At 32.9% G+C, this 72,089-nt stretch overlaps 1 protein-coding gene and 1 pseudogene across 2 annotated transcripts; both read left to right on the plus strand.

Annotated features, from left to right (window-relative positions):
* Positions 1 to 4,614: 4,614 nt before the first annotated feature.
* Positions 4,615 to 34,941, plus strand: LOC145249018 (protein phosphatase 1K, mitochondrial-like). 2 transcript variants are annotated; one of them, XM_080110877.1, is made up of 4 exons: positions 4,615 to 5,287; positions 26,828 to 27,399; positions 30,504 to 30,817; positions 34,419 to 34,941. In XM_080110877.1, exons 2-4 carry the CDS (start codon positions 26,871 to 26,873, stop codon positions 34,686 to 34,688), a joined length of 1,113 nt encoding a protein of 370 aa, XP_079967003.1. In that variant the 5' UTR covers positions 4,615 to 5,287; positions 26,828 to 26,870; the 3' UTR covers positions 34,689 to 34,941. The 2 variants fall into 2 exon arrangements, with proteins under 2 accessions (XP_079967003.1, XP_079967004.1); XM_080110878.1 differs by lacking the exon at positions 4,615 to 5,287 and adding an exon at positions 7,347 to 8,661.
* A 7,724-nt stretch (positions 34,942 to 42,665) lies between these two features.
* LOC145249166 (U2 spliceosomal RNA) lies at positions 42,666 to 42,829 on the plus strand (annotated as a pseudogene).
* Positions 42,830 to 72,089: the final 29,260 nt, after the last annotated feature.

The following is a 72,089-nucleotide window of genomic DNA, read 5'->3' on the forward strand; positions in this document are numbered from 1 at the left end:
GTTTCAATATTTTATTAGGGGTTTTGTGTACGCACGCATATATCCTTCCTAAATCTTACTCTAGGATGCTGGCTTTTTAGAGCCCACCTTCTGACACCTGTGTCACATCAACCTGTCGAAGGGGACGGAGATCTTGCCACTTTATAGTTTGTATGAAAAAAAAAAAAATTAATTTTGTGAAAACATATGAAATTATTTGCATGAGAGAGTTAGTAACTACGATGAATATCTTAGCTAAAAGAAATATTTAATATTTTGTTTTAGCTAAAAGATTTTATTTTTAATTTATTAAAAAACAATAAAAAATAGATAAATAAAAATAAAATAATAGTAAAATCTCTTAGCTAAAAGAAATATTTAATATTTTGTTTTAGCTAAAAGATTTTATTTTTAATTTATTAAAAAACAATAAAAAATAGATAAATAAAAATAAAATAATAGTAAAATTTCTTAGATAAAAGAAATATTTAATATTTTGTTTTAGCTAAGAGATATTATTTTTAATTTATTAAAAAACAAAAAAAATAGATAAATAAAAATAAAATAATAGTAAAATTTCTTAGCTAAAAGAAATATTTAATATTTTGTTTTAGCTAAAAGATTTTATTTTTAATTTATTAAAAAACAAAAAAAAATAGATAAATAAAAATAAAATAATAGTAAAATCTCTTAGCTAAAAGAAATATTTAATATTTTGTTTTAGCTAAAAGAATTTATTTTTAATTTATTAAAAAACAAAAAAAAAAAATAGATAAATAAAAATAAAATAATAGTAAAATCTCTTAGCTAAAAGAAATATTTAATATTTTGTTTTAGCTAAGAGATATTATTTTTAATTTATTAAAAAACAAAAAAAAAATAGATAAATAATAATAAAATAATAGTAAAATCTCTTAGCTAAAAGAAATATTTAATATTTTGTTTTAGCTAAAAGATTTTATTTTTAATTTATTAAAAAACAATGAAAAATAGATAAATAAAAATAAAATAAAAGTAAAATCTCTTAGCTAAAAGAAATCTTTAATATTTTGTTTTAGCTAAGAGATATTATTTTTAATTTATTAACAAAGTAAATAAAAATAAGATAAGAATAAATCTCTTAGCTAAAAAAAAAAAAAAAAATGTAATAAATTCTATGGTTGGCAAGACAAAGGGTAATTTCTTTACATTTTTACAATGCATACCCAATTGAAAAATATCATTTAGATTTATGCGAAATTCGAATTCCGGTATTGACATCGTACAAACTATTGCCTTAGTAGGTTGTACTCTGTCTATTCTCCTTTTTGCCAACCAATCAAGTGCCTTTATTTCTGTAGAAGCAGACAAACTTATAAAATACCATAACATAATTGTATTCAAATTATTTAGATTATTTGTACTGATATTATTTTTTAGATTATATGGACAGCTATTTTAATCTAGTTTGTTTAAGACTAACATAATACTAATTTTGGTAACATTTACTTGTAAGTCGTCACAATATTAATACTAATACTACTACTAATAGCATACCACTATTGCTACTACTATTACTGCTCTAAAAAAAAACTAGAGTTACCTCCCTTTTCGTCTTCTCATTTCCTTTCCTTACACTTTAAATAAGGCTCTTCTCATTGGCCAAAGGTGCCGCTCATCGATCAATCACGGCAACCTATTTATTAAGCGGGACTAGAGATTCCCTTTAAATTCTCTCTTTCGTTCGAACCTCTGTGGAGGAAATACTTATTATTTCATCTCTCTTCTTTCCGAACTTGAATGGGGCCGTCAAACTGAAGACGTTAAAATAAGAACTTTTTGGACTTCTTGAAAAGCCGCAAACGCAATTGTTTTGCAACCTGCTTATTTTATATTTGTATTTATTTGAAGTTAAATACACTTTTATTGTTCTCCGACTTGTATACTCGTGTTTCTTTTTCGTCTGAGTCCTAAGTGTCTGGTCGCGACACAACATTACTATTAATAATAATACTAATAATAATAACAACAACTCCTCACGAGACCTGTCGAAATTCCACAGCGGCATCTTTCATACGTAAAAAATAAATAAAAATAAGAATAAAATCTCTTAGCTAAAAATAAATATAATATTTTTTTATGCTATGCTAACATTTTTTCCTACCATTGTTCCTTAAATGGAACATAATTTTTTAAGTAGTGTAGAATCCATAATTTTTTTTTTTTACAAGGGAATCACCATTTATCAAGGCCCAGATGCCACTCGAGGATATGGGTTAAAGAGTATACAGTGGTGAAAAGGACAGTATAGTAATCGTTAGAAGTGTAAATTTGGTAAATTTGATTACTTAAGGGGAGCGGCTCATCAAGAACTTGTTTACATTGGACCTGAAGACAACCTTATTGTAGTCAGATGGAAAGCAGGTAAATGGAAGAGAGTTCCACAGGCGTGCACTTCTAAGAAAGAAGCTTTGTTCATGGAATCTACGTTTAGGTTTAGGCACAAATAAAGAGTGGGAGAAATTATTGATAGTGTTTTCAACCGCGAGTATTTCTTGTAAATGTTTGGCGAGGTGGGGGGCATAGATTGGAGCTCAGACGAGCACTTGCGATGAAAACAGAGACAGGCTCGCAACATCTCTTCTGTGAGAAAGAGGTTGCAGGGAAGAGAAAAGGGCATTCCAAATTCGATTTTGATAACATATTTGCACTAAACTGACTTAATATTTTTTTTCTCCAGAATGCATGTATATTACTTTCACATGAATTACAAAAATTATTTCTGTAATCTCCAAGCTATAATAACAATGCTGCTAGGCTTTCTGTGGACGTTTAGTGTAAATGGAGACCCTGCAATATTATTGAAGCCCTTTTGTTAAAACAGTAAAACTATTTATCTAAGTAATCTGGTTAATGTAGTGTCAGAATATATTTGGTTATTACGGTTTATTTCCAAAATATAAGTCTGTGACATATTTCCATTTCATGGACACCCGGCACGAACAAAAACCTCATGAAATCATTATACCATCTTTAGACAGAACAGATACTACCCTTGGATCGTAGCCAGAAGACCAAGGAAGTATGTTTCAGTTTTACCTGCGGCCCAAAAACGACATCATTTCTTATTATTGTAATTTATTTTTTTACATTGCGTTATTGGTGATCAGGAGATCCTATTTATTAAAAACAAGGATAGAATAAGATAACATACAACGAACATTAAATTATTGTATCTTTATACTAATTTAATTTTCATAGTATGTTAGCATCTTTTCTCCTCCTTTTTAATAAATAAGATCTCCCGATCGAATAATTCATAATCCGGAACCATGATACACGTACGCTAAAGTTACTATGGTATTAATATATAGATAACTAGCAGGCCGCCTGGCGTTGCCTGGTCGTAAAATACGCATAAATATTATATTTTAATTAATATAAAAACTGAGAGATATGCATGTGAGTATTATGTTTTTTTTTCGAAACAGTTCACTTTTTGTAAGTAAAAAAAAGAAAAAATGCCCAAGTTCAAATCGAAACCACAACCTAAAAAGACTGAGCCAAGTGCGATAACCATTAGACCAGCGTGACACGATCTTTAAAAAGTGTTTTCAAAACTACTTATTCTTAACATAAGTAATCTGTAATGTGAACTATTCACGCATGCGCATTCGTGAAACAGCAAACAGACAAAAATCTGATATGTCCCACCTACCAATTTTTCAATTTTGACCGCTTCGCTTAGCCGCCCTTTTTTTCTGATGAAAACCGATTAAAATTTTTTCCACATGTCTGATTATCCTATATACCAAATTTCAAGTCTTTATATAAGAAATTTTGGGAGTATATAGGTTGAGAAGTATCCTCACTTTTATAGATATATAGATATGATGATAATAACAATAATCGGTTTTATGTCCATGCTGACATGTCTTGGACAGCTTGGAGGGAGGGGGGGAGAGAGAGAGAGAGAGAGAGAGAGAGAGAGAGAGAGATTGATTTGCCATGCGGTTTAACCATTTTATCAATTTCATGTGGTTAGTTCGCCTGAGAGCTGGTCTCTGATTGGGCAAGCCAGAAAAGAAGTTGACGGTTACAACCAATCCGCAATGATCTTATAAAGCAAAGATATTCAAATTTTCAAACCGCGAGTATATACGATGCTCCCACTTCTACAATATATAAAACAAACTTGTTTATTTCTTATAGAAATGCATATTTTAAAAGTTATACAATTTAAATTTGTTTTTGTAAAAATTAAATTTTATAAGGACATTCATGTCCCCCCCCCCCGATTTAATTTGGGGTTACTAGTAGTTACCGTTACTACTGCTCAATTGGCAAAAATCAGAGTGTAGTATCTGTTCTTCAGATGCGGCACTTCCATTTCTCGTTCTCTTTCAGTGGAGGAGAAATCCTTCACGACTGAGACAATTTTTATTTTTGTACCTTTTCTCCACGTTAAAAAAACGACCCTGGTGTCTAACTCTGTCCCGTGGGAAGGCATTGTAAATAGGTACTACTGCTCAATTATCAATACCAATTATCGCTTACCAAGGATTTGAAAACAAAGACTTATACTAAGATCAAACACAATTTTTGTAGAATAACATTGTAAAAATACAATGGTTGTAGTAAATTAAAAAAATTTTTTTTTTTTTGCTAGAATATTCTCTGGTCAGTATTAACGCTAGATATCCATAAACAGTAAGATGATGTCTTATTTTTAGAAATTAAAACATAAGATAAACGTGATAACATGGCAACAGTATATGTAATTCTCGTTACTTTCCCGGACAACGTCAAAAGGTGCAAGTTCATATAAAACGCGCTCTTAACAGCGGAGGTCTGCTAACCCAACGTTGGGAATAGTAGGTTATCTCCCCTTAATCTTTGGGAGGTGTGACCAATCAGAAAACGTATTTTCGACCTTCGCCTGCCAGTAAGCCCCGCCCCTAGAAATGCTTGTTAAACCACATAACGTCATCTGGAGTTCTACTCGTTTCTTTTTCTCTCCCCCAAAAATGTATAAATGACAAACGGAGCAAAGTAACCTTTTATTTTACCTTGAGGCACCAACTGGCAAACGACACTTGTTTCGCACGATTTTTTTTTTTTAAATAATAATAAAAAAAATCTTATTAAAGATTCGAAAACAAATCTAAAAAAAAAAAAAAAAAAAGAAAGAACGTGTATATATATCTATATATAAAATCAAGGTCAATTTTAAAAGGTTGCTTATTTTTTCATTCAAAACAAACTCATTCTTTCTTTCGCTCCAACTTTGGCAACTTAACGTCTCCTCGGCTTTTAATTTCACCGCCAGGTAAGAAAACAACAAAAAAAAATCCAATTCTTTTGTTTCTTTTGTAGTATAGTGGCGCCGCGTTCGTGAAATACGTTTTCTTTTTTTTTTTTTTTTTGTTTAATGCTTATAATTTGAAGACGTGAAAAACAGATTACAATATTCGTCTTCGTTTATGCATTTTTTTTTTCTTAATTCTAGCCAGAAAGTGATTGTTCGTATTAATTTGCCTCCCACGAGGGCAAAGTTAGACAAAAAGGTCTGTTTTTAATGTGGGGGAAAATTCACCACCCCCTCAAAATGGGGACACTTTATAATCGAAGCAAAAATAAAAATTGCTTTTAATTTAGCAGAATTTTTGGTACCTCTGTAGAGAAGTTACCGTGCTGAAATGACTTATTTAGAAAGCCCTTCTTCACATAGGAAGGGGGGTACTAGTGCAGAGAGTGATCCGCGCTATTTTAACGCTATAATTGAAAAGTTATAAAAGATTAAAATTTTTCTTTTTATAATCTGAAACTTAACTCGATGACATTAACAGGAAAAAAGTAAATTGTGGAATTTAGAAGGGGAGGGGGGGCAGTCTCTATAACGTCCAGTACCGTGTTTAATTTTTTTAAAGATATGATTTTCAAGGTAAATTTTTTTTTTTTTACGATATCTTATTCGTCGAATATTCGAAAACAGATTAGTTACCCGCTACCGGCGCTACCCATGTTAAGAATGGCTTTCGGTAGTAATGCAAATGCACTTATTGATCAGTGTTGAAATGTTATTTAGAAAGCCATTCTTAACCTGGGGAGGGTGTTTTGTACCTACTTTAACTTTACAATTTAATAAAAACATCTTGAAATTTAAATACTATGAAAAAAATATATATACTGAGTGCCCCACAGTGCCCCACCATTTTGCAATTTTCCAATACATCGGTAAACACTTGAGCTGAATAAACATGTTTCATTAAATAAAAACACTAAAAAAAAATCCAGTTAGGTAGAAAATTAACTTATCTTGCCTTTGACAACATTTATTTTTTATATATTTGTGTTTTTGACAACTTTTTCGAATCTGTGTACAGTCTGTACACAGATTCGAAAAATCGCTTTTTTAGAAATTTACCTGTAAAGTCCGAAGTTTAAAACCTTATTTTATAAGAACACATTGTTTTTTTTTTGTCTTTTTTTTTTTTTTTAATGAAACCTTGGTCCTTGCTCCTTTTAATTGAAAAAATAATTAGGGCTTGAATTACATTTTTCGAGGAGTTATAAGCTTGAAAAGACAGGGGGTCGAATAATTCACGCATCTCATTTTGAAATGTCTATTAAAAAGTAAATAATTAATTTATCTTGAATAGTTTTATATATCACAAATTGAAGAGAAAAGGTCAATAAATAATATATTCAAATTTAAAACAAAAAGAAAATCGCTTTTTTAGAAATTTACCTGTAAAGTCCGAAGTTTAAAACCTTTTTTTAAAAAAAAAAACACTTTTTTTTTTTTTTTTTTTTTTTTTTTTTTATAATAAAACCTTGGTCCTTGCTCCTTTAATTGAAAAAAAAAAAATTAGGGCTTGAATTACATTTTTCGAGGAGTTATAAGCTTGGAAAGATGGGGTGGAATTATTCACTATTTTCACGAAATTTCTGACACTGCTAGTACAGTACAGAGTACCCTGAATTCGTTGCCATGGGTCGCCACCAGTGGAACTCTATTACCAAACGGTCATATAAATTCAAGTTGAATTCAGCCTGTCTTAATCCAATATAAATAATTGCAAGCGGATCTGGACGAGAATCCCCCCCTCCCCACCTAAGAGCGGCTTTCAGAATGAACTCCCCATGCTAAGAACGGCTTTTTTCAATGGATTGATTGGACCCTAATATATAGGGAGGTAATTCTCGTTTAGGTCCACCTTTCTTTTAAATGACGACTCTTAAAGGTTTTCGACTATGCTGAATACGAAAATCGTATTGAAATTTTTCAGAAATAAGTAGTTATCGAGATATAAAAAGTTGTATTATGCATTGTATTTGGCGGCTATCTTTGTTACGCGCGTGCGCGCCATAAACAAATCTACGTGCGTAACAAAGATGGCCGCCAAAGAATACAATGCATAATACAACTTTTTATATCTCGATAACTAATTATTTCTGCAAAATTTCAATGTGATTTCTGTATTCAGCATAGCCGTAAACCATGGCCTTCGTTATCTTGTCTTTTAAGACTGTCTTGCGTACGACTATAAAAGTCGTCATTTAAAAGAATTGTGGACCTAATCTAAAAAAATATCCGATTTAATGAACAAGATACCGTCAAAGTTGAATTCACCTTTCATATCCTATTTAAAAATGGCACCGCCTTTTAACTGCAGAAGTATCTTAATTTTCATTTTAAAATTATGTATTTTTACGACCCAACCATCCAATGTTAAGAACGGCTTCCGGGATACTCCCAACCTTCCATGTTAAGAACGGCTTTCGAGATTGGGGGGGGAGGTTATTCCGAAAGCCGTTCTTAACATGGAGAGGTGGGGGTGTTTATAATACACAGGGGCACGTCGTAAAAATTTACCGAAAATTATTCCGGCAAATTTTACCTTGAAAATGATTTTGTGACTTTATGACCGTTTGATGCCGGATTGACCATCTATTGATGGCGGTCCACGACCACGAATTTGGAATAGGGTCATGTGAGCAAAAAACAAACAAAAACTTCAATATCGCTATAAAATCTTAATTTTACTATACCAATGACAGTGTGGGGGCAGAAAATACTGAAATGTAATAAAAGCTCATTCCTTGATTCACCGATGGAAGAAAACAAACTTTGCGGAAAATTCCTACGACTCATCGTGTTTGTAATTGGATAACATCGTCTTATCACACGACGCATTTTTCCTTTTCTATTCATAATTCGGTTGTAATTAATACGTTAGTTTATGTTAAGATTCGTTTGTCATTGAACTTTGGCTTGAAGTGATATTGACAGAACGAATATTTTTAAGCATACTTTATATAGCCACCACCTCGTCATAGAAAAAAATCGGTAAATTTTTACGACGTGCCTCCTCAGCGTATTATAAGTACCCCAATCTCCCCATGTTAAGAATGGCTTTCCGAATAAACACCCTCAACCTCGAAAGCCATTCTTAACATGGAGATTGGGGCGTTTATTGCGAAAGCCGTTATTAATATGGGGTGGTTGGGGGGTGTTTATACTACGCTGGAGTGGAACAGTGGAACACTGGAGCAATAAAAAAAAAAGAAAAAAAAATACCAAAAAGACTTTAAAGTGGGAATTGATCTGTCTACATCCTACAAATACATCTTGCGTGTGTTCATCTTCCGTAACATGAAATCAACCAATTCTGGGCTACATAGCGTGAAACAGAACGAGTAAGCATTTTTGGGACATTTTCAAAATTGCCGGCATAGAATTTCTAACGTAAAAAAACAAAAAAAAACAAAAAAAAAACAGCAAAAGTACTTATCGTGCTGAAATAATAACGTTATTGGTACTTGTGTATTTTTGGTACAGCACTGGCGCACTGGAATAACGTTATTTCGAAAGCCATTCTTAACATGTAGAAGAAACGGTGTTTTGTGACTATTGTGCTTCCACTTAACAATTTAATCAGAAAGATCGTGAAACTTGAATTTCACCTGGAAAAAAACGTTTAAAAATAGCGTGGTACCAAAAATACATAAGCACCAGCACCACTTTATTTAAAAAGCCATTCTTAACATGGGGAGGTGAAAGGTGTTTTATAACTTCTCTACTTTCACCTAACAATTAACTAAAATATCGTAAAACTGGAATTTAACTTGACCCCCCCCCCCTAAAAACAACAACAAGTAATTGGTTTTGTTTAGGATTTTGATGAGGATTAAATTTGGATATATTGAAGTTTTTAGTTTTAAGATAATTATGCAGAATACAGACCTTACTGAAATAATGTTTAGAAATCTCTTCTTAACATGGGGAGGGGGGCTTATTAAATTCTGTATTTTCACCTAACAATTTAATAAGATATCGTAAAAATTGCATTTGACTTAAAAATGCGGCGAAATGGAAGATTGGGTGACCGGAAATACGACGGAACCGGTGTCGTGTGAAAACATGGTGTACGAAACCGAACTTCCGGTTTTGTTGTACAACAAATTGGCATGAAAGAAAATAACCTTTTTGTACACAATTTTAGGTAAAACTTGCGGAGAACGCTGTTTTACGGTTGTTATAATAATGGAACGGAAATTGAAATCAAAATCTAAAGCAGAGCGTTCTCCACAAGTTTTATACCCAATTTTATTTTTGCAGATGTGTATTTTAAGTTTGCACACCCAAAAAAGGGAAACATGACTTGAGCAAAAAAAAAAAAAACCCAAAACGTAAACAATGTGTAATGAATCGAAGTAAATTCTTGTAATGAATTTAAAAAATTATTAAAAAAAAAAAAACTTGAAGTATTTATCAAAATATTTATTTCACAATTATATAAATAAGTAAATTTGTAAACACTTTTTAAATCCGTTTTCTAAACTAAGGAGCCGTAACCATTATTAAATACTGTTATAAGAATTATTAAAATTGTTCTGTGGCATAATGAGTGATTGCAGGTTGCTTCGTTTCGGTTAACATAATCGGTTTTCTTTTTACATAATACCCTACTCCAGGTTTCAATAAAACGCAGTTTTGTGAAACAAAAACATAATGTCAGCTACGGCACGGCTTTCAAACGTTTTATTTTTTTTTCGCCAGAATTCATAGTTTGCTACTAGTGCAGTTTAGTTTCACATGCACGAGCAAGTCTTCATTTTAGCGTTCCAACCACGTAACGTAAGTTAATAAACACCGCTCTTCTCCCCATGTTAAGAATGGCTTTCTCAATTGGCTTGTGAATGTTAGTGCCTAGGTTTTAAATTATCTTTATAAAAGTTGATACAGCAGAATAAGCGACCGCGACTCTGTCCGCGGCGCGGCACAGCAATCAGCATTCAGTGGCAGATATTTTATTTTTCTAAGAAAAAAACAAAACAAAAAAAAAAAACTGAATATTTCATAAATTATGTTCACTAAAAACAAATTCGAAACCATAACATTTTATATACAAAAGAATCAAACACTGATATTTTTTTTTATCTGACACTGCTGCTGCCGACTTCAAGTCGCCTGTTTTTCTCCACCCCTCCCGCGACAATATAATAATTTTTACGCACATTTTTCATCGTATTCTGGTTTAAGTCGACGACCTCATTTGTCATTGTTTATGGCGAAATTCATTCACGTTTAAATTGACGTTTATTGCAAAAAGAAAAAAAAAATCCATGCTAAAAGGGTTCGTTTTTATTTTTCGAACCATTTGTCGATTATTTTTATAAAAGAATAAAGTTGCTAAACAAGTCGTGTATAAACTTTCTACATCTAAAATTTAGGTTCAATTGAATTATTACATCAGCCACCAGAAAATTTTGTTTACTGTAATTTGACTAAAATGTTTCAAGAGCAGCTTATTTATTAAAGCTGTAAAGTTCGAGATAATCGATGGAATTTTCTGGAAAATTCAAATCATTTTACGGGTTTTGGCTGAAAATATTTACGCTTTTTATTTAAAATTTTGGTGCTAGTGCACTTACTGATCCGCGCTAAAGTTTTTTTTTTTATTCAATTGTTAGGTTGAAGTACAGGAATAGGTACAAAATACCCTCCCCTCCCCATGTTAAGAATGGCTTTTTAAATGTTATTTCAGCACGGATCAACTGCACTAGTACCAAAACTTTTTGTTTTAAGTTGAACGTAAGCCTAAATTCGTTAAAAATACAAAATTAAACTCACAAATTGACCGGTTGTTTCGGAAATGAAATATTTTTGAAATTGTTAAATCACTACAAAAAACGGCGCACCGCCGGAGCTGACCGCCCGTCCGCCCGGTACGACACGAGTGCCCACTCCCTCACTTTTTTTTTTTTTTTTTTTTTTTTCGACAATTATAGCTGAAAAAATTTTGAAAAAAAAAAAGGTAAAACTATACAAACACCGTGACAGCGAATTAACCCTAACCCCTAACCCTAAACCCTAACCCTAACCCTAAACCCTAACCCTAACCCTAACCCTAACCCTAACGCTGTCACGGTGTTTGTATAATAATACCAAAAAAAAAGGTACTTCTACAGTTTCTCGCCGAAAATGGAAATTTATGAAATAATAAAAAAAAAAATAAATAAATTAATTAATTAAACTAGATATTAATTACTTCCGGAAAGAATTATATAAAGTGAAAGAAAACGTATATCCGTAATTGTTTAATTGGAAAAGTTTCGATTGAGTTTATTACTGACACAAATTCGAAAGAGTTGTCAACAAAAAATAAATATATAACAAACGTTATCAAAGTTACTTTTCTACCTAACTGGATAATTTTCTAGTGTTATTTAACATAACATGTTTATTCAGTTCGAAAAACGGTGTAAAGTGTAGTATCTGTTCTTCAGATGCTGCACTTCAATTTCCTGTTCTGTCAGTGGAGGAGAAATCCTTCACGACTGAGACAATTTTTATTTTTGTTCCTTTTCTCCACGTTAAAAAACGACCCTGGTGTCTAACTCTGTCCCGTGGGGAGGCATTGTAAATAGGAAGTGTTTACCGATTGGAAAGTTAAAATAATTAAAAAAAAAGAAAAAAAAAAAAAAAGACAAAATCCTGCTTCCTGCTACGCTCAATATGTTACCGTGACATAGGCTGACACATATTCGGTGGTGTTTTAACTCCTTTTCCCAAACTTATCGCGTTAAAGAGTCGGGCGTCATTTTTAATTTTCCAATATATCGGTAACACTGAATGTTTTTCGAGCTAAATAAACATGTTACATAAAATAAAAACACTAGAAAATTATCCAGTTAGGTAGAAAAGTAAATTATAACTTTGATAAGTTGTTATATATATATATATATATATATATATATATATATATATATATATATATATATATATATATATATATATATATATATATGTGTGTGTGTGTGTGTAGTGTTATAATAGAATAATTCCAGGAGGAAATCCGGGTATGAGAGCTCAATGTGGTAAACAGAGCAATAACATAAAAATATAACACGGAAATTACATAATTGTTGATGCAATAATTTATTTCAACCTTTGGTATTTTCAAGCATCTAAACTAGACAATTACAGTTTTAGATGCTTGAAAATACCATAAGGTTGAAATAAATTATTGCATCGACAATTATGTAATTTCCGTGTTATATATATATATATATATATATATATTTACAATTTTTTTTTTAACTTTTCGAATCTGTAATACAAACCCAAACAATTTTGTAATTTTTTTATTTCCTACTTCGGTCATAGTTTAAAATACTGATTTCTCCCTCTGATTTTAACGGCAGGTGACCGAAAAAATGGCGTCTTCATTTTCGCCGATAAATTATAGAAGTACCAAAAAATTAAATGACTTTTAAAAAGGGGATTCACTAGTAGTGTCAGAAAATCGCCATTTAAAAATGTGATAAAAACTTGAATAATTAGACCTGCTATCTTTCGAAGCTTATAACTACTTGAAAAATGTAATTCAAACCCTAATTTCTTTTTCAATAAAAGGAGCAAAGACCAAGTTTTAAAATAACAGGTTTAATAGCGAAATATGCAATATTTGTTTTTAAATCCGTTTTCTTTAAAAAAAGATTTCCAGAAAATCAACAAATTTTAACTTAGAATATAATATATTCCAAAAATCACTTGCCTATAAAAAATACTAATCAATGGGTACTTCCATTCTTCACTAAGAATTTATCCATATTTATATTTTATATTTCACTAGTGGGGGGTACCCGGTGTGCCCAGGTGTTTGGAGGTGCGTGTGGTGTTGGGTAAATCGAAACTGCGGGGAGGGGGGGGGTTAAAATAAAAAGTTTTGGTAAGGTAAGTATGAGGATCGAACCTGAAGTCTTGAGGCAAAGTTGGAAATTAAAGTGAAAAAAAGAAATGTGCGACGTTAACCACTGGGCCACTGCGACATACAACGGAAACATGTTTAAATTTATTTAGCTATTAAAAACAGAATTGACATGTGGCCACAATAAAATTTAACTCTGCTGCTTCTATATAGAAGTCGTGCAGTTGACTTTTGCTGCGAGGCAGCATTTGGGTTTGTTTACCCAATTCTCCAAGATGTTGGAGGGGGAAACCAGCTCCCCATTGTCCAGATTGAATAGCAATTGTCTGATATAAGGAGTTTGGCCTCACATTGGTCAAAGCTGATTGCTTCTGGACGTTTCCTGGTGCGATTGCCGGGAACCTTCCCTTAGCTTTGAATTAGTTTCGCTTTCTATACGAAAAAGCTGAACGAACACAAGACGGGCTGAAATAGCAATAATTTTGTAAAAATCGACATGAATAAATCTAGAGGCAACCTGCGTTCCCAAATCCTAGATATTATCTAGGGGCTATATAAACAGTTCTAAGCAATAGTATCCCCCCCCCCGGGAGCGTCGGCAAAAAAAGCCTTTGTGAGACATGTACGAAATGGTCACACACATTTTGCCTTTTATATATAGACTTTTTTATATATAGATGTCCTTTTTAAATAAAATACTTCAAGCAAGGATTAAAAAAATACTGCAGCATCAGATGTTTCACAACTGTAATAAAAGGAGACAAATGTCTCCTTTTATTACAGTTGAGAACTTCGGTGGCCTTAAGCGCTAGAATTAATTTCCCTTTCTATTGCTGGCTGTAAACAAAAGTTAGTAAATATGGGCCACCGTAACTTGGAAAATGATTACATTTCACTTATCAGTTTTTACCGTTAAAAAAATTCCACTCGATCGATTTTTCTTTTTTTTTTTTTCTTTCTTCTCTTAAAGAAATACATGAGTTTTTGATTTAATATATTTCATTTCTTTATGGAGTGTTTTTTTATCTAAAAAAAAAAAAAAAAAAAAAAAAAAAAATTGCATGAAGCAGAAAAAAATTGTTGGTGTTCAATCTTTTCAGGACAAAATTTAAAAAATGTGAGATTTCACTTAAAAAAAAAAAAAAAGTTTTAAACTGTTGACTTTACAGGTAAATTTGCACCAGTGCTATTCTATTTTGTTTTGTTTTGAATTAGATTTTATTTATTGATCTTTTATCTTTAATTTGTGATAGATAAATCTGAGGTGAGAAAATTTTCATTTTAATAGATTTCAAAATAGGAGGGGGGGGGGGTAAATAAATAAAAAAAAAACGTTTGTCTAGAATATTCGATTTATTGGAAAGAGCATAAAATTTCACATTAAACCTGCAAATATTGTAAAAATTGAATCAATAGAAAATTTTTAAATAGAAAAAAAATTTAACTCTTAAAATTCAGTTCATTTTATTACGTAAAAAATGGCTGCATGAGCGCGCGCAGGAACTTTGTAAACACTAATTTTTTATTTAAAAAAAAAAAAAAAAAATTTCTATTTTTCAAAACTAATAGTTTATTTTGGAAGTATATTCCATAAAGAAATTAAACAAACCACTTTAAAAAGAGAAATTACGATCGATTGAGATTGTCGGACTGACTTCCTCATCTTGGTTGTTATTGTCACAACGTTTCGGCCGTTTTGCCCTCCGGCCTTCGTCAGGTGTTTTGTATCGAACTGGGGAACTGTTTGTTAGGAGTCTCGAACCCAACCCTTTATTATTATTATTACGGGGGTACCATGTTCGGACTCCAGCTAGGCTTTGGGACATAGTTGCTGATTCTCTGTTTTGAATGTTACTTTTTTCACTGCCTTCGTTCAGGATTGAACTCAGCACCTTTGGGTAACTGTAAACTTTGATACAACGTCTAGAACCACTCAGCCATATGTCACTAGGACAATTCTTAGTTGGTTTTTGTTAATGTTAAACCTATGTTGTTATTCAAGGTTTTCTCTCTCTATCAGAGGTGTCCAAATTGCATTCGGCTCTATGCTTGGTTTGCTCAGTAGGTTGTTATGTCCGAGCATGTGAGCTGTTTAAGTTTTCTCACTTTCCAGTGGGTCTCTGTTATTATTTTTACTTCATCCCATCCCGGACATAACAACCTACTTTGAATTTGGTAGTCTGTGAAGGTCAACTCGGTAAACTTTGACTTCTTGCCAGCCAAATTTTCGCCCCAAAACTGATTAAAAAGCTTGCATGTCTGAATACCTTTTATGTAAAATTTCAAGTGTTTAGACCCAAAATTGGCTTAATAGTTTGGTAGAGACTGCAAAGGTAAAATCTTCTGAACTTTGACTCATTGGAAGCCAAATTTTCAGCAAAAAACTATTAAAAAGCTTGCCCTATGTCTGAATACACTTTATGTAAGATTTCAAATGTTTAGACCAAAAATTGGCTAAGTATTTTGGTAGAGACTGCAGAGGTCAAATTTTTAAAACTTTGACCCCAATTATGACCTTAATATTTATTATTTGGGCTCAAATCAAATTATAAAGTTAGATCCATGTCCAAGTAACCTATATCTAAAATTTCAAGTGCTTAGACCCAAAATTGGCGGAGGAGTTTGGTAGAATTCTCAAAGGTTAAATCGTTGAACTTTGACCCACTTAACAGCCAAATTTCTGGCCGAAAACTGATTAAAGATTTTTCCAAATCTGAATACCCCTTATGTCAAATCTCGAGTCTGTAGACAGAAAGTTATTTGGTAGGGAAGTGTACACATTTTATCTTTTATAGATTGGCACTTTTGTTTACAAAGCCATTCAGCGGTAGTGATGTCAATTTTTAGGTACGATGACAAAACTTTATATGTATTTTTTTTTTTTTTTTTTTTTAATGCATAAAGTATAAAAATAGAAGTTTTATTTGAACAATCTTTAAACTTTTATAACAAAATCATAACCTTTTATAATGTTTATGAACTATTTTTTAACAAGATTTTTTTAAGATAATTTTTTTCATATATATTATACTAACATGGGTACCTGGCGTTGCCTGGGTGTGGAGAGGTGGTATAAGGCTATTGAGTCCCCCTCCCACCCCAGCCCTAAAAAAACTAAAATAAGTGCCCGTGCAAGCGCAAAAAAAAAGAATTAACTGCAGTAGCCAGGCTTGAACCTGTAACGTGAAAAACAGCTAATAGGCTAGCTGTCTCGGCCACCGCGACGTATGACATCATTGGCCTTCAAAATAACCTTTCATAAATGTGTAACACCACGTGTGCCTCCCTCGTCAGATCGCCGACTCCCAACGTCGTGTACCGTGGATTTTTCGTTCATGGCCGGATCGTCATTTTCTCGCTGGCGACATGCGTGGTTTCACAAAGTACAAATATGAACAAAGGAAAAACACAAACGCTAATGTTCACATATAAATTGACTGTTGGAATTGCGTGTGTGTATCTTCTCCCCGTTCTATTGAGCTTACATTCGTCTATCTCTGTTTCACAGTCAACTCTATAACTGTTCAACTGTAGTCGTTATCAACTCCCATCTGTTGTCTGCCGCATCTAGATCTCAACAGCCTGTCTCCTCTGTCTTGGTCTCTCGGGTCGCCCACCCCACCCTGGCTACCGGAAGCTGCCCTTCCCTGTTTTATCAGTAGGTTTCTATTATTGTTTGCTATTTTCTATCTATTGTTGATTATAGGATATTTCCGATTTCTTTGTTTATTCTAAGCTATTTCCTCTTCCTTTGTCTATTCCCCCCTCTCAGCACTTAGTGGCTCAAATCCACCCCAGGGCCACTTTATAGTATCACAAATGTACGTTGAAATTGGTAGGTGTGTGACTTGCAAAAGTCGACGTTAAAAAACAGCCCAGTTGATCAGCACAGAATTAATCTTTTTGGCCAATTTTTATATATTTGTCATCCAGGAGATTGATCTTTCTAACGATACCAATTTTGTCACTGTCCGTGTGTCAAGCTTTTGTCAAACATACACACACAAACATTTTCCTTTTTATATAATAAATTATCATGGGTAGCCAGTGTTGCCTGAGTGAAGAGGTGGTATACTAAAGCTATTGAGCCACCAACCCCCAGAAAAAAAAATCAAAACAACTTTTGTTTCAATCAAAATAGCAAGTACCCGTGTGAGTACAAAAAAAAAAAAAAGTCGCAGTAGCCAGGTTTGAACTCGTAATGCAAAAGAGGAAAAAGATGTGAAAAAAGAAAACATGTTAGCAGTCTCGGCCACAGCGACTTATGACGTTACGGGCAAAATGACGTCTTTAAAACGTACGTTGAGATTGCTAGGCATCTGACTCCTCCTTGCAAAAAGAACGGCCCAGTTGACCAGCACAGAATTAATATTTTTGGCAAATTTTTATATATTTGTCATCTGAGAGATCGATCTTTCTAACAATACCAAACTTGTCATTGTGTGTAGAAAGTTTTTGGCAGACACACATACTAACACACATTTTGCCTTTATATAATAGACTAGCGGTGGTACCCGGCATTGCCTGGATGTTTAGAGGTGTATGAGTGTGGTTTTTTTTTGGGGGGGGGGAGGGGGTTGAAACAAAAGAATAAGCAAAGTAATAACCATGTTTAGATATTATATAAAAAAAACAATGTTGAAACTTTTTAAAAAAATCGGAAAAACAAACGTGATGCAAACGAACGATGTTAAAATTTCTTAAAATCGGAAAAACAAAACGAACATGATGCAAAACAATGTTAAAACTTTAAAAAAATCTGAAAAGCAAAAAACAGCGACCACGAAAAATGGCATAATAACCAAGTTTCAATATTAAAACTTGAAAAATCAAAATTTATCCAATGCCTCGGATCGAACCTACAATCTGAAGATAACAACGCTGCCACTTTGACCATTGTGCCATGACCGCTTGAGCGAATCTGGGTCGCTTTTTATAATATTTAAACTAATTTAAGGACCGGCGTATTTGCCTAGATTGTCATGAGGGAACGATTTTTTTTTTCTACCTCTCCCTGTAAAGTGTCTCGTTGAGGGTGTAGGAATTAACATTTTTTAGCCAATTTTTTGATATCTGTCGTCCAAAGATCGAGCTTCAAAATGATAGCTATCTGGTGAAAATCTGTCACCTGGGTCAAAGTTTTTGAGACATAGAAACACACACACACACATTCCCTTTTATATAATAGACTAGCGGGGCTGCCTTGTGTGTGTGTGGGGGGGGGTAGATTATTACAAAAAAAAACAAAAAAAAAAACAATGTCAAACTTAAAAAAAAAAAAAAAACACTGAACATGCCCGGCATTGCCCGTGTGATAAAAGAAAAGTTTTGGTAGGTAGGTAGGATTGAACCCGGAACCTTGAGGTGAACGTGAAAAAAATCCTGATGCGTTACCTGTTCGCCCATGATGGCAGAGTAACAAAAGTGCTTTAATTTAACAATAAAAACTTAATTGACAGGGGCGCGAATTTAATGATAATGAGGTCAAACATATCCCGCAGTTAAGTTTTGCTGCGAGGCAGTTTTTTTTTGTTTTCTTTCCCCAACTTTGGTTGTTTGCTTCCCCAAGATGTTGGGGGAAGAGGGGGAAACAAGCTCCCTAGTGTCCCAATGAATAGCAATTGTCTGATATAAGTGGTTTCCCCGCACTGATCAAACCTTATTGCTTTTATGGACGCCCCTGCCACGAGTGCCAGGGAGCTGATGCTATGGAGTCAGTTTCGCTTTTTTATACTGAAAAAGCGTTTTCTACAAGGAAGGATCATTTTTTGTTGACATTTTCGCAAGTTATCGTCTCCTTCCGATTGACTACTCTCAATTTCAACACTCGCTACTTCCGGTTTTGCCATGGACGCATCAGCTAAGATGTTATTTTATTTTTTCCCCGTTTTTCCTACTTCGCGTTACGGGTTTGAATCAGCCTGTCTACTACCACTTTTTTTTAACACCTCTACCTGGAGTGCCTACTGTTTTGATCCTCCCCCTTCGGTACTACCCTTCCCGGGGTTCCTTACTACACCACATCCACACACCAGGCAATGCCGGGTACCTCTGCTAGTTTTATTATAAAAGTTTAACGACTTTGAATAAAACTTCTATTCTGATATTTGCATAAAAAAAATTTTTGGTCATCCATACCTTGAAATTTGTCTGACGTCAATTCTGTCGAATGGCTGTGTAAACAAAGTACCAATCTTAACTAAAGGCCAATATTTAAATATTTGTAGGGGTACTCAGTTTCTAATGCAGTGTTCTAGTAAATCGATCACCCATTTTAGAACAATTCTGTTTAAGGTCAAGTTTTGCAAATTTAGCCTTTTTTAAAGCAGTTTAGCCTTTTTAAAAAAGAGAACGGAGCCCTAAAAAAGTTTCAAACAAAAAAAGAATTAACCAACCCTCTAAAAAAAGAAAAAAAAAAAATAGCAGAGAGTACCTGTGCCAGCAAAAAAAAAAATTAGCTGCAGTAGCCAGGCTCGAACCTATAACACGAAAGAGGAACAGGTGAAAAAAGGCCAACTACTTAGCTCTCGATGTTCAAAATAAGACTAGTAAGGAGTATGATGACCTTGGAAAAATTTTGAAAAAAAAACAAACTGACCCCTCATTTTAAGAAATGGCCTAGAATTAATACTTTTGGCCAATTTTTACATATTTGTTGGCTGAGAGACTGATCTTTCAAACAATACAATTTTGTCGGTGTTGGTTGCGTGTGTTGAAAGTTTTTGGCACACAAACATTTTGCCTTAGATTATTTTAAAAAGCGAAATTCAAAAAAGGCTTAAAGACGACATGAATTTAAAATGGATGATGGATTTACTAGAACATTGCATTAGAAATTGGCCCCCCCCCAACCATACCCCCACCCCCACACAAATATTTAAATATTTTTGATAATCTGGTAGACAAGTGTTATTTCCATAATAATCCGTTGGAAAAGATGAAAAGGAAAAAAACAGGGGAGGGGCAAGATTCTTTAGGTTCGCCAAAATGCTTGTACAGATTGGGCCCCATGGCCTACAAGGTCAATGTTAAGATTGCCGGTCCAAATAGATTTTTGTCAATTTGCAGTTTATTTCCAACTGAATGCTCCTCTTTGACTTTCTAGTTTTTCGGATCTGTTGAAAACGAATATCACATTTAAAGCTGGTCCTGACAAATAGTTTTCCTGATCTTAATACGTGCTGCAGTCCATGTACCTGAGAAGCTTTCTTTATTTTACTGTTCTGAAAGTTCTATCCAAAAATCCTGTCTTGTAAACAGGATGCGATCAAGTAAATTCTGCTTGTTGTCAGTCGTAAGAAACTTATTTCGAAAACGCTTTCAAATTGACTGTTTTTGCAGATTTTTGTATGCAAATTATTTCTTAAATTCAGGGAGATCCGCTGTTTTTATTTCTTTTCATGTTATAAATTCTTTCGTATATCAACCTGCTCCCCTCATAAAAATATCTCCTCGGAAATCAATGGAAATTGTGTATATAAATTCGATATTCCTTCCAGGTTCCTAATCCTAACGATAAGTAGCATATATATATATATATATATATATATATATATATTTAAATAAGGGAGTAGTCACCAACAATGTGTATTTTTTAACATTATTTTATTATTCCGGGTCTTGGTTTTTCATTGAGAATTATGTTTGGATCATTGTAATAATGTTTTTAATCATTTGAAAATAATTTCTGACGAGGACACATCACAGACCGTCTGAAACGCGCGTAAAAACGATTTCAATGACTTAAAAACATTATTACAATGATCCAAACATAATTCTCAATGAAAAACCAAGACACGGAATAATAAAATAATGTTAAAAAATATGCATTGTTGGTGACTACTCCCTTATTTAAATATACATCTTTCTTTCGTTGGAATTTCTTAACCCATTTTATATATATATATATATATATATATATATATATATATATATCTCCAAAACCTTTTGGTCTTGGCCTGAAACTTGCTGCTAGGGTTTCAAATGATCTGAAATAACAGCAAGGGGAGACTTGATTCCAAATATTTCGCATAGTATATCTCCCCTCTTTTAGAAATAGGATAAGATGAATATCTCCAGTATCAAATAATCTTTATACACTGAAATTTACCTTATGTATGAAAACCAAAGAGGGGAGATATAACATGAGAAATATTTGGAATCAAGTCTCCCCTTGCTGTTATTTCAGATCATTTAAAACCATAGCAGCAAGTTTTTGTCTCTCCCCCCTCCTCCATCAAGGTCATAGGTTTTGGGGAAATATCAGATATTTTGTAATTCATATGCAAAACTAGGAAAACAAATGACTATGATAGAAGTATTGGTAAAGGGGCATCTTTCCACCCATGAAAAATCCTTTAAAATTACCACTATTACAGGTTTTCGAGGTTGCTGAAAACGAAAATAACAGTAAAAATCCCAGGAAACTAGTAGTTTCCAAGATGTAAAGAAATTATAACGTGGGGGATCACTTTTCTATATTAATTTAACGTAAAATGAACATCCATACAGTGGGTGTTCATTTTACCTTAAATTAATATAAAAAAGTGATCTCCCATTTCTTGAAACAGTAATGTGTGACCTTAAGGGCATCTGGCCTTGGAGGGGAGAGTAAAATTTGCTGCTATGGTTTCAAATGATCTGAAATAAAAACAAGGGGAGACTTGATTCCAAATATTTCATGTTATATCTCTCCTCTTTTAGAAATAGAGTAAGATGAATATCTCCAGTATCAAATAATCTTTTACTTTATGTATGAAAGCCAAAGTGGGGAGATATAACATGAGAAATATTTGGAATCAAGTCTCCCCTTGCTGTTATTTCAGATAATTTGAAACCTAGCAAGTTTTAGTCTCCTCTCCAAGGCCAGAGGATTTGGGAAGGAATATATATATATATATATATATATATATATATATATATTCAGCAGGTTTTTGGTCGTAAACGTACTTAATGTTATAAAATTTGAAAGTTCCAACACTATATTTGGGGACTGTAAGAAGGAATACTAAAGTGATATCGCAAAATTGCATTTTAGTTAACGGAAATGAGGCAAAAAGATAACTATTACCAAAGGCATGTATCTATCATTTACATGTGTTTACTAAGATCTATTCTCTATGCATCTGTTGACGTCTCTTTTATCTAGATAAGAAATCGTTCTTTACAACACGGTCAACAATTTTGCCGGGATCTGGTCGTAAAGATAAAAGAAATAAAAAGGAGTTAATAGAACCTCAGTCTGAGTCCAAGATAATTGGATAAGAGTAAGTTTAAAAAAAAAAAATTTTTTTTATCTGCAATTCGTGACAGTCCCGGCAAAATTGTTGGCCATTTTGGAAAACATGCTGGCTTGGCTAAGTACCCGTGACGATAACAAAATACATGGGTAACAAATTACATGGGTAACAAAATACATGGGTAACAAAATACATGGGTAACACATCTTACAATCGGTAAACACGTGAAAATTAAAAAGATGAGTAAAAACAAAAAATTCTTGCCTTTTGGTTATTTTTTGTATTTTTTTCTTCGCTTTTCCTAGTTTTCGATAACGCATAATTGCCTGACTTTTTTTTAATTTTACAAATCGCGATCGTACTTAAGGTCGGCTCAACCATCATTGTGCCATAAAAAGTAAAATTGCTGTTCTAGGTGTATCAGAAATTTGGAGAAATTTTTGACACCCCTAACAGAAAACTGCAAATAAAATATAAAAAAAACTCGTAATTTCTCTTTTTAAAGTGGGTTGTTTATTTTCTGTATGGAATATACTTCCAAAATAAACTATTAAAGTTGTTTAAAAAATAATAGAAATATTATTTCTTATTTTTTATAAAACAGTGTTGACAAAATGTTAACAAAATGCCAGCGTGCCTTCATGCAGCCATTTTTTTTTTTTACGTAATGAAATCAATTGAATTTTACAAGTTAAATATTTTTCAATTTTTAAACTTTAAAAATTTGTCAATTTTTCTATTGGTTTAATTTTTATGATATTTTCGGGGTCAATGTGAAATTTTATGCTCTTTCTAATAAACCAAATATATTTTAGACAAACGTTTTTTTTTTTTTTTTTAATCCTCCCCCCATTTTGAAATGTCTAAAATTTTAATAATTAATTTATGTACCAAAGTTTTATATATCACTAATTGAAGATAAAAGATCAATAAAGAAAATATTCTAATTTAAAACAACAAAAAAAATAGATTTTTGGAATTTTACTTGTAAAGTCCAAAGTGTAAAACCTTTTTTAAAAACCACGTTGATTTTTTTTTTTTTTTTTTTTGATGAAAGCTCGTGTTATGCTTATATCGTCAAATAGATAACAGACGCTGACGGCAAATTTTTTTTATTTCATTCAATGTTTTCTTTTAGATATTTAAAAAAAAAATTCAGTTGATAAAGAAGTATTAAAATATATCAATCAAAAACTTGTGTATTTCATTAAGAGATTTAAAAAAAAACAATCGGTGAAGTGGATTTTTTGTTTTAGGGGAAAAACTTATAAGCGAATGTGCGTTTCTTTTTAACTATGGAGGACGAAAAATACTAATTTTGGTTAACACACGCAACAAAAGACATTTATGTCCCTTTGACGAATCCATATTTGATAAATTTCATATTAGCAGCAGGAGCTCTTAGCGCAAAACACGTTACGAAAATGCGATTTTCTCCGACCCTCGCTTTAAAAAATCCTTTTATTTAAAAAATACATGGAATTTAAAATATAAATATGGATAAATTCTTAACAATGAAGAATGGGACTACCCATTTAATAGTATTTTTTATTTATTTTTTAGGTAAGTGATTTTTTTTGGCATATATATATATATATATATATATATATATATATAACAAGTCAAAATATGTTGATTTTCTTTATATATATATATATATATATATATATATATATATATAAATTTTTTTTTGTTTGTTTTTTAAGAAAACCGTTTTAAAAAAACATAGTGCATAATTTGCTATTAAACCTTTTATTTTTTTTTAAAATTTGGTGTTTGCTCCTTCAATTGAAAAAAAAATTAGGGTTTGAATTACATTTTTCAAGTAGTTATGAGCTTTTAAAAATAGTAAATTGAATTAAAGTTCTGATCTTCATTTTTAATGGCCACTTTCTGATCCACCTACTGCTGTTGAGCTGTTCCATTTCAACATTTACAAAACAGATGTCGTGCAACGTTTTTTAAGTGTGCCATACACGAACATGGTGACATTGACACTCTATAATCATTATGCAGCCATTGATTCTTTACCGCTTTTCAAGGTCGGGTCGTGGGTACTTCAGGATTACAACGGGTGTGGCTCTAATTGGCGTAGGTAATACGGCAGAGTAAGCGACTGAAATCCAAGTTCAAATTCCATCGGATCAATAACGCTTATTTTTTTCTTTCGTTCCCTTTTGTTTTCTCTCGTTCCCTTCGCCTTGTTGTTCAATGGGTACTTGATGACGAGTGTGGACCCTGCGCAAATGTTTGCTTTCCAAGAACTGCTGCTCCCTTACGGAGCACATGCGCAGAAGGTTTTCATTGGATCATTTATCCATTGAATTACGTCAAGTACAAATTGGAACCAACAGCTAACTTATATCGGACTTATATCAAAACTAAATTTCTTGTAACTTTTTTCATGTGCTATTTCATTTCACAACTACATTTTTTTTTTTTTTTTTTTTTTTTTTTAATCGAGCGTGTTTTCTGTTTTGCCCTTTTTTCTTTGAGTAAATTTCATTCATACTTTTTATTTTGGCCTGAAAGTTTTTCATGGCTAAATAGTCCAATGAAAACCTTTTGCGCATGTGCCGTAAGGGAGCAGTTGTTGGAAAGCATACGTTTGCGCAGGTCCACACTCGTCATCAACTGCCGTTCAATGTTTTTAATTTTAAATTATAAAATAAAACACATTTAATCATTTCAAAACTTCATCTTGCATTATTTTTTAAACGTGGTTAATTCAAATTAAATTTTAATCACATGATCACATTTTCAATAATTGTGTGATTATATCTTCCCCACTTAAAGTTTGTTTCACATGTAAACAAACTTCTGCTCGATACCGGTGTCGACCTTAAGAGTAGAGTCCCTTTTAGTGATTACCTGGTTCGAGGATATTTGTATAACTAAACGGCAAATCCTACGCTTTTTTTTCCCCCCGATTAAAAAAAACAAAAACAAAAAAAAAAAAAACAGACTCAAAGACGTTATATTTTTATAATTTCATAAACATTTTTTCATACAATTTCAAATAGTATTGCTTCTAAAACTTTATTAAAAGTGCAAATAAATTAGTTTGGTTGTTTTATGGCATATCAACCCTTTTTTATTTTTTTTTGTAAGTCTTTACACACAATGTTTGATCCATTTTGAAAGTAATAATGTTACACTAATTCAATTTTATAGGTGGTCAAATTTCTTATCCTATCATGAAACTTGAATGTAGTGCAGTACAAAAAGTGTCGCCCTACAGAAAACAACACTACAGCTTTATTCTAATTTAAATTTCAAACTTATTGAAAAAATCATTTCAGGTAACTTGATTATGTAGTAGAGCTGACATCTATTCAATGTAGCCGCCTTCAGTTTGAATCCAGATCTGGAACTGGGAGCATGCCTTTTCCACAAGTACCGGCTGGAACTTGGTGAATACTCGACAAATGGCGGCGATCAGTCTGGCTTTGGTGTTGTGGGGCGTCATGTTGATGTTCTTGACGTATGATCAAACGAAGTAGTCTAGTTGGTTCAAGTCGGGGGGGGGGGGAGGGGCAGTGAGAGAAGGGTACAAAGTCGTAGCACTCCTTCTGAAGCCAAGCCTGGGTCTCTTTGGACTTGTGGGCCGAATAGTCCTGCTGTCACACCCAGGGTTTGTCAGCGACCACCTGATTGCACCAGGGGATCACTACACTCTTCCGCATACCAGGCACCAGGTACACAGAGGGATGTTAACTTTCAAGCCAACTTCGAAGATGTGAGGTGGCATGATGTGGCCCTCACTTGAAACGACACTTGTTTTGTGATTTACTTGATCAATTATACCCGGCCTTGCGGTTTACCTGCAAGGAGAACATAACTGGACTATTCTTTTACTTGATTTACGAGTGCACAAATCTGATCCGACATTTCTTGCATCTCTTTACTGTTTTCCAACATCCCTAAGTGAAAGTGTTTTTTGTGGAACCAACTGGATTTGAACTTGAACATCCAGGTCATCAATCCGTGCTGTTAGCCACTTGACCACCGTCACCTCCTGATCTCGTTGGTATATATAGATTTTTTTTTTCTACATAATGCATCATTAATGGCAATATATATAGCACTATTGCGTTGTCACACCAGTTCTTATTAGATTACCAAAGTTAAGCAGCGTTGAGCCTGGTGAGTACCAACGTTGACCTCTCTGCAAGAAATGCAAAAATCTGATTTTCCTCTGACTTAAATATTCATATGATTGGGGACTGCTTGTAAATTTAATATTCCCTTTACACTTCCTCCACGCAACCTGCCTTGGGTGAAACCCGCTGATTGTCTGTGGCTAATGACAGGTGTTTAAAGTTTATTCAGCCATCATGTATTGGACATCTGTATACATCGGAAAAAAGTGAATCTCAAATTTTTTTTTTTATCCCTTTTCTTTTACAGGTGAACCATTTTGTCGGCATTTAAGATCTCGAAACTTTCTTGAATGCTTGTGACGGCACGCAGTGGTCAGGTGACCGCTGCAATTTTCACCCGCTGCTTGTTGGGTTCCTCAAACCTGCCACCATTGCAGTCAGGATGCAAACATTTCCACACTTTTCCAAAGCGGAACTACCTGTCTGACCCGGAGAATAAAGGCAGCCGTCAAGCCGGGATAAACTTTGACACACTCGGATGTTGGAACAGTCGTTTGGAGCTGCCGATTCTGTACGAAGAGAGTGTGGAACGGGGTAAAGTAATTCCTAAAATCCCACTAAAAGAAATTGGTAGTGCCACGTTACTTGGTCGTCGCAAGGTGAATGAAGATCGGTATGTCGTCGAAGAACTTTCTCCGAACTTGCTTTATTTTGGAATGTTCGATGGACATGCAGGCACGGAAGTCGTTGACTTTGTTAGTCAACGCATGAAGAAAACAATCAATTACTGGTTAACACAGACCGATAATTTGGAACGCGTTCTCGAACAATCATTTATCGATATTAACAATCTCTTGGCACGCCATTTGAACTTATTAGGTAAGAATTTATTTTTGAAACTATTGTTTTAATCACAAAGATGAAAATTTTAAAAGTACAGGTGCTTCTCCATTATTTGAGTGAAATTCATAATATTGTATTTCATAAATGCTATCTCTTTAATTATGTTGCAATAATTAACATATCCAAAAATTTTAAAAAATAAGGTAGAAAAATTAATGAAAATACTTTTCCAAGACAATTAGCAAAAATTGAGTTTTGCTAAAAAAAAGTTTGATTGTAACAGGGGAGATAATTATTTTCTGAAAACTTGAAAAAATTTGAGGCCAATTTAGCAAAACTGAAAGTTTTTTTTTTTATTTTGTAACTTAAACATGTAAACAGGAAAAAGGTCAGACAGGGTTTGGGTAGCTGACCTTTGGTTAGGGTGTGAGGAGGCATTATTTACTGTGGAAACATGAGCTAAAGGGAATGACGTCACATAAGATACGATAGACATGAAATTGAAAGCTTGATGTGACGAAATGTGTTAAGAAATGACTTAAGAATTGATTCTAAATTAAGAGGCCAGCCATCAAAAATCTGTAGCCCTCAACATCCCCCCCCCCTCCCGCGCGCATCCACACAGTAACTAGCAGAGTGGAAGGCAACGTCAACATCCTAATATGGTCTTTAAATTCGGTATCTACTTCTTGGGTTATTGTGTAAACTTTGATTTCTGAGCACGAATGCACATCCTTGAAATGGTGTCCATCTGGGGACGACCAGAGATGATCTTGGATGAAAAGGAATGCATTTATTTAAATAAATCCGATGGTTAATGTTGGTATTAGTTTCTCTGATATCTTGTTAGAATTTTTTTTTCTAGTCCCCCGACAAAGGAGGGATTGAACCTAGTAATTCATTCCGGTTTCCCTGTTTGTTCACGCTTTTCTCAATAACAGGTCTTTTTTGCACAAACATTAGTTATGGTGAAAGTAAATTTTTCACTTGTGGAGGGAGGGGGACCTTGCATACTCAGCTTCTTTTTTGGAAAGACATTGGGTACTTACAAAAGAAATCATTTGAAGGTTGCCAACATAAATGAAAGTATTTCTAAAGAACGAACTGGATTTGAACTTGGCATACCCAGGTTGCCATCCGCGTTAATCACCTAATCAGTCATCTCTCAGTGCTGTGATTGAGCATTGAAGACAATGTATGATTTAATTATACTGTTTCTGACATTTTACTACTTGAAAAAGTAAAGCCCGAGTTTTTCTTCTAGTAGGGCTACAACAGCATATTGGTCCCCCGATTTATCAGAGAGGGACCTATGTTTCCAGTGGTGTCCGTCCATATGATTGCCAGATAACCGTCTATTAATTTTTCCTGAAATTTTGCCACAAATTCATTAAATAGATGTGCACAGTAAAAAAAAAAAAAAAAAAAAATTTTGCGAAAATTCCTGTTGCGTCTCCAGGGGCTGAAGAGGTAAAAAATGTCACCAAATGGCTAAATTGACATGTTTTGCCCTATAACTTTTGATCTATCCCTTAGATTTTTCTGAAACTTGGCCAAAATGTGGAGGCTATTAATATAAATCCAGTATGGGTGACCTGGCAAAATTCTGGTTTGCGTCCCCGAGGACTTTCAGTGTTCAAAACGCCCCATTTTGTGGCTCTTTTTTCATGTTTCTCAATCTTGACATGTCTGATTATATAGTGGTTTTTCACGGTCAACTCAAATGTACATGTGTTAAGGCCTGAAACTGCACCCTTATCCATTTACACTGGGATTCTGTGTCCCTAGTGGCTCAAGAGGTAAAAAATACCCCAAAATGGCCAAAAATTACACTTTTTGCTTCATAGCTTTTGATCCATCCATTACATTTTCCTGAAAATTGGCCAAAATGACGAGGCCATTCTTAATATAAATTCAGTATGGGTAACCTGGCAAAATTCTGGTTCACATCCCTCTGGGACTTTTAGGGCTAAAAAAACATGCCTTTTTGGAGCTCTTTTTTCATATTACTCAAAAACTTTGGTTTATATAGTTTTCCATGGTCCTGAATTCAAATGTACATATCTTAAGGCTTGAAACTGCACCATTAGTCTGTTTTTACTGGGATTCGGCATTCCCAAGAGCTGAAAAAGGGGTCACAAATGCACCAAAATTTGCAAAAAAATGACACATCTAATAGCTGGGACAAGTTATGGAGTTTACCCCATAAATTTTGCTCCATCCATTAGGTTTTTCTGAAACTTGGCAAAAATGTGAAGGCAACATTGTCCGGTCATAGCATACGGTTAAATAAAAAAAAAAAAAAAATGAAATGGGATTTGGGAGCCATTTTGTTATTTTAAAAAAAAAAACAAAAAAAAAACGCATGGTGGGTGCACATAAGAAAGTTGAGAATTTTAAGATAAAAGAGAAAAAATTATTAAAAGAGAAAAAATTATTAAAAGAAAAAAATGCTGCGTGGGAGACATAAACTTGCAAAAGTCAAGTTTGTAAGTGAACATGTTATCGATCGGACCATGACAACACAGCTGTTATGCCATTGCAAATTTCGTCTTTTTAAAATGAATCGATCGTTCACGCACGCGTGATTTAAAAAAAAAAAAATAAAAATAAAAAAATTTCGCATAAAAAGGAAAAACTGTCTCATTATGGAAATGAAGTAAGGGATTTCATTTTGAATTAATTCCAAATGCTATTTGTTTTCTCTCTTTCACTAACTATATATTAAATAGTTTTATCTGGTATTTTACTCATTAACTTTTGTGTTATGGGATGACTATATATATATATATATATATATATATATATATATATATATATATAATATTCGAATGATGGAAAAACTCGTAAAAAAATTTTGAAAGTGATGTTTAGCTTTAGTCAAAAAATCTACTCAATGAAATTTGTTGAATATTGGTAAAATGAATGTTGAATATTGGTAAAATGAATGTTATCTTTGTATCTTGGTGTGTGAATATTCAGATTATGTTGAACTATAGTCCTTGTATGGTTAAGTTAAAAATTCTATCACAACATCAAGGAAAGTGTATGTACAAATAAATACATGTTTGGCTTTTATATAAATGGTAGATTGATTTTTTTTTTTTTTTTTTTTTTTTTTTTTTTTTGTCTTTTCTTAGGTTCACAGAATTTCACGTGCGGTACAACAGCCACCGTGTGTCTGCTGAAAAACAGCGTGGAACTTGTTATCGGTCATGTTGGCGACAGTTCTGCCATATTATGTCGAAAAGGAAAGGCTTTACGTCTCACTGAAGATCACGATCCGGAGGTGGAAGGAGAGGCGGCGCGCATCAAGAAATGTGGCGGGTTTATTTCTATGAACAGTTTAGGCCGTTCCAATGTTAATGGACGACTTGCAATGACGCGGAGTATCGGGGACTTTGTATTGAAGAAATATGGCGTCATAGCTCGACCGGATATCTATAATATTGAAGTAAGCAGACCAATTTATTTAAGGTGTCGGGCTTGTATTGAGTTGACAGAGGAGAGGAGGGGGATGATCTCTCTTGGATGACATTTTATATGAAAATGTTTCATACAAAAAAAAATTCTATATAATGTTCAATATGTGAATACTCAACTTTGCTGACAGGCGGCAATATTCTACCCCTTCATAGTAAAGGGTACGAAATAGCTGGAAATGTCTTTTCAATTATTAAATCATTTTTCTTTGATAGTTTCATTAGAGTAGTAGTTGATGGGCAGAAATCAGATGCTCACAGTATTAATGCTGGAGTCCCTCAGGGGTTCATCCTGGGCCTAACTTTCTTCCTGATTTACGTAAATGACCTTCCAAATCACATCCTTACATCATTTGTAGACATTTATGCTGACAACACTACGATCTATGGCAACACTTCAAAGGCCGTAAATGACAGTTCTCTCTCGCTGATTTTGATCATGTGGTGCAATGGGGAAAGAGGTGGCTGGTTAATTTTAATGCATCTAAAACCAAGCTTCTATCTTTCCGTCATGAATGCTGTGATCCCTGTCTGGCATCAATTGAAATAAATGGCTTTCGGCTTGGGGAGGCCTGACCTTTACTCCTGCTTCTAGCTTCTAGGCCTGACCTTTACTCCTGATCCAAGATGGAGCACGTACATCAAATCCATTGCCAAGGCTGCTGGAAAAATGGTGTGATCCTTCTATCGATCCAGTAGATATCTCGTTGCTGATGTAATTCTCTACCTGTATAAGAGCCAAGTACGTTCAAGGATGAAATACTGTTGCCACATCTGGGCAGGATCTGCTAGAAGCAGTTTATCCTACCTTGACAGGTCAAAACAAACTTTGTAGCTTAGTGGGGGGTACCCTTTTATCTTCCCTGCAAACCTGTCTCTGCTTTATCATTATTTTCAAGGCAAGTGCTTGTCTGAGCTCCAATCTGTCACCTCCCTCTGTCCTGACTTTCACAAAAAAACAATCCTAATAATTTCTCACACTCTTTATCTGTACCTAAACCTAAATGTAGATTCCATGAACAAAGCTTCTTTCTTAGAACTGAATGCCTGTGGAACTCTGTTCTGTTTTCCTGCTTTCCAACTGACTACAATATGGTTGTCATCGAGTCCAACATAAACAAATTCTTAATGAGCCATCCCCTTAAGTAATCCAATTTACCAAATATACACTACTGATTGCTTCATGTTCCCATTGACTACTGTACACTCAATAACCCTTATCCTCGAGTGGCCTCCGGGCCTTGATAAGTGATGGAATAAATGCTGGAAAGTCAAACTCTAAAAGTTTCTTTCAAACTATTAAAATTTGGAATTCCCTCCCTCTTTCTTGCTTCTCTGACTGAACTAACATGCAGAAATATAAATGTGATGCAAACAAACATCTTGCTGCTCAACTCCCTATATAGTGCCCCTGCAGGCATAATTTCAAATAGTAGCCCCTCCCCTCCTCCGAAGTAGTAATGTTTTGTTTAGGGTAAATTGTAATGTTGTTCGGGGGAACCAACATGTAGACTCAGTCACAAAGGAGACAAAAGAACTTCAACTCTTGTTTCAGGTTTAAAGGAAAGACCTTTATTCCTCATTCTCCCGCCATGTGTGACTTCTCATTGTGGCTGTGACGTCCCTCACGTCATTAATGTAATCATTTTCTCTAACGTGTTCATGTCTTTATTATAATCTTTCTTTTTCTTTACTGTGACGTCACTTTGCACATTTTTTTTATTTTACATGGGGAGGGGTCACCACTTATCAAGGTCAGGAAGCCACTCTGGGATAAAGGTTATTGCATGTACAGTAATCAATGGGATAGTATCGTAGTAATCGTTAGTATTAGAGATTTGATAAAGTGTCTTAAGGGGGCGATTCATCAGGAATTTGTTTATGTTGGACTTGAAGACATCCAAGTTGTAATCAGGTGGCAAACAGACAAGTGGAACAGAGTTCCACAGGCATGCACTTCTAAGAAAGAAGCTTTGTTCATGGATTCATGGTTTGGGATTTCTATACAGCTGGCATATACTCTGTTACTGAATAGGAGCTTAAAAAATTAAAATATCAAAAACTTTGTCACAGGACCTGAAAGTACTTCAAACTCCTCGGCTTAACATTCACAAGGAACATGAGTTAGATCTGATACATAGAGAGCATTACCAAGGCTGTTGCGAAGATGATGGGCTCTCTCTACCTTGCTAGAAAGTTAGTTACGTCTGAAAGTATCCTGTACCTCTGCAAGGCCACCATTCGCTCATGTATGGAGTACATCACCACATCTGGGCTGGTACATCTGCTACTAGTCTCTTCCTCCTGGACAGGATTCAAGAGTTGCCAACCTGATAGGTCCTGAACTGTCATCTAAGCTTAAACTTCTGTCCCATCAATGAAATGTTGCATCTCTCTGCCTGTTTTACAAGTAATTTAATGATAAATACTCTGACGAACTACAAGCCCTTGTGCCCCCTCGAAGTAAATACTCCCGACAAACCCGACAAGCAGCAAAATCTCACCCCTTCACAGTAGAGATCCCTAGATGTAAGAGAGCCTTCTACTGTAATAGTTTCTTCCTCAGAACTGCTAAACATTGGAATTCCCTTCTGGGCTCCTGCTTCCCCAACTGTACTGACATGCAGAAGTTCAAGTGTAATGTAAAGACATCTTGCTGCTCAACTCCCTACATAGTACCCCTGCAACTTATGTCCTTGATAGTAATCCCATACATCTCAAAGTTTCACTGTGACTTGTTTGGGGTGGAATTTTAATGTAAAAAAAAAAAAAAATTGTTCTCAATGCCTTTTACATAAACATTTTAAAATACCCATACGAATTGACATTTACATGTATGCACCAATCTTTTAAAAACACACACACGTAATGATTCCTATTTTTTCTTTGTGTCCGAATAGATCAGATGGGATTGCAAATTGCATTGTTATGATGAACTTGTGCATTTATGACAAGGAGTTTAATCTCTCTGTGGCAAATACTGACGGTGTGAGACTCTAAGAAAGCAAAGACGGCTAAAATGACTTCAGTTCAATCATAAATTTATTTCAATTCAAAAAGGTTTTAGCAAATGAGAGCTAGACAAGGTTTTGCATCCGATGAATAATCAAATAAAATTATAACTATTTTGTGTTTATTGAAACAGGAGACGAAGAAGAAGGGAGGGAGAATTTAAAGGTGGGCAAGAAGGAAATAAAAACGCATTTAAAATTGAATTTATTTATTCCTCATCTTTCTTAGCTGTTGTTTCACGTTTCGGCCAACTATTCCTCTGGCTTTCGTCAGGTGGTACCCATGACGAGATAGGAACTCCGAATCTCTTAACTGCATTTTCAGCAATTACTGCCATCCATAGTTGTCGTCTCACCATGAAGACCAGAGGAATAGTTTGCCGAAACGTCGTAAAACAGCAACTAAGAAAGATGATAATAGTCCGCAATAAATAAATAAATCTCATCTCAATAATGAATTCCAATAAAAAAAAAATATGCATTTAAAATTTTCTACAGAAATTGCTCTACGTTTTACATGTGTATGTATGTAATTTATTTATTTTTTCTTTTACCTCATCAGATCCGTCATTCGAAAGATGCATTCCTCGTGTTGGCATCGGATGGACTTACGTTTGTCCTTGCTGATCAAGAAATCATCGATGTGGTTAGTAAATGCGACATCCCCAAGGATGCTGCTCATCTGCTGACAGATCAGGCCATGCAGTTTGGCTCTGAAGACAACACCACAGCGCTCATCATCCCGTTTGGTGCCTGGGGAAAATACCAAGCAACAGACGCCTCAAACAAAAACAGTTTTGGCAGACAACTCCTTGGAGTTCGATATTGTTGACAACCGATTATTTATTATATTCATATATATTCATATTCTCTTTGCTGTGATAATGATTTTTTTTTTTTTTTAAACACTTAATGACATCCCATTTTTTTTTTTTTTTTTTAAACACTTAATGACATCTCATTTAACAAAGTAAATAAGGGTCTTGTCCAAAATTTCACCCATATATTCAAAACCAAAAATGAAGACAATCTATGTGAATAAACAAAAATATTAAATTCCTAAAAAAAAAAAAAAAAAAAAAAAATCATGTAGCTTTATTTTTTATAAAGAAACTCATTTTTAAGCAATCAATGTCAATTCATAAACATTACAACAAAACTTCCACACTTTGAATTAAGTTATCTTTGTTTTTGTTTTAACTTTTTCTTAGATTGTTTCTGTAAAACCGTGTATAAGTCAATCCATTTTCTGTTACTCAAAATTGTAAAATTTTATTTATTTTATAAAAAATAAAACTACTGGAACAATTTACATAATTTTTGGAATATGATATTTTTGTTCGTCACAGGTGCAGATATCATACAGATATTTCTTATTTTTGTTTTTTAATATAGAGGCAATTCTGGACAAGAATTAATACATGTAATAGGGTACATTCAGAACATTCTTTTATAATTTAAAATATTCAAAATTATAGTTTAATGTTTTTGAATCCACCCTTATTAATTAGTTTTTTACTAAAAAGTATAAAGGATAATTGAGAATAATTAAAGAATTGTTTTTCTTTAAAATGCCAGACTGCGGATTGTGTAGTCATGGATTTGAACCATGTCAAAATTGTTTAGCTAAAAATTGTTTAGCTAAAAACATGAATAACTTTTATGCATGTAAAAGTAGTAGAATATTTAAAAAAACAAAAAAAAAAAAATGCATGTCCAATCAATAAAAGGAGGCGACGCATTTACACGTAAAAACAAAGGGCAGGTAACTCCCTAATTACTAATTAGTGAAATTAAATACAAAGTTTCAAAACTGCTAATATCACTAACCCCCCCCCCCCCCCCAGATCTTGTATTTCATATTACTATATGGTTTAACGTATTCTGTTATCAGCTGTCCCGTCAATAAAAGAGGTGACGCATTTAGATACAAAACGAAGCGCAGGCAACTCCTGAATCACTAAGGTAGCAAAATTAAATACAAAAAAATGTTTTCAAAACTGTTAATATCGTGGAAAAAAAGATTTCACACACACAATCTTATTTTTTTATTTTTTTTTCACAAAACAATTGTAATGAATATGAAAATACACAATATGTCTCGATTTTGTGAAAATATATTAATGTTCAATTATAAAAACTGATAATTGAGTTATTTTATATTGATTTAAATTTTATTGGTATATGAACAATTACTGAATTTTGATTTTGGATATAATAGGTAGGTAAAAAAAAATATTAATAAGGCATGTGTGTAATAATTATATCACGTTGACACACCGATTCCTGCTAGATCACCAAAGTTAAGCAACGGGTCAGTACTAAATGGGTGACCACTTGGAATTTTCAGGTGCTGTATGTGCTCTCTGCTTATCTCGGCATTGTTTCCAGTCGTCCTGGACTTCTCCTTGCCATTGGACTCAAACAATGCCGATTCAGGAGAGGCATGCTTGGGATTGCGTAACTCTTGCCTCACAATTACAAGCGCAGCTGCCCCATACAGGGGGTATCCTTTGTCTTTCAAGACTAAATGGAAGCATCGGGATATATTTTTATTTTATTTTTTTTTTTTTACACAGTGATCACCACTTATCAAGGCCCGGAAGCCACTTAGGGATAAGGGTTATTGCAAGTACATTACGTTAGTGTGGAGATTTGATGAAGTGTTTACTTAAGGGGGCGGTTCATTAGGAATTTGTTAACATTGGACTTGAAGACATCCAAGTTGTAGTCCGGTGGGAAGCAGGCAGACAAAACAGAGTTCCACAGTAGTGCAGTTCTAAGAAAGAAGCTTTGTTCATGGAATCCGCGTTTTGATTTAGGCACAGATATAGAGTGGGGGAAATTTTTCACAGTGGATTCAGCTAGACGGGTGTTTTTCGTGAAAGATTGGCGAGGGGGGGGAGACCAGAGATTGGAGTTCAGACGAGCACCTGCCATGGAAATAACGATAAAACAAGGATAGGCTCGCAACGTCTCTTCTCTATATATTATTCCATGCTACAATTACTTCATGGTTTAATGTCTTCTATTCCCAGCTGCTGGGGTTGGATGTATTATGTTACTGCTAAGGTTGATAGCTGCTCTCCCAGCATTATTAGGTGATGTCTGATGTTTAGAGCATGGAGGTTAGCCTTGATGTTGGCCAGCCACGGCCTCTGATATCAAAGGACAACATTCTGTTGTCAAAGATTGTAATAAATTCGTTTCACATGCCCAAACCATCTACACCTTCCACACGTCAGTATTCCATGTATCCATTTAAAACGTCATAAGAAGTTAATATTTTAGATTTCAATTATCTGTATTTACTTCAACAGTGCTCAATACGTGAGTAAAGTTAGAAAGCTGAAACATAGAATATTCTGTGTAGCTTAATTGTACTATATATATATATATATATATATATATTCATGCCTTTTTAAAAAAACAAAACAAAACTATTTTAAAATTTTAGTAACATCAAAACTGTTTTTCTAATAACAAAACTTAAACACAATGAACAATATGATGCTTATAGATTTTTAATGAGAATGCTTGGATGATTTGAATGTATTAGGAATTTTTCTTAATAAATTGTCAAATTTCTTTGTTCTTATTTGGAATTACACTTAAAATTTTTTTTAAAATTACAGAAAATAATATTTATATACATACCAGTCATGGAATGATGTCATATTCTGAAAATTATAAATTGATCATTTTTTTAAGAAAATCAAATTTTATGACAAGCATTCAGCACCGTGTCTTTTTTTTTCTTAGTATCCATTAAAATTTAAAGGTGGGTAATTTTATTTGATTAACGAGTTTTATCTATTTCTCTAGAAGAGATCATCAATGGCTGCTAAAAATACTTAATCACTAAAAATCTGAAAATTTGAGTTAAAAAAAAAATACTTGATCAGTTTAATTTTGGAATATAACTTCATATCATAACTAGTACATACACCATAAAGATTTTTCTGTATTTTTTTTTTTTAAATGAGTGTAATTCTAAATATGCATTTTTTTTTTTTTTTTTTTTTTCAACATCTTCAAAAAAAATTTTTTTACTAATTGACAAGTTTAAAATTTTTATTTAGTTTTTTTTTTAATATATGAATTTTATTTTTGTAAATAAAAACTAAAAATATTTTTTTGTACTTGGTCAATTCCATTTAGGAACTAATATTTAAGAATTATGACAAGAATTTAAAAAAAAATTTTTTTTTTTTTTTTTTTTAGATTAGCAGTATATTAAAACAATGTAAGAAATTTGTGACCGGTGTCAAAAGGAATTTTCTCAGTTAAATTTAAATTATGTGGCTTGGTAGTAAAACAAAACTTTTTATTGTAAAACAAAAATATTTCAATTGGGAAAAGTAAAAATACAAAAACCAAAATGCATTAATTAAAAATTTATTTTTAACTCCCCCCCCCCCTTATTTTCTTGCTGGTTGGAAACATTTGAAATTGATTGTTATACAGATTTTAAAGAACTGAAATACGAGGGAATATATTTTTATTTTGAAAATAACAAAATTTCACACAATCAATTAAAAGTTGTTGAATGTCTAGTTTTTCATCGGGAAAGTTTTTATGACGTATGGATGCTGCGCGCGCGTGTGCACACTGTTTTAAAAATATGCATTTTTCACATTCCCATTATCTATGTGGGACGTTTATTTATTTGCCGAGCAAGTTTTTCCAATTTTTTCAAGTTGGGGGTCACCTTGAGGTTTTTTAATTTTATTTTTATGCAAATAAAAATGCTAGACTCTAATTAGCATAAAATTAGTTGTAAAATTCTACAGAACAGGGTGAGGTAATTAGAATGTTTTCAAACTTTTATGAAACAATTTTATAAAAGGTACATGACCGTTAAAAAAATAAAGAAAAAAAAAAGCTGTTAAAAGGCATGTGACAGTTTTTTTTTTTTTTTTTTTTTTTTTTTTAATGAACATTCATAACTTAGATGATCAGTTATACATTTCAGAATTCATAATTTTTTTTCATCCATAAAATATCTAACTTGTGTAGAACTTTTTTTTTTTTATTTTTTTTTTTTAAGGAGTGGATGGGTGTCTGAAATATTTATAATTTGTTCTGTATATACTTGTTACATATTTTTCCAAATTGTAATTGTATATATGTATATAAAACAAGTTTTTTCATTAAACTTAAATGGGGTAATTAATTTAATAAAAATTCCAAAACCAAAATCTTTGTTGTATAAACTCTTCTGAGTTTGAGTTAAAAAATTGGATTAAAAAGTTAAGGATACCTTGCCATTTTTTTATTTATTTTTTTTAACTTCATTCAATGAATATCTGGCTGTAAACAAATAGCGATTTTAAGTTTTGCTCCTGCTGATTTTATTTTAATTAATATAAAAAAAAACTAAAAAAAAAACTTGACCTCCACCCACTCATCTACTTTTATTCAAACACAATTTCAAAAACTTCCAATTTTACATGGAAACTGGTTGTGAATTCAACTTAAGTTTTGTCATAAAAAATCAAGTTACAATAAAATATTGAAATACAAAATGATTGTCATATTTTTCTTTTTTTTCTTGCTTGTTTTTGTGTGTGTGTGTGTGTATATATATATATATATATATATATATATATATACACAATAGAAAAATGCGAGCATGTAAAGTAATATAGGTAAGCTTAAACGGGAAAAAGAAAAGGGCAAGATATTCTAGTAAAAAATATAAATTAATAACATAATCAATTCTTAATGCTGCAATATTTTATGTTATTGAATTAAAAAAAATTGTTAATGCTGCAATATTTTAAGTTATTTACTAGAATAACTTGTCCTTTTCCTTTCCAGTTTTAACAGCTAGTCCTTTATTTTTCATACTCGGAATTCTATTGTAATCCATGATTTTTCAAGGCTTCTAATAAATTCACTTGTTCTTTGTTTAATTTCGGTCATATTCCCCCCCCCCCCCCGTAAACACATACGTAATAACAATGTATGGCACTCGTCTGCTTTCAATAAAATTCCCCTAATTATCTCCCTTTCATTCTGTTACTGTTATTTTTTGTGACAGCAGTGAATTAGTAGCAACAGTAGTCGCTGAAGTGCCGTGGTGTCTATGGAAACCAGTCATAAAAAGCGTCGCTCACTTCCTTACATATTTTTACGATTTTGAACACCAGAAAATTCGTAACTTTTGTTTTTACTGAACGAAAATTGCAAACTTTTTTTACACTTTAGCTGAAAAGGTGATCTGTAAACTGTAATAATTGTTTGAAATTTGGTCGAAAAATGAGTGAGCAGTGAAGCTTTAAGGCACTTCTAAATGACTAAAACTGACACTTAACCATGTATTCAAACACTATTATATTATCAGAACAATGAGAAAACGTTAAAGGGAAGATTAAGAAGAAAAACAAACTCTTTAGGCCATGACCTTTCGAAACTAAATGCTTCTTATCAGAAGAGTAGCAAAATTATGCAAATATAGAAAAACAAACTGGTTTGATGACATTTAGATATGAAAGATAGGATATAATGGTAAATTAAAAGTAGGTACAGCATATAAGGGTAAAAAGGAGAGGTAGTATGTGTGTAATTGTCCCCTTTTATTTTTCTGATATAATTGCTATAACTTTTATTCCTCCTTTCATTTTAATTTTGTTTGCTTCTCTTGATTGAAACATTGAGCTTTTCTTATCAAGATAAGTTTTTTGTTGTTAAAGATTTATGCTTTGTGATTCTATATATATTATATAGAAAAATGCGAGCATGAAAAATAATATGGTTAAGATTATACTTAGAAAAGGAAAAGGTCTAGTTGTTAAAAATGGAAAAGAAAAAGACAAGATTTTCTAGTAAAAAAAAAAAAAAATATATATATAAATTCATAACTTAAAATATTGCAGCATTAAGAATTTATATATTAGGTTGGTGCAAAAATAGCCGTTTTTTTGATGTTCAACTTGGCCAAAAAACATTTTTGCACCAACAATGTAATGTTAAATTGGATTAAAAAAAATGTCCAAAGCTGCAATATTTTAAGTTATAAATTTATATATATACTAGCAAAATTACCCGTCGTTGACTGGGTTCAAAAACAGCCTACAGAAAATGGATTCTGATTTATGAAAGTATGATAGGTTATGAAAAGGAAGGGTTGTAAAGAGATAGCTTCGAATTTGGGGGTATCAAAACCAAAGCAAAATATGATGAAAGTAAAAATAAAATAGATAAGCACCATAATTTATATCATACCTGTTCACACTGAAACACTTATCACAATATTCTGTGGATCTATATTAAAAAACCTTGTTAAACTTTGTGACATATTTCCATTCTATGGAGGTCAGGCATGAACGAACACCCCATAATTTTATTATACCATATTTCTTCAAACTGAAACATAATTATCAAAGTATACTTACGCAGATAGATATGAAAACTCTTTATTAAAGTTTGTGCCTATTTCCATTCTATGGAGGCTAGGTGCGAATGCAGATCCCACAATTTTATTATACCATCCCTATTTAAGTTAACAATACTTTGATAAGTATGTTTTATGTACATCTATATCAAAAACACTTGTAAACGTTTTTTTTTTGTTTTTTTTTTTTAGTTTATTTCCATACTTTGTGGACCAGGTGCGAACGCAGACCCCACAATTTTAATGAACCACCGTTCTGCCAGATCAAACATACCCATTCCTGTGTCTCGATACATCTTCTATCATTATGTAATCAGTTTTTTAAAATAGTCAACCATATAGGAGCCTATTCGTGACCAGACACACACACACACAGCTTTATATTATAGATATATAATTTCTTTTTACTAGAAAATCGTTTTCTCTTTCAGTTTTAAGAACTAGTCTTTTTACTTTTGTTAACCATATTACTTTTCATGCTCGCATTTTTCCAGGCTTTGCTTTGAAATATTTTCGTTTGTGCCCAATATCATACACATTAGCAACAATCCATAAAAAAATCACCAACTTCAATTGACTAAAAAAAAAATCAAAAGATGTAATTTAAGTAAATAAACAAAAATGCACACCAAAAAAAAACAAAAACAAAAAAAAACAGAATGGACAACGTCGTAATCAAAAGATTATCAGCCCTAGCACGGCAAAGAGCATCATTTTTGTTAACTATATGATCTAAATAAGATGGCGAACCACATGATTCATGAAGGTGTCCACGACAAAAAAATTGCTATGGTAACACACAGCCAACGAGAAGAAGCTCTCACTTTCTTTACTAATTCTGAGAACTTTTGAACATCAGTAGTTTTAATTTTTATTTATTGCGGACTATTATACTCATCTTTTCTTAGTTGTTTCACAACGTTTCGGCCAACTATTCCTCAGGCCTTTGTCAGGTGGTAACCGCGACAGATAGGAACTCCGAATCTCCTAACTGCATTCACTGTGCAGTTGATAGAGATTGAATCTCTACGGTTCCAGATGAGCATTGTCTGAAGATAGCGGTTTTAATCCTACCCAAAGCCGGCCAGAGGTTTACTTGACCAAAACGTGGTGAGACGACAACAACTATGGAAGGTAGTGAATGCAGTCAGGAGATTCAGAGTTCCTATTTTGTCACGGTTACCACCTGACGAAGGCCAGAGGAATAGTTGTCCGAAACGTCATGAAACAACTAAGAAAAGATGAGGATAATAGTCCACAATAAATAAAAATTAATAAATAATACTCATCTCAATGAATTCCAATTAAATAATATATACCAGTAGCTTTATAACTTTTGTTAATGAACGATTAATATATTAGTTAATACTTGTCTCCCTTTGTAAAGGGCCTAGAATTGTTGGTGCATAAATTGTTCCTTAGCCTTTTGGCTAGGAACAAATGTAGTATCTGTTCTGATACTACACTCCAGGTTAGTGAAGAAGTCTTTTTAGACTAAGGTAATTTTGATTTTTGTTCTAATCCAAGGTGTCCCTTTTTGGGGAGCTGGATTTTTCCCACATTAAAAACTGCCCTTGTACCTCACTTCATCCTCATGTGAGGGCAAATGGAAATTAATAGAAATTGTAAGAGTTGTTTCCCTTGGATTTATAATGTTGACACTTGCCTCCCTTGATGCAAACTAGGATTGTTGGCACTTCTGCTTTAGAGGTGGATTATCTAAGGGAGATAACAAATTTCTTATTTTAAAATAATGGTTTTTGGTCTCATGCCAAAAGGCATATCCGGAAATTGTTGGGATCTCTTTTTCTCATTGACCGAAGACAGAACTTTGGATTTTAAAGAATGAAAAACAATAACTTTTAAATAACATTAAAAATTTTATTTTTTTTTTATTTAGACAAAGTCAGTTTTTCAAGTGGGTAAAGTCAGATAACGTCTTTCTTGTCATTTTTCAATTAATGTAAATCTATATATATATATATATATATATATATAAAAACGTGTGTGTGTGTGGGTGTTTTTTAAATCCAGAGTTTCTCTTTTGGTTTTCACCACATGAAAAACTGACCTTTATTTTAAAATAAGAAATCCACTTGGATAATTCGTCTCGAAAACAGAAGCACCGCATTGTTCAGTCAACATTTAAATATATCAGTGTTTTTCACCTACGAAAACTAAAGAACCTGAGAAAATCCTACTTCCACATTCTGAACCCCATATAGTATTCCTATTTACTTGCCTCCTCACAAGGGTAGAGTTGGACGCAAGGTCGGGTTTGAATGTGGGAAAAATCCAACTCTCCAAAAGTGGGCACTCTTGGTAAAAACAAAAATAAAAATTATCTCCATCATGTCATGTAATAAGTGTTTTTTTATTCTATCTGTATCTCTAGATGCAAAACTTGGTCTGCCAGGACACTGAACCATTTCCACATGATCTCCCTCCGTAGACGGTTGAAAATTAAATGGCAAAACAAGCTACCAAACACAGCAGTTTTAGCCAGATCAAACCTCCTATCAACATACACCCTATTGCAGAGGACTCAGGTTTGTTATGCAGGTCATATGCTGCTCGCCAGATTTAAGACTCCCAGAGTGGCTCCTTTACAGTGAGCTGTCCAAGGGGAAAAAGAGTTGTAGAAAGATGGCAGAAATGGTTCAAGGACAGTTTGAAAGTCTCCTTCATAGTTAGATTTGTATTCCAACTAATGGGAAAATCTAGCCCAAAACAGATGTTTCCAGAAAAACCACAAACCATAAGGGGGGGAGCACAATTGCTGAATCTTCATGCATGGTAGAACACGAAAGAAAACATACTATTAGAAAAAGACAGCAGTCAGTCAGGTGTTATATGTGTGCAAGATACTACAGAGTGAACTGACAAGTTATGTCCGGACTCATTGTTTGATACTGTAGGACTGACCTGAGTCACTGCTAAAAGTCAAGAATTAGGACGCAAATAATACCATTCCCCAAGAAATAATAGCTTCTTAGCCCCTCTCTTTCTCTTTCTCATAAACCGGACACAAATTAGGAACTGCTACCCAGAGTTCCTCATCATTTCCTCTCTCTCTCCCCTTCTCTCTCTCTCCTTAACCAATTCCTAGCCAGCATGACAGGCGAGTAGGCAGTGCACTCTTAGCCATGAAACCAACGAGACGTATGTTGCCGGTGAACATTATTAACAAGAAATGTACTCACTCCAACATGTAAAAAGGCAAATAAAGTTCTTTCGTTTTAAAGGTTAACATTTGTATTACTTTTATTTTTCCACCAACAACTAATGAGGACAAGTGCCAGCAAGTGTTGCAATATTATGGTCGACTGCTGTTAAGTGCTAAGAAGTACGAGAAAAGGTTACAAAAGAATGTGACTTGGGTGCATCAGCTTGAATCGAAACCAAAACCAAAACTTATGAAAAATTCTCGGTAAAATTATTCATAAAAATAAATAGATGATTTAAGTACCATCAGCTATAATCGAAACCGGGATCAAAACGTATGAAGAATTCTTGGTAAAATTATTTATTACAAAAAATGGAAGTCCATAACAATTAAACGACAGTAACCCGGATGTAAGGATGACACACAAAATAAATAACACACACGCTATCCTGTTGATATATGGATGATCGATATGCAGTGATGATGACGATCATCAGTTTTAGTTGTTGATTTTTTCTTAGTTGGGGAAGCTCGATTTGTTTCAGCTTTGTTCAGTGTTTTGATACCGTCATATGGTTTTTGCAGAATAGTAGAATTACTGGTCAATCCTTTTTAGATGCTCAACGCGCGTGATATTGTACAAGACTCAGGTTGAATAAACATTCAACATTTTTAATATTTTTAAAAAATGGAATAGCATTGATATAGTTATCTCCCTTAGATTATAAACATGGAGTTATCTCCCTTCCAGTGTGCTTTAACACAGTGTACTGTTTGTCAGCCTTATTTCGGGCCAAGATCACATTATATTATCTGCTACATTTCACCTTTCTTGTCCTCGATCAGTGGAGGAGAAATCCTTATAGACTGAGGCAGTTTTAATTTTTGTTCCTATCCAGCGTGCCCCTTTTTGGGGAGCTGGATCTTTCCCACTTTAAAAACCGACTTTGTGTCTAAGGCACCTTATTTCGGTCGTAACGCTTCGATTCAATGGCAATTCCTTCTTAGCAACTTGAGCCGCCATTCCTTCCCCTTAGGTACCTCCAAAACAATGTGAAAAAAAAAAAGCATGATTCCGTGACGTCAAACATGTGTTAACTATATACGAACTATGGAAAAGCAGAAGCGACTTAATGATTTTTTAAAACCTTTGTTTATCTTCTTCAAACTGCAATTAATAATTAATCTTTGTTATAATTTTGTTATGTTTTAAGATTTACACAGTTTAATGATTAATAATATTATAAATATTTGTACATTAAATATTGTAGCGCACCAGGATATAATACCCTAGCTCGCCACAAGAAAATAATGAAACAAATGGAATTGAAGGAAACAAAGACTCAATTGATGGATAAGATAAACGTTGTTTATTTGCTGTTAAAAGAATGTTTTAGTTATAACACGTGTTCATGTCCGCGCGAGTGTAACCAATGTTCGTTGCGGGACTGGTGTTGTTGCAAGAATAGGAAATGTGTTTTCATCTCAAGTTCGGGTCACTATCGTTTGTTCGCGCATGGGAAAAGAAATAAGTGTTGTAGTGAAAAATGAGAATGATAGTCCAGCGTGTAGACAAAGAAGAGGATATGAGAGTTGACGTCAGTTAGTAGTCAGCTACGCGAAGGTGTTCTCAGGGACTAGTAATAGATAGAGAGAGAAAGAGTGTGAATGTGTACATACAGTCTGTTAGCTCATGCCCCATACATAGTAGTAAGTGGGCGTGAGGTACGCATGTGTGCGCGCCGAAACGGCGGCGGCTAGTGCGCCGACCAGCCACCTAGGAGGCTAGTCTCGAAAAGGAAGAAGCCGGTTGTTACTCTCTCTTTTATACTCGTTTCCGGTGGTCCTTTGCGCATGTGTATATTTCCTTAGAAAGCGGAAGTGACGTCGTCCATGTGTGCGCTCGTGTGCGCGTGTGTGAGTACATGTGTACGTAGCGTGTGTGTATTTACACGTGAATGTGAGTGTATGTACGCGAACGTGAATAAATGTATGTGTGTGTGGACGTGGGCGTGTATGTTTGTGTGCGTGTATGTATGTAACAAGCAATATAGCTTGAAATATGAATGTGTGTTTTTGTGCGAGACTAGAAAAGGCTTGCACAATATGAAATACGGTTTTACTGAATGTTCATTTGGTTAACTGAGGCTTCCAGATTTTGTTCGGTAAGAAGGGAAAAACAAAATATGAGGGTGGGTCTACAAAATGCTTAATATTTGTGCAATAATATTTTGAAATCGGTTTTAATCTGAAGATAAAATAGCTGACAAGAGCCATGTTTATATTAAAACTTAATATTAAAAAAAAATAAACACAATTAATTAAAAATCTATGTTGTAACGGAACATTTTGAAATAATGGAATTTTAATCATTTTAATTTAAGACTAAAGCTGCTTTCAGGTCTGCCAGCAACCACTGTAAAAGAGTAATAAAAAATGCAAGAGAGCTATATGCCCAGTCTGTTAAATCCAAGGTAGCTGATCAGTGGCTTGGATCCCACCAGTTTTGGCAAATAACAAATAGGATCCTGAACAGAAGTGTGCGTTCTATCCCAACCATCATCAATGGACCAGAGGTCATCTCGTCAGCATCAGACAAGGCCAAACTATTTGCAAAGAACTTTGCAGCTAATTCTACCCTATGCGACGAAGGCCATCAACTCCCCATATTTCCTCCTATAACACAGAACAAGCTAGGTAACATACAAATATCCGTGCATGAGGTCGCCAAGCTAATAAAGAACCTAGATTCCAGTAAAGCAACTGGCCCTGATGGCATCCCAATTATAGTGTTAAAAAAGCTTCAACCAGAACTTGCTCCCATACTTACGAAACTATTTAAGCGCTGCCTTAAGGAGAAGTGCTTTCCGACTCCCTGGAAGACCCCATCAGTTTGCCCTGTATTTAAGAATTCAGGTGATAAGTTATCCCCCTCTCAATACAGACCTATAAGTCTCCTGTGTGTTATGAGTAAGTTGCTGGAATCCATATTAAATAGAGAAATAGTCAACCACCTCAGCAGGGATAACCTTCTTAGTGACACACAATATGGTTTCCGCTCTGCAAGATCTACCGCAGATGTGCTGATGGTTATATCCCACAGGATTAGTGAATCTCTTGACAAAGGCTTCCTTTCTAGGGCAATTGCTCTTGACATATCAAAGGCCTTCAACAAGGTATGGCATAAGGGTCTACTTCACAAGATTTCCAGCTACGGTATAACTGGGAATGTTTTCTCAATCATTAAATCATTTCTCTCCGGTAGGCTCATAAGAGTAGTGGTAGATGGACAAAAATCGGAGGCCTCCAATATAAATGCTGGAGTCCCTCAGGGGTCAATCCTGGGCCCAACTCTCTTCCTGATCTACATCAATGACCTCCCTAAACACATACTTAAATCATTCGTTGACATCTATGCTGATGACACGACCATCTATGGCAACACATCAAAGGCTGTAAATGACAAAGTTCTCTCTGATTCTCTCTCCTCTGATCTCGAGCACGTGGTTCAGTGGGGGAAGATGTGGCTGGTTACCTTTAATGCATCCAAAACCAAACTCCTATCCTTACATCATCAATGCTCTGATCCCTAGCTGGCATCAATTGTGATGGATGGCTCTCGTCTGGGTGAGGCCCCGTGTTTTGACAAGCTTCTGGGATTGACCTTTACTCCTGATCTGAAATGGAACACGTACATCAAGTCTGTTGCCAAGGTCGCTGGAAAGATGGTGGGATCCTTCTACCGCTCCAGAAGATATCTCACTACTGATGCAATTCTCTATCTATATAAAAGCCAAGTACGTCCAAGGATGGAATACTGTTGCCATATCTGGGCAGGAGCTGCTAAAAACAGCCTATCCTGCCTTGACAGAGTACAAAATAGACTTCGTGGCTTAGTGGAGGATGCCCTTTTCTCTACCCTGCAACCTCTCTCCCACAGAAGAGACGTTGCGAGCCTATCCTTGTTTTATCATTATTTCCATGGCAGGTGCTCGTCTGAACTCCAATCTCTGGTCCCCCCTCGCCAATCTTTCACGAAAAACACCCGTCTAGCTGAATCCACTGTGAAAAATTTCCCCCACTCTATATCTGTGCCTAAATCAAAACGCGGATTCCATGAACAAAGCTTCTTTCTTAGAAATGCACGCCTATGGAACTCTGTTCCGTCTGCCTGCGTCCCTCCAGACTACAACTTGAATGCCTTCAAGTTCAATGTTAACAAATTCCTAATAAACCGCCCCCTTAAGTAAACACTTCAGCAAATCTCCTCACTAACGTAATGTACTTGCAATAACCCTTATCCCTGAGTGGCTTCCAGGCCTTGATAAGTGGTGATCACTGTGTAAAAAAAAAAAAAAATCTTTTAAAAGTTAATTAATTTTTATGAAGTTTCTTTTTCTTGGCAATTCAACTGATTATAGTACATATTAATTCGAAAAAAAAAAAGCTATTTACAAAAAACTTATGTCATTTTTCATCAAAAATTTATGTCATTTTTTAATTGCAACTTCAAGGTAAATTTTTGTTCAATAGTGTATTTAAATTAAAAAAAAAAAATGTTTTACTTATTTGAACTCTTACGTTTCATAATAAATAGAAATTTCGATAGATTTAAATATATTTTATTCAAATTTTGAAAAAATAAATATGGTGGAGGGATACATACTAAAAAAATATTTCCCCTAATATATTTTACGGAAACTGCATTTTATATGTAATTTCATTCTGAAATGGCTAAGTATTGAAAATTTCACGAAAATCGATCATTAGTTGATTTTTGCTAGACTTATTGAACACGGGTATGTTTTCACGTTTAAAATGCTTACTACATAAGAACGTTATTTTAAAGCGCCAATTATTTAAACACGATTTTCGTCTCGCAATTTATTATTTTCGTACGATGAAAAATTTTTTAAAAATTATTATTAGTTTATTTTGCCCTTCTTTTAAATGGTACAAAAGTTATATTGATAATAGTAATTTATAATAAAGTTACATCGTTTTACATATGGGGGGGGTAATTCTGTGGTGACTTTTGGAGGTGTCTACTGGCCCTCAACTTAATACACCCAGAGAAATGGCGCTTATCGCAAATGAGACAATTCTCTGGGGGGGGGGAACAACTAGCATTGACTAAACAAAAATAAACTTATATTGCAAAATCATAATTATTTTTATTATTTAAATTTCTAATAATGACGCTTCTTCGTTATTAGTGCGAAATTCGAAAATCCAAATATTGAGTTTCAAGTAAAACCAATTTATGGAAGTGTAGTATCTGTTCTGCAGATGCTGCACTTAAGATAATTTGTACCAGTCAATGGAGGGGAAACCCTCTATACTGGGACAACTATTATTTTTGGTAACCAGAGGTCCACTTTTTGCCTACTTTTAGGGGAGCTGGTTTTTAACCCACATTAAAAACGGCCTTGTGCCTAATTTGCTTTGGTGGGGAAGCAAATAAATACAGTAAAACCAATTAGTATCTACTTAATTGTCATGTCACAGTAATAGACATATCTAAAAATTACGAAAGACGATAAAGTAGGAAATTAATAATTAATGAAAATAATTTGGGAAGGCAATCAGCAAAAGTTGAGTTTTGCTAAGATTTTCAAATTTTTCAGGAAAAAAATTGCCTCTCTTATTTCTTTCTTTTCTTTTCTTTTTTTGTTTTTTTAGCAAAATTCAATTTTCGTTATCTTCAAAAATTATTTTCATTAACAATTAATTTTCTACCTCATCGTTTTTCATAATTTTTGGATATGTTCATAACTGTGACATGACGACTAAGTAGATATAGCATTGGTTTTACTTGAAATTTAACATTTCGATTTTCGAATTTCGCTATTATAACAAAGAAGAACCCTAATAATTTTGATCGCTAATTTATGTATTAGTTTGTTATCTAATGTAGGGGTCTTCAAACTATGGTCTGCGGACCACAGGGGGTTCGCAAGGACAAGACAGAGAGTCCATGGTTGGACAGCAAAAACTTTTTATGGGTAATTTGATTTTATATATGTTTTTTAATCGAAAATTTTCTACTTATAATCTGTAAATGTATGTACCTAAAATTTTAATTTTGTAGTTAAATTTAAGCTCTTTCTTTTCAATGGAACCCCACCAGCACCGCCAATTTGAAATTTCGTCTGATGGTTTTAATTTAATAAATTTTTAATAATAAATTAATAAATGTGGTAAACTAAATCTATTTTAAACATTTGTTAGTTTTTTTTTTTATGCTGGTAGTTACTTATCTATTGCCATGCAACTGACGCACTAAAAATTCCAAATATGTATTTTTTAACAAAATTTGTTTCTTTTGTAGGGGACTAAAAATTAGAGGACACCGGGGAGGAGTAATCTGCCCCTGCTCTAAGGCTGGTTGTTTTTTCCCTTTGGTCACGGGCAGACGTGTTGCCTTTTTCCCTCTCAAGAAGAGGAGAACCTTCGTTCCACCACGAGGTGAGCTCTGAGAACTTTTTCCACCAGTCAGTGAGTCTTATCGAACTGTCGCTATTGTATTGTGTTTTATTGTTGTTTAAATGTTTGTCAGTGTATAATAAATGTGTAAACGTAATTGGGCAATTGTGTTTATCCATATATTTTTTGTTTAGTTAAACTAACAAATTGGTGACTCCGAGAAAATATATATGTACACGCACATACATAATAATAAGTTCTGTTAAAAAAAAAAGTAAAATAATATTTTTATGAACAATAAGAAAAAGTTAGGATGTAAATTTTATTTCTAGAATTCTAATTATTATTCCCTAAATAAAAATTCGTAGGGTAGCGTAATTAAGATAGCAACACGATTTTTCTTCTATTCTTTACATATTTTTGTCGATAGAATAAGGATAGAACTAGGGTTTTGTTTTAATCGTGCACAACAAATGCAACAAGTTTTTTTTTCGCAACTAAATTATCCCTTATAGGAAAATTTCGTTCCTGAAACGGCTGTCGGTATTCCTGTCAAATTCGGCGCCTGATACAGGATTGGCTGATATGGGTGAGTACGTTGCGTTCTGTCTCTGTGCCCCCTTACCCTCCATGTTGTATTATTACTATTCCTTTCTTTCCATGCCCTGCTGCTAAACTGTTGTAGTTTCCAGTGCGGTAAAATAAATAAATAAATATTTTTTTTTTAAATGGCGACAACTTGTAACGTTAATGCCTCGTTAGTTCGCGACGACCCTGCTTTGTTTTTTGCTCAACTCGATTTATTTTTCAAACAAAAATCGATTGACAACCAGGCAGAGAAATTCTGTTACGTTGCATCCATTTTACTTCAGGATACAATTACTGAGGTAAGAGAGTTAATAATCTCTCCACCTACAGGAAAGCCGTACGATGTACTTAAGGAGAGAGTCACGACTGCTGTGACTGTTTCCACACATAAGCGTATTTTGCAGTTGTTGGAACAAGAGACCCTGGGAGATAGCAAGCCGTCCCAATTTCTAAAACGGTTACAAAAATTAGCTGAAGGTGCGATGGATAAAAGCATCGTTAAGCATATTTTCCTCCAACGGATCCCGACGGAGTATAAGGTGGCTATCGCTGCTCAGGACGAGTCCACGCCGGTGGAACAACTCGCCGTCATAGCAGATCACATTGCAGACATATTATCCACACAATCGTGTGCAGTATCCAGCGTGAAGACCTCTAGAAGAGACGAGCTTCTGGAAAAATTAATGGAGGGTCAAAAACGGTTGGAAGCCCGTGTGGACAGAATGGCGGAAGACATCGCCAGACTATCATTAAAACAGAATCAGGGACATGGTAGCAGATGACGTCCTCATTGCCAGCAGGAACAGGCAGGAACACATAGATCATGTGCACCAAGTATTCGATCGCCTGAATCAATATGGTGTTGTTTTAAATCCATCGAAATGTACTTTTGGTCAATCCGAGGTTATATTTTTGGGGCACCATATTTCAGAGAAGGGAATTTCCCCATCCCCAGAGACAATCAAGTCCATCCGAGATTTTCCTATCCCTGCTACAATGAGACAGTTGCAGCAATTTTTAGGATTAGTTAACTTCTATCGTAGGTTTCTCCCTCATGTTGCCCAAGTACTTTTGTCATTGACAGGTATGCTGACAAATGTGAAGAACTGCAACATTACACTATCGGAGGAAGCAATAGCAGCATTCAACAAAGTAAAGGCCATGTTAGAAGACACCGCAAAGCTGTCCCACATTCAACCCGATAGTGAACTTTGCCTGGCAGTAGATGCATCTGCAACTGGAATTGGAGCGGTCCTGCAGCAAAAATGTAATGGAAACTGGCGACCTATTTCTTTCTTCTCCAGGAAATTGACTGACGCAGAAACACGCTACAGCACATTTTCCAGAGAGTTGTTGGCCTCGTTTTCCGCAATAAGACATTATCGGCAGCTCCTAGAGAGACAGCCATTCTACTTGGTGACTGACCACAAGCCTCTATTAGGCGCTCTGTAGTCTTCCTCAGACAAATACTCTTCCCGAGAGGTTCGTCAGTTGGACTATATCCTACAGTTTACGTCGGATGTCAGACATGTGAAGGGAGCTGACAATATACCAGCAGATACACTGTCACGAGGAATAAACTCCTTCACATTGGGACCTTGAAGCCAACACCTTAGCTATAGAGCAAGAAAAAGACGAGCACCTGCAGAAGCTTCTGCAGAATAATGTAACATCACTGCAGCTGGTGAAAATGGCACACTCCAACAGCCCTAGAAAAATAGCGTGTGATAGCAGCACTAACAAACTGCGCCCATATGTTCCAGCATCCTTAAGGAAAGACATATTCAATGCGGTACACGGGTTATCACACCCAGGGGCCAATGCGTTGATACGTTTGATGACAGACAGGTATGTCTGGCCGAGGATGAAAGCAGACGTGCGAGAATGGACAAAGAAGTGCGTGCAGTGTCAAAAGGCCAAGGTCGGTCGACATACACGTGCGCCACTAGGCACATTTCCAGTACCTGATGAGAGGTTCAAGCACATACACCTCAACATCACCGGTCCATTTCCGACATGTGAAGGCCAATGCTATCTTTTGACATCTGTCGACAGATTTTCAAGGTGGTTTGAAGCCTTACCAATGCCAGATATGACAGCATACACAACAGCCAGAACTTTCCTCGCTGGATGGGTAGCAAGATTTGGTGTTCCGGAAAATATGACAACTGACAGAGGTAGACAGTTTGAGTCCGAACTGTTTCATAAACTTTCAGGACTTTTGGGCACCAGAAGTATACACACGACAGCATACCATCCACAAGCAAACGGAGCAGTCGAACGTCTACATCGCAGCCTAAAGGCCCCTTTATGCGCAGTGCTTACCAGCAATACAAAGTGGTTAGAACACCTTCCTCTAATTTTGCTGGGTTTGCGCACAGCAGTGAAGAAGGATATGAATTGCTCAGCAGCAGAAGCGCTGTATGGTACCACACTATGCCTGCCAGCACAATACTTTTGTGATACACCAAATAAAGTTTAGGACCCTGCATCATTTGTTGATAGACTGACAAGAACCATGGCCAAAACGGCATATTCTCCATCAGGAATAAACAAGTGCGCTAACACATATGTGCCAAAGGCACTAGAGACATGCACACATGTGTTTGTTCGCAATACAGCTAGGTCGCATACCCTGCAACCAATGTACCGCGGACCTTTTAAAGTCAACAAGAAAAACAAGAAGTATTTCAGCGTCCTCATTAATGACGAAGGACAAAATATCTCAATTGACAGGTTGAAACCCGCAACACTCGAGGATGCATATTTAGAAGTAGATCCCTCACAAAGGATGCCAGTCGAAGTGACATTGGAAAAACGCCCTGATAAAAAAACATGTTCGGGCAGACAGGTAAAATGGCCTGCCCATTTAAGAGACTTTGTCTCTACATAAAAAAAAACCCAAAAAAAACAAACAATCCTCTCACAACATTCAATTAAAAGTACTCCGTATTTTTTTTTTTGGGGGGGAGTATTGTAGGGGACTAAAAATTAGGACACCGGGGAGGAGTAATCTGCCCTTGCTCTAAGGCTGGTTGGTTTTTCCCTTTGGCCACGGGCAGACGTGTTGCCTTTTTCCCTCTCAAGAAGAGGAGAACCTTCGTTCCACCACGAGGTGAGCTCTGAGAACTTTTTCCACCAGTCAGTGAGTCTTATCGAACTGTGGCTATTGTATTGTGTTTTATTGTTGTTTAAATGTTTGTCAGTGTATAATAAATGTGTAAACGTAATTGGGCAATTGTGTTTATTCATATATTTTTTGTTTAGTTAAAACTAACACTTTTATTATCGTGATTGAAACACATTCTATTATTTTTTTTTTTGTAGAAACATTAAAAATTTTAAAATAAGGTTATTGTTAGTTTTTAATTTAAAGTACGTAGTTAAAATTTGTAATATTAAAATACTTGTTACTTATTATTTATAACATCTTATTTTAACCAACTTCATAATTAAAACAAATGGAAAATCTGTTGTCCTTTCGTAATGATGTTAAATGCAGGGTGCCCACAAAGTCTGGCTACATAATGTGAACAGACTGTATTTAAAATCCAATGTACACTATTTTATAGAAATGTTAAACTCCTATTTGCTTTGTGCGCTATCCAGAAAATATATCGGCTTTATTAGAACATATTTGTTTAAATATATTTCTTTCCTTGGAACCCCATCGGTCCTGCTAGTAACATAACATATCAAAGTAAGAAACAAACAGGGATTGGAACTGAACTGGAGAGAGATATGTTAGATGATGTTATACACACACAAACACACCTCTCCCCTCTCTCTTGTATATATATATATATATATATATATATATATATATATATATATATATATACATATATATATACATATATATACATATATATATATATATACATATATATACATATATATACATATATATATATATATATATATATATACATATATATATACATATATATATATATACATATATATATACATATATATATATATATACATATATATACATATATATACATATATATATATATATATATATATATATATATATATATATATATATATATATATATATATATACATACAGGGTGTCCACAAAGTCTGGCTACATTATGTAGCCAGACTTTGTGGACACCCTGTATATTGCCCGACATACGGAAGGACTTTCTTTAAATAAATAGTTTAAGTTTAATCCTGCTACTTAATCCATCTGCCTTTTTTATTTTAAATATTTTTTCGTTACTTTCTTTATTCTTTTTATGTTCTGTGGCATTGACTTAAATACTGACGTGGGAGTTTTTAAATTTTTAATGTCAAAACGGTTTGAAATAATAAACGTTTTGTTTTGGGACTTTATTCTAACTGGTAGAAATAACTGGTAGAAATACGTTTAACCTCTTTAATACAACAACATTCCTTTTTCAGTTGAACATTTAATAAATTTGTTCATAGTGCGTGCAGGGCAGCAATGAAAAAGGAAGCAAGGTACTAGATTAGCACAAATCCTACACTCCAATGTTTTCATTTTTATGAAATGTATTTTTTCTTTTTCCTATGATTTTGAATATTTATAAAAATGTAAAGAGTTGTTATTTGTTATTGCTGTTGAAATATATTCGACGTTGTGTTCCTGCATAGTTTTTTATTTTTTTACACAAAATAAAATCTCCTACATAGTTTTTTTACACAAAATAAAATCTCCTACATAGTTTTTTTTTCCACAAAATAAAATTTCCTACATAGTTTTTTTTTTTACACAAAATAAAATCTCCTACATAGTTTTTTTTACACAAAATAAAATCTCCTACATAGTTTTTTTTACACAAAATAAAATCTCCTACATATTTTTTTTACACAAAATAAAATCTCCTACATAGTTTTTTTACACAAAATAAAATCTCCTACATAGTTTTTTTTTACACAAAATAAAATCTCCTACATAGTTTTTTTTTACACAAAATAAAATATCCTACATAGTTTTTGTTTTACACAAAATAAAATCTCCTACATAGTTTTTTTTTACACAAAATAAAATCTCCTACATAGTTTTTTTTTTACACAAAATAAAATCTCCTGCATAGTACAGAACAGGATTACAATGGAGCTTGAGCATTGATTGCGTGTCAGGAATTCTTAATGTCTTAATATCTGATTTTTACTTATTTATGTTCCTAAATGACTAAGTTTGTATTATTTATACGAAAAATATTTTATCAAATTTTGCTTTTTCAGGGTGCAACTTTACCCATGGATAAATTTTTGAAACAGAAAGCTCATGATGAAATCAACTCAGAGACAGAAAAAATTGTTCAGAAAAACAAATTAAGAAAATATGATGCGGAGTATATTCGATTTGGATTCATTTAAAGTGTGTCTAATGCTAACAGACCACAACGTTTACTTTGTCATAAGTTGTTGTCGAATGAAGCCCTGAAGCTAAATTGCAGCGACATTTAACAACACTAAATCCTCAATTTGCCACAAAAGCAAAAGATATTTTTGAAAGAAAAAAGAATGATTATTTAAAGCAGACAAAAAAGCTTCAATCTATTATAGTGGGTTGAACACAAGAAAGTATTTGTTAGTTATTTATCTCTCTGTCGATCTATCTATTTATCTATGTGTATTATCGATATATCTATCGGTCTAGTTATCTATCGATTTCTGTATCTATCTATCTATCTATCTATCTATCTATCTATCTATCTATCTAACTGGAGAGATAAACAAGAGATGAATATGAAGATATGTTGATAAAAACTGTCAAAATATAATAAAATCATATCAAAGACAAGTTTGCCGGAAGCATCTGATCAGCTGACGAAACTACGTGTATGTTAGGTGGTTCTAGGTTTCTGAGAAGAAAATTGGGGTTGGAATTTGGACGCTGAGCAGACCAGACAGTTTGACAAGTCGTCCCCTCTTCACTGGCGTCCCAGAATGGAGACCTAGAATTAACCACTCAAGCAAAGATATTGATAGAATGGAGACCTAGAATTAATCACTCAAGCAAAGATATTCACTTTCCATTCTTCTGCAATCAGAACCTGGAAAGTGAATAAAAAACTATATAAAATACAATCAGCGTTCTTGGAAGTGAATGAACATTCGCTCAAACAAGTTCCAGCCTCCTCTCCAAGAATGAGATGAATTCCAGGTGGACCAAGATCAACGGCGCATTAAGGTATGTCCAAAATACATGTATCACACGCACACGCACACACACACACACACACACACACACACACACACACACACACACACATGAACATTTAGACGATCATAGCATTGGAACACAAATAGATCGCAACAACATAACTTAGGGTACAAATAGTGAAGAACCACCATAGATATTTAGTGACGCGTACACAGATTATGATACACCGTTCGTCACAAGTACATAACACTGTATAGTTCACCGTTACACAACAGACCCCTTTTTGGTTACACAACACTCGTCCGAGCTTCAATCTTGTCAAACTTTCACACAAACAAAACTCTTCCAGCCATAATAACATCATCAGAATGGAGTATTGTTAACACATCTGCCAGGAGCTGCTCGGAAAACTCTATCCTGCCTTGACAAAGTTCAAAACTGACTTTGCAATCTAGTAGGTGACGCCCTTTTCATCCATCAGCAACCTCTTTCCCAAAGAAGAGACGTTGCGAGTCCGTCTCTGCTATATTGTTATTTTCATAACAAATGTTCAACTGAGCTCCCCTCGCCAGTCTTTCACAAAATAGCACTCATTTAGCTACAACCACTACCAACAATATCCCCCACTCTCTATCTATGCTTAAATCTAAACACAATTTCCATGCACAAAGCTTCTTTTTTAAAACTGCTCACCTGTGGAACTTTGTTCCTCTGGCCTACTTTCCAGCTGACTACAATATGGTCGTCTTCAAGTCCAAGATAAACAAGTTCTTGTTGAGCCGCCTCCTAAATGATTAATTTCTACCCCATTTCCACCACTAGATATTAATACGCCGTGACTGCCGTGCACACATTAACACTTATCCTCGAGTGGCTTTTGGGCTTTGATAAGTGGTGACTCGCATGTAGAAAAGAGTTGGCTATGTTTTAAACTTGTTTCAAAGATTATGGGACATTTGTTGTTCTGATGACGTGGTTGAGCCGTGTAACACCAGGATGGCATAGTCTAACATGTAAATCATGAAGGTCTTGTAGAGTGTGAGGTAGAGCAGAGATGTAAAAGAATGCGTCAGCATCTCCATTTTCCGTTCCCGGATGATAGACGATACTGAATTTGAATTTTGACAGTTCAATCCACCAACGACATATCTTATCATTTTTGATTTTGGATTTCCTACTTTTGGTCCGTAATGACTTTGAAGTGTCTATAGAATAAGAGACGACAAAATGGAGTTGCATTCTATATTGATAAACACCTTTATTTGTTATCTTTGTTAGTAGCATGCACAAGAGAGAAACGGATTAGTAGCTGGAAGTGTTCTTTGTGTAAAGAGATTTAATATATTGTCGGCTTGTTGAGAAGAGAACAGCTTAGTCCACACGTGCCTGCAGCCAGCAGGACAAAGGAGGCTGGTTAAAGGAGAAAGAAAGGGAAAGGTATTCAGTGTGTTTATGTGTTGTCGTGGGTGTGTGTGTGTTGGTGTATCGACGAGAGCAGTTTTTTAGCATGATAAATGAAGTTTGTGTGGATATAAGTGGTAGTTAAAAGAGAGCGATTGTTGTACTCGTATTTGGCCTGGAGCCAGGGAGTAAGAGTTTCAGATTTCGCCTGGTATGTACTCGGTCACGTGATTGAGAGCTGGCTTATGATTGGACAAGCCAGGGAGAAAATGGATTTCAAATCTCGAGCCGCGAGAATTAGTTCCTATAATTGTAACAAGTTTCAGCTGCTACATGTCTTCCGAGTAGAAAGCGTCACCACTTTGACAATAGCAGCAGCTTCCTTTTCAACAGCAGGATCTTTAATTTCGTTCGGGTTTAGCGCCCGTCAAAAGAATGCAACAAGTCGACCTTGTTGGTTTAGTGTACCTATTTACAATTCCTCCCCACAGGACAGAGTTAGACACCAGGGTCTTAGAAAAGGTACAAAAATAAAAAAATGTCTCAGTCGTGAAGGACTGCTCCTCCACCAAAAGAGAACAAGAAATGGAAGTGCAGCATCTGAAGAAAAGGCCAGCAGCTATATAGTAATTACTTCAAATTCCTTATCCGGGTTAAATGTTATTAGTATAGCATTTTTTAGATCAGTCTTCGACATTTGAAAAGATTTCAATACAGATGAAAGCAGTATTTTATCAGGGAAGTTTGGAATGAACTTACTATGATATGAGAACATTCCGACTACTCATTTTTGATTTTCCAAAGGTCACACATTTCATTACATCCAAAATATATTTTCAAATATTTGTACTGGTGTTTTGTTTTCTTAATTTCATTCATCCAGAGGAAGTCTTGAAATAAAGGCGAAACGTTGATGAACACATAACTTGGTTTGTTCTTCTCTCTCTCTCTCTCTCTCTCTCTCTCTCTCTCTCTCTCTCTCTCTATATATATATATATATATATATATATATATATATATATATAATATATATATATAATATATATATATAATATATATATATATATATATATATATATACATATATATATATATATATATATATATATATATATATATATATATGTATATATATATATATATAAAAGGAAAACGTCTACCTTAAACCACTAACCTAGTTCTAAAACAGATCCTTTGTTCGATAAAATGCATGCCCATTGGCTGATAGGAAGGGGCGCGGTGGATACTAGAAAGCTGATTGGCTAACTAAAAATCCTCAACATATATAAAAACAAGAAACAACCACAGAATTCGCGCATAAGCCTGACGAATCCTATAGTGGATGAAACGCAGAATATTCAGTGTAGCTTAATCGCCATATATATTTTATAAATTACTAACTATATATATATATATATAAATAAATGAACGTCTGTGTGTGTGTGTGTGTCTGTGTACATTTCCCTACGCAATAACTCTGTCAATTTTTAGTCTACAAACTCGAAATTTGATATACAGGGTACTAAGATTTGGAAAAATCGATGTGATCAGTTTTTGGCCAGAAATTTGGCGATTAAGGGGTCAAAGTTCAACGATTTGCCCTTTGAGAACTCTACCAAATTCCTCCGACAAATTTGGGTCTATGCACTTGAAATTTTAGATATAGGTTCCTTGGACATGGATCTAACTTAATAACTTAATTTGAGCCCAAAACAATAAATTTTAAGGGGTCATAATAGGGGTCAAAGTAAAAAAAAAATGACCTCTGCGGTCTCTATCAAATTACTCAGACAATTTCTGGTCTAAATATTTGAAATTTTACATAATGGGTATTCAGAGATAGGGCAAGATTTTTCATCAGTTTAGGTAGAAAATTTTTAGTTACCAATATATAAATGTACTAGCAGTACCCGGCCACGCGTTGCTGTGGTTCAGTTTGTTAAAATGGAACAAGAAAAATTGCATTTTGTTCGTTTATTTACTTTTATTATTTTTTGCAATTTTTTTAATCAATAAAAGTTGTTATTTTTTCCCCCCAAGAAAGATTAATTTTTTACCATAAATTGTTAGGTGAAAGTTGTTTTTTCAGGAAAGTTGCACTTTTTTTTTTAAAGAAATTTGTCAGTAAACGTTTCTCTTTGAAAACGGAATTTTTATTATAAAAAGAACAGATGAATGCTTTACATGAACACTGTAAATAGTTATGTGAAAGTAGAGAAAAATTTGATTTTTTTTTCAAGAAAATGTACAAATTATTTTTTTTTTAACAGATGTTCAGAAAATAAACAGAAAAATACCTCCATCATTAATTATGCAAAAAAATAAATAAAACGTTGATTTAGTGTTTCAACATAATGCTTATAAATTACGATAAAACTTGCTGAGTATGCGCTGTTTTACGGTTGTTGTAAAAATGGAACGGAAACTTAAATTTCACTTCGTTTTAATCTTTCTTAATTTTTTAATTGTGCCCCCCCTCAAACGAATATAATCAAAACAGTAACATTCAACAATTGTACTTTATGTATATAAAACACAAAATATTTATTAAAAAAAAAAGAAAAAAGTTAATAACGAACAGGGTACTAAGATTTGAAAAAATCGATGTGATCGCTTTTTGGTCAGAAATTTGGCGATTAAGGGGTCAAAGTTCAACGATTTGCCCTTTGAGAACTCTACCAAATTCCTCCGACAATTTTGGGTCTACGCACTTGAAATTTTAGATATAGGTTCCTTGGACATGAATCTAACTTAATAACTTGATCTGAGCCCAAAACAATAAATTTTAAGGGGTCATAATAGGGAGCAAAGTTAAAAAAAAAATTGACCTCTGCGGTCTCTTCCAAATTACTCAGACAATTTCTGGTCTAAATATTTGAAATTTCACATAAGGGTATTCAGATATAGGGCAAGATTTTTCATCAGTTTGGGGCGAAAATTTTTAGTTACCAATATATAAATGTATATATGTATGTCTGTTTGCATGTCTGCCTTAAAATTTCAATAGAGCGACGGATTTTACCAAGATCAGTATTGTTTTAAAGTTCGACCTTTCATACGACAAATATCGAAAAATTGGCTAAAAACATTAATATCTTCACCTTCAACTAGGCACTTTTCTACAGGGGGGAGGATCACTTTTTTGCGCCGATATTTTTGAAAGTTATCCTCTCCTTTAGATTGTCTAGCCTTAATGTAAAAAAAATGTCGCTTTCGGTTTGGCGGTGGTCGTAACAGCATAAACATTAGGTTTTACCCCGTTCTTTTCCTCCTTTGCGGTACGGATTCGAGCCTGCCTTCCTACTACCACGTTTTTATTTTTGCTCAACATACACATCCAAACACCCGGGCAATGCCTGGCTGAAATTCTAGTATATATATATATATATATATATATATATATATATATATATATATATATATATATATATATATATATATATATATTACAATAGAAAAATGCGAGCATGAAAAGTGATATGGTTAAGCTTAAACATGGAAAAGGAAAGGACTAGTTGTAACAACTGGGAAAGAAAAAGAAAAGATATTCAAGTAAAAATATAATCAATTTCTAACTTAAAATATTGCAGCATTAAGAATTGGTTATATGATGTTATAAATTGAATTAAAAAAATTGTTAATGCTGCAATATTTTAAGTTATAAATGTATTATATTTTTACTACAATATCTTGTTCTTTTTCTTTTCCACTTTTAACAACTAGTCCTTTACTTTTCCATGTTTAAGCTTAACCATATTACTTTTCATGCTCGCATTTTTCTATTGTAATCCATGATTTTTGCAGGCTTCCAGTAAATTCACTTGTTCTTTGTTTGAATTCAGTCTTATTTTTTGCCTCCATAATGTATGGCACTCGTCTTCTTTCATTCTCTCTGTTTCAATTGTTACTTCTCTTTTCGCAACAGCAGTGAATTAATAGCAACACTAGTCGCTTAAGCGATGTGGTTGTTATGGAAACCACTCATAAAAAATGTCGCTCACCTTCTTACATTTCTTTACAATTTTGAGCACCAGTAATTTCATCATAACTTTTGTTTCACTGAACGAAAATTGAAAAATATTTTTTAAAACAATATAGCTGAGAATATAAACTGTAATAATTGTTTGAAATTTGGTCGAAAAATGATGGGAGGGGTGAAGCTATAAAGCAGTTCTAAATGACTAAAACAAATTAATCATATATTCAAACACTACTGTGTGTTTTCTTTTTTTTAAATAATTATATATATATATATATATATATATATATATATATATATATATATATATATGAGTCATCCACATACAGTACTGTTTCGCTGTTTCACAGCTCATCAGTGCGGCTACACAAGCAACTACCTCAGGCCAGGCTATCCCACATATTGCAAGAGCACCTGAAGATACGCTCAATGAAACATTAGATTGCCAGCTAATATTTCCAACAATATTTGTTCACCACCACCACAACATTCCTGATATATATATATATATATATATATATATATATATATATATATATATATATATACTAGCATTTCAGCCCGGCGTTGCCCGGGTGTTTGGATGTGTATGTTGAGCAAAAAGAAAAAAAACGTGGTAGTAGGAGGGCAGGCTTGAACCCGTACCGCAAAAGAGGAAAAGAACGGGGTAAAACCTAACGTTTATGCTGTTACGACCACCGCCAAACCGGAAGCGACATTTTTTTTAAAAATTAAGGCTAGACAATAGAGGATAACTTTAAAAAATATCGACGAAAAAAGTGACCCCCCCCCCTGTAGAAAAGTGCCTAGTTGAAGGTGAAGATATTAATGTTTTTAGCCAATTTTTCGATATTTGTCGTATGAAAGATCGAACTTTAAAACAATACTGATCTTGGTAAAATCCGTTGCCTCTATGTAAAGTTTAAGGCAGACATGCAAACAGACATACATGCATACATTTATATATTGGTAACTAAAAATTTTCGACCCAAACTGATGAAAAAGCTTGCCCTATATCTGAATACCCTTTATGTAAAATTTCAAATATTTAGACCAGGAATTGTCTGAGTAATTTGGAAAAGACCGTAGAGGTCAATTTTTTTTTTTAAATTTGACCCCTATTATGAACCCTTAAATGATCTGGGGTGCTTTCTCATCAGCTGGGACCCTAAAGTTGCAAGTAGTGAAAGGTCGGCAAACATCATTGAAGTACATTTCAATGCTTGAAATCAGGACTGAAGGTCCACTTCTGTGTGGAAGAAATTGGATTTTCCAGCAAGACAACGCTACAATACACACTTCTCGACAAGCACGAGAATACTTTTCTTCAAATAATCTAGAATTGTTAGATCATCCAGCATGTTCTTCGGACCTCAATCCCATTGAAAATCATTGGGGATGGATGGCAAAAGAAGTGTTCAAGGATGGAACCCAGTATGATTCGATAAAGGAACTTTCTGATTCAGTTTTCAGTACATGGGATAAAATTCCTTCGCAACTGATAAAAAACTTAGTCGCAAGCATGCTGAAGAGAATTTTTGAAGTAATTCGTAATAATGGAGGCTATACTAAATACTGAGACCCTTTTTAGTAATTTATAATTGCCTTTTGTTAAATAAATTATCAGTGGTCTTATCATTTTGACCAGGTGAAAATGTTTGTTTTTTAAAAAATAATTATTAGATCAGGGTTAAGGTTTCGAATGAAGCAGATTTCATTTTTTTTCATCATATTTTCCCTTTTGGCAATGGTTTATGTATATATATATATATATATATATATATATATATATATATACATAATATTATGTATATATATATATATATACATATATACATATATATATATGTGTATATATGTATGTATATATATGTATATATAGTAATCATATATATATATATATATATATATATATATATATATATATATATATATATATATATATATATATATATATATATATATATATTAAGCTCAGGAGTGGTGATAGTGGTGGTGGTGAATAAATATTGTTGGAAATATTAGCTGGCAATCTAATGTTTCATTGAGCGTATCTTCAGCTGCTGCTCTTGCAATATGCGTGATAGCCTCAAACACAATTTTCTAGTTCTATTTCTCTCTCTTTTTTCGTCGTTACGAAAATAAAATAAAATAGAGAGAAAAGCATCTGGAAATAAAACCTGCCCGAGTCGCCCCCCCCCCCCCAACGCTCGAATCAACCCACCGTTACACACTTTGTCTCAAACTTAAGCAATAACTCTCACTTAATGCCGTCCTTTTCTATTCAGGAGTTTAAATTCATAACATATGTCGAGCGTCGTTCGTTTCGACACTTATTAGCCGATTTTTATAATTCTGTAAATATAATTCGAGCAATATATATATATATATATATATATATATATATATATATATATATATATATATATATATATATATATATATATATATATATATGGCGCGAATTATATTTATAAAATTATATATAACTAGCAAGGGTTCTCGGCGTTGCCCGGGTCGACATAAAGTTCCGTTTTTAACACACCTACTATACTAAGGATATTAATCATTTTCATCGTGGGTAACGTCGATAACCCCCTCCACACACACATACACAACAATTTCAAAAGTAAAAGAACGGATAAAAACATGTGATGTAATCGCCCCCCCCTCAAAAGAAGTACGTGATACCCTCTCCACCAGGTGAGATTCTAACAATAGTACAAATCATTTATTTATGGCCGTCCGAAATGGCTAGCCTTAAAATATGCGAAGGGATTACGGTATTATATCGGAGCACACTTACACATTTCCTTTACCCTATCCCCCTCCCTCTTTGCCATCGATTGCCGTTCAACAGTCGACCGAAGTAAAAGATTCCTAAGGAAATATCCTTATCTCGAGAAAGTTCTTCAACCGGCAATGAACAGCCGTAAAAAAAAAAAAAAAAAAAATAATAATAATAATAATAATAATAATAAATAAATAAAATAAAGATACATAGTTTTCTTGAAAAAGAAAAGTAAATTTTTTCCCGTAGTTTCATCTAACAATTTACGATTTTCGTAAACATTTTTTTGTGTATTTTCTTTTAAAGGTATATATATATATATATATATATATATATATATATATATATATATATATATATGTGTATATATATATATGTATATATATATATGTATATGTATATATATATATTATATATATAATTTTACACACACACATATATATATATATACATATATATATATATATGTATATATATATGTATATATATGTATATGTAAATATATATATATATATATATATATATATATATATATATAGTATATATATAATTTTACACACACACACACACACATATATATATATATATATATATATATATATATATATATATGCAAAATTTCTGTGTCCCCCCCAAAATAACTTGGCTGAACAAAAAGTCTTAACGCCCCCCCCCCCCAAAAAAAAAAAAAAACTTGTACTTACACCTAAGAATTTACGGTGAAAAAAAAGTAATGCTTTTATCTTTTCTTAAAATAAAATAAATAAATATATTTTTAGTCCTTTAAAAGTAGGTTTTTGTTATTTTTGATTATTTAAATTTGTATTTTTTCCGGTTTGTTTGTTTTTAAAGCGTCTGTTACAACGCTCGGCTTAAACCAATGATTGTCGGTCTCGCCCGATTCATGCTTGACGGGAATTCCCGAGAATCCGGGTCAAATTGTGCAATAGTATCGAATATTTATAAATAAAGCAAAACATCTTTCTGTCAACACGAAATTATTTTTCCACGCTAGAAACGATTACCAAATAAATTTATTTAGGAAGAGTTTTTTTTTTTAATCTTTTGAACTTCGGAACATATAAAAAAATACTAATCAGGGGAAATAACTCTACTCGTTTCATAAAAAAATCGATGTCGGAAGTAATAATTCCAAAATAAATTTAATTAAATATATTATCAATATAATTGTTATTTAGAGTTGAAATAACAATCTTAAATAAAACAATTAAAACAACTCTTTCGATAGAACCTTGAATTAACATACAGCTATTTAGTATAATTGATTTTCCCTAATATAATAAACAAATGAGGTGACCTCTTAATCGTATAATTTTCAAAGAACCATACTATATATAGAAATAAATGAAATACTAAACTAACTGACCTTTTGTATATATTAATCAAATTATAAACAAACAAACAAACAGACAGACAGGAATACGAATTTATATGTTGATATATATATATATATATATTTATACATATATATATATTTATACATATCTCTCTTTCTCTCTCTCTCTCTCTATATATATATATATATATATATATATATTTATACAATTTCTATATCAATATAATTTCTATATCAATTAAGGAATTTCTGTAAACTAAAATGAATTTGACTCTCCTAGCAAACTATGTCAAAGGAAAAGTTGCATGCAATGAAAATGTGATATAATTAATTATTTCAATAAAAGGAAAGACTTTCAGACAATAATAAACAATAGTAATAAAAAAGTTATGTCACGCTAGATTTCTGCTTTGTATGCATTAAAAAAATTATTTAAAATAAATTTATTATTTCTTCGGTTACTAAAGCTTTGTAACCAAAGAAAAAATATTATCTAAAATAATTCATCTAAATTTTTATCTAAAATAATTCATCTAAATTTTTATCTAAAATAATTCATCTAAATTTTTATCTAAAATAGTTCATATAAATTTTTATCTAAAATAATTCATCTAAATTTTTATCTAAAATAATTCATCTAAAATGTTATCAAAAATAATTCATCTAAAATGTTATCAAAAATAATTCATCTAAAATATTATCTAAAATAATTCATCTAAAATATTATCTAAAATAATTCATCTAAAATGTTATCAAAAATAATTCATCTAAAATATTATCTAAAATAATTCATCTAAAATGTTATCTAAAATAATTCATCTAAAATATTATCTAAAATAATTCATCTAAAATATTATCTAAAATAATTCATCTAAAATATTATCTAAAATAATTCATCTAAAATATTATCTAAAATAATTCATCTAAAATATTATCTAAAATAATTCATCTAAAATGTTATCAAAAATAATTCATCTAAAATATTATCTAAAATAATTCATCTAAAATATTATCTAAAATAATTCATCTAAAATATTATCTAAAATAATTCATCTAAAATATTATCTAAAATAATTCATCTAAAATATTATCTAAAATAATTAATCTAAAATGTTATCTAAAATAATTCATCTACAATATTATCTAAAATAATTCATCTAAAATATTATCTAAAATAATTCATCTAAAATGTCATCTAAAATAATTCATCTAAAATATTATCTAAAATAATTCATCTAAAATATTATCTAAAATAATTCATCTAAAATATTATCTAAAATAATTCATCTAAAATATTATCTAAAATAATTCATCTAAAATGTTATCTAAAATAATTCATCTAAAATATTATCTAAAATAATTCATCTAAAATGTTATCAAAAATAATTCATCTAAAATATTATCTAAAATAATTCATCTAAAATGTTATCAAAAATAATTCATCTAAAATATTATCTAAAATAATTCATCTAAAATATTATCTAAAATAATTCATCTAAAATGTTATCAAAAATAATTCATCTAAAATATTATCTAAAATAATTAATCTAAAATGTTATCTAAAATAATTCATCTAAAATATTATCTAAAATAATTCATCTAAAATATTATCTAAAATAATTCATCTAAAATGTTATCTAAAATGATTCATCTAAAATATTATCTAAAATAATTCATCTAAAATATTATCTAAAATAATTCATCTAAAATATTATCTAAAATAATTCATCTAAAATATTATCTAAAATAATTCATCTAAAATATTATCTAAAATAATTCATCTAAAATATTATCTAAAATAATTCATCTAAAATGTTATCAAAAATAATTCATCTAAAATATTATATAAAATAATTCATCTAAAATATTATCTAAAATAATTCATCTAAAATATTATCTAAAATAATTCATCTAAAATCTTATCTAAAATAATTCATCTAAAATGTTATCTAAAATAATTCATCTAAAATATTATCTAAAATAATTCATCTAAAATCTTATCTAAAATAATTCATCTAAAATGTTATCTAAAATAATTCATCTAAAATGTTATCTAAAATAATTCATCTAAAATATTATCTAAAATAATTCATCTAAAATATTATCTAAAATAATTCATCTAAAATGTTATCAAAAATAATTCATCTAAAATATTATCTAAAATAATTCATCTAAAATATTATCTAAAATAATTCATCTAAATTTTTATCTAAAATAATTCATCTAAATTTTTATCTAAAATAATTCATCTAAAATATTATCTAAAATAATTCATCTAAAATATTATCTAAAATAATTCATCTAAAATGTTATCTAAAATAATTCATCTAAAATATTATCTAAAATAATTCAACTAAAATATTATCTAAAATAATTCATCTAAAATGTTATAAAAAATAATTCATCTAAAATATTATCTAAAATAATTCATCTAAAATGTTATCTAAAATAATTCATCTAAAATGTTATCTAAAATAATTCATCTAAAATCTTATCAAATATTTTTTGTTTTTTAAATAGGAAACAGACGTGTGGAGAATCTTTTTTAAAAAAATAATTTGCTATTGCTTGAAATTTTTCGGTAATTTTTAATTAAAAAAGTCGGTTTAAAAAAATTAAAAAATGTAAAAAAAAATATTAAATACAAGAGAAGTTTAAAATTAAAAATAATATTTCTTAAATCTATAAATAGTTTAAGCAAACGGTCAGTGCGTGTATATGTGCGTGCGGGTGTGTTCCTATAGAAACCAGACGTAAGATTTGAAAGTAAATGGCAATTTTCGCATATACAATATCTTTTGGGGGTAGTTTCGTATAATTTTATTTTTGTAAATGTTCACTTAGAAAAAAATTAGCCCCCCCAAGATTAACAGTAAATTATTGTCTTTCATTTGATGCTGAAATTAATCCACAATAATTCACTATTTAACTTCATCTTTCATTATTTCTTTTCGAGAACAAAACCAACATTTTATTTATATTGTTTGATGTTTTTATTTTTAAATTATAAAAATAAAACACGTTTAATCATTTTAAAACTTCATCTTTCATTATTTCTCTGTTTTATTTGTTAAACAACGTTGTTAATTTTAATTAAATTTTAATCACAGGATTATATTTTCAATAATCACGTAAATATAAACAAACTTTCTGTTTACGATATATGTACACCGGTGTCGACACAACTTGTCCCTTTTTTGATAACAGGGCTGGAGGCTATGTGTACAACGAAACGACAAATCTGCCATTTTTTATAATTCCACGCTATCTTATTGTTTAATAAAAAATTGTTAGCTGTAGGTGAAAGCACAGTATAGTTACAAAACACCCTCCCCTCGCCAATGTAAAAAATAATAATAAAAAAGTTATTATTTCAGCACGATACGAAAAATGCATATAAACTGTACTTTCACCTAACAATTTGTAGTTTTAGTAATAAAAATAAAATTTTGGGTATTTATATATTTTTTGTTACAGTGCTGAAATAATAATGTTAATATTTTGAAAGGCATTCGTAACATGGGAAGGATAGTAAAAATAAAAAAAAAATAAAAAGATATCGTGAAAGTTTAATCTACCCCCCCCCAAAAAAAACATGTAAAAATAGCGTGATATCAAAAATGCATAAGCACCAAAATGTGGTTTAATTTTACAGGAGATATTGTTCCCGGGTGCATACGATGGCAGATGGTAACCGTACTATCTTTACATATATTTTTTTAATATCTAATAAATGTAAGGTGGAAGCACAAAATAGTTAGAAAACACCCTCACCTACTCCGTAAGAATGGTTTTCCAAATAATAACGATATATTTCAGCACGTCACCAAAACTACATAAGAACCGAAAATTTCATTTTTATTGGTCAATGTTTGTCATTCTACATAAAATGAAAGACATGTAATCATTTAAAAACTTCATCTTGCAGTTTATTTTTTTTAATTTGTTAAGCACATGATCACATTTTCAATAAGTATGTTATTATATTTTACCAATTTAAAGATTGTAAAAATGTAAACAAACTTTTGCTCGATACGGGTGATGACTTTTAAGAGTCCCTTTTAGTGATTACCTGGTGTGAGGATATATGTACAACTAAACGGCAAATCTGCCCCCCAAAATCCGGTATTATTTTACTTTAAGGCCCGTCTCACGTGCGTATATGAGAAAATAATGCTTTGTAGATTTATTTCGGTGTGCTGAAAACGAATCTGCAGACCGTTTTCGTCGCAAAAAAACGTAGTTTTCATGATATGAAGAAATTACTTTTTCGAAAAGTGGGTAATCACTTGGCAATGCAAATGTAACTTGGAATGAGCACCCACTTTGTGGCCACGTGAGAGAGCGGCATTTTTTGTGTGTTTATTTTTGTTTGACTTCCTTTGCATGGTAATAACTCCTGGATTATGGGACTATTTTCCATTTCACAGCCCTAACCATCGTTTACGCTACGCGCGAGCATAAACGAAGGCTGGTAAATATGCACTCGCGTAACAAACAGCCTTGTCAAAAAACCTTATATGCAATAAACACGAAAGAAAATGCCCCCTCTCTCAGGTGGCCAGAAAGTGAGTGCTCATGTTAAGTTAAATTTACATGGAAAAGTGATCACCAAGTTTTCGGAAAAGTAAATTCTTCATATCATGTAAAGTATTTTTTGCGACGGAAATGGTTTACAGTTTCGTTTTTAGCGCACCGAAATCTACAAAAGAAAAAAAAAATGTTTTGCTATATACGAACGTGAGACGGGCTTTCGGGGTGAAAAGTTTGTAAACAGGTATTGAAATATTGTAAATCGGAAGTCATCAACTCATAGTGCACGGATAAAAATAGTTCCGCATTTATTGAAAATATTTTTATTTTATTTAATAATAATTTCTGTGTTACTATTTTAACGATTAAAAAAAAAAGAAAGTGTATTACAATAAGAATCGTTATGTTTCGTTATTTCGAAATGGTAAACCGGAAGTATATTCG

Source organism: Euprymna scolopes, chromosome 27, assembly GCF_053919585.1.
Source record: "Euprymna scolopes isolate OS-2025 chromosome 27, ASM5391958v1, whole genome shotgun sequence".
Lineage (NCBI taxonomy): Eukaryota > Metazoa > Mollusca > Cephalopoda > Sepiida > Sepiolidae > Euprymna > Euprymna scolopes.

Bases quoted from the DNA above. Each gene is read 5' to 3' on its own strand.
- LOC145249018 (XM_080110877.1), top strand. From the start codon at position 26,871: ATGCTTGTGACGGCACGCAGTGGTCAGGTGACCGCTGCAATTTTCACC. The intron at 27,400-30,503 runs GTAAGAATTTAT...GTCTTTTCTTAG, and splicing joins ACGCCATTTGAACTTATTAG to GTTCACAGAATTTCACGTGC. The intron at 30,818-34,418 runs GTAAGCAGACCA...TTACCTCATCAG, and splicing joins CGGATATCTATAATATTGAA to ATCCGTCATTCGAAAGATGC.